Below are 72,089 nucleotides of genomic sequence, written 5' to 3'. Positions count from 1 at the left end.
TGACTACAGAAGTCTTTGGAAATGTTTTAACATCCAAGTGTCACTACCATAGCTGGACTGGCCATCGGGCATACCGGGCGATTTTTTGTTTTTATGGGCCAATGGATTTTTTATTTTTTTTTTAGGAAGGGTATATATAATGAAAGGTGTTGGATTGGCCAATTGGTCATGATCGACTCTGGGCTGGACCAATTACAGCCGAGGAGGCCGGATGCACCCTCCCCTAGGGCTGCTCAATTAATCGAATTTTAATCACGATTACGATCTGGGCTTTCAACGATCATTAAAAATGACTGAGCCGATTATTAGCCCCTCCCTCATTTATCCGCGACACCTTAAAGGCCGGTCCGTGAAAATATTGTCGGGCATAAACCGGTCCGTGGCGCAAAAAAGGTTGGAGACCGCTGATTAAGAGGACCCGAGGGAAGCTCGGAAAGCTAAGCAGAAGTTATTTGGAGAGTGACTGCCGTTGGTTGAAAAGAGAGTTTAAAAAAAAAACTTCAGTGGTGTTGCACACTATTTTATATTATTTTTTTAAAGTCATTGTTAACCCTTTAAAGCCGGTCAGAGCAGCACGCTCCGTTTTGCGTAAGTATTTTTAAATCCCTGTAGAACCTGAACCGTGTAAGCTAGCGCAATAATTTGTTTTGCATATGAAACCGGAGGAGTTGTACTTACATCTGATGCCATCAGCTTGTCCTCGGTCACGGTTTCGTTCCACATATAGCTTTGCAAAAATTGCATAAAAAGCGCTTGCAGGAACAAAAACATAATATTCCAGAAACACGCTTTGCCGTTCCTATCAGCTGTTCGTAACACTTCCCACAGTGAAATGATGCACATGCTGTTTTCTTTGCAAATTTGCATCATAGGATTGTTTTTTGTTTTTCCTGCAGTATATAAAAATTGCTGTATCTCCAAAATAAAACTATGAAGACACTCAAAATAAATTTCCTGTTGTAAACTATTTTTTGCAACTTTATTGTATTTAAAGTTTTGAGGGATAAGCCTCTTAAATTTCTCCAAGTAGAAATATATGTAAACAAAACAAAAGCGATTTTCAATTTTTTTTGTAGTTTATTGCACTTTTTTGCAATTTATGTAATTACTATGGACTTAATGCATACATATTATTAAAATATGGGCTATAACAGTTGTATTGATGTATAGCAACTTGAAATGCTCCTACAAATGGCACTACAGCATGTAAAAAAAATAATATAAGCTCTGGTGGACTTGGTTCTATAGTAGGTCTTAAAGGGTTAAATAAATATCGTCAAATAATCGTGATCTCAATTTCAGTGAAAATAATCGTGATTATCATTTTTGCCATAATCGAGCAGCCCTACCCTCCCCCTTGTTTAGCAATCACGTGATTTTCGCGCAGTGCATGCCGGGAACTAGTGGCAAAACAATCCAAGTACCGCATCAAATGCAAGCATTTGATCATTCTCGTTCATTCTCCGGTTCCAATACCTTCTTGTTTTTTCTTTGCCGCACAAAAAAGGAATGTACAAAACAAAAGGAGAACAATGCCGGTCCGTACAAAGACAGACTCGACGAAAAGACAAAGAAAAGATACGAGGAAAAAATCAAAGGAGTGAAAGGGTCAGACCCTTACAAGCACACAGAGTGGACAAAAGACGTCAGCGTGCTGCCCAACTTTCACCACGCTCATATTTATAATCATACGGTTCTTGGAGTGAGTGCATACACTCATGAAGTTTAGTAACTTCAGGTCACTGCAACAAGCCCAGGTACAGTTTACCGACGGATGGGTACAGGACCTTGAAATGCACCGTGTAGAACGAAAGACTCAACGGTAATTAGTAGTGGAAATAATTTCTGGTAGCATCACAGAAATGTAGCAGTGACAATAATATTGTATGTTGTAATCGCACTGGACAATTAGTGATACAAAACAACTGTTTTATCCTGTGAATAAAAGTATATGTTTTTGTCAATGTACCATAATAACAGAAGCGAAACGCAATATTGTGTCAGGACAATTCACTATTTATGCACAATAAATAAAGGAGCATAGCGCGACAATTTCTGTTCAGCGCCAGACTTGTTTGTAACCTATATCACCAATTATGTTAAGAAAAATGACGTATTAACTACTACAAAACTCTGACCTTTGTGGGAATGCTTGGAGCAGACTAACATGTGAGCTGGAGTGTTCTGGGACGTTATATTTGGTATATCCAGACCATTCGTCGGCTCTTACTTCAGAAACATGGCTTAAAAAATTTCTCTTCAACAACGTAATCCGATAAAAAAAAAAAACGATCTCTTTACCCGTCGGCTTCCCGTGGCTGTCATGCGACCGACTATTGCAGTTAATAATACAACAGCTTCTTGCCATTTTTTGGGTTTCTTTTTATTGCTGTGTAACTGCGTTCAATTGAAAGCCTGCGTGCGCTAGTACCTCTTGCCACAAGTTCCCAGAATCCTTTGCGGTTTTACCCCTGAATGACGTCACATTTTCAATCTTTATCCTGGTGGGCCGGTCTCTGGTCAAGATGCCTGGGCCGATTTTTCGTCCCAGTCCAGCCTTGGTCACTACCTTATTCACTACCCAAGGCTGATTTTGATGTATGGTCCTCTTTGCCCTTTGTGGTGTATGAGATATGAAATCAAGCATCAATATTGCAAAAATATAGCGAGTAAGGTTGCTTGTTGACATTGAACATTCACTCAGCACAAGTGTCAGTGTGCCATTTTCATCTCTGCCAGGTGACTTACAGAATGCTCTGGAAATGAACAAAAGTTTTACAGATGTGCATTTTCAGGATAAAGTGCTTCAGCGTGTGTCTGCTATATCTGTCAGCAGTGTCAAATATGAACTTGAGGATGTTTTTTTTAGTTGGCCATGTACACACTGAAGCCATACCTATATTCTTTAAAATCAAGTATGTTTTGAATGTTGATACTTGTTGGGTATTGTGTGGGGAAACTGTTACTTCCTCGCACTTATGAATGTCATTTCCATGCTTACCAAGTGGCAGTTGACAATGACTGGATCCTGTTCAATCCAGGAAATGAATTAGACTTTCAAGCTCTAGACACCTATTTAGTTGATGATAGGCTGTTTGTGTCCTTGAGGTATTCTGTGTGACGTGATTGCAAGCACATTTTCCACTTTGTCTATATATATGACATATATATATATATATATGTGTGTGTATATATATATATATATATATATATATATATATATATATATATATATATATATATATATATATATACATATATATACGCATATATATATATATATATATATATATATATTAGGGGTGCAACGATATTCGTATCGATATTGAACCGTTCGATACAGTGCTTTCGGTTCGGTACGCATATGTATCGAACAATACAACATTTGTAATTTATCTTATCAACTTTCCTTCAGACGATGCTGTCTGTGTTGAGCGCTCAGTGAATCTGCGTTCGACTACTCCGCCTAGGCTGCACTGTCGCGCGCAGATCCACTGAGCACTCAACACAGACAGCATAGTCAGAAGGAAGAGCGCAGGGCAAGCTAGCAAGACAGAAGTTAAGCTCTCCTTGCAACATGGACCTCCCCCACCCTCATTCAGATCTGGCGTTTGGAATTATTTTGGTTTTCATGTGACGTATGACCCTGAAGGTAAGCGAGTCATGGACTAAAGTAAAACAGTATGTTGGATGTGCCATGCAATGCTCAATTACATTGGTGTGAACTAGTGTGTTAGCGCAGTTAGCTCGTCAACGTGTTGGCCGTCTAGCCCCATGCATGGGGCGATCGGCGGTAGCTCTTTAACGGAGATTTGCCGTGTTGTGGCGTTAAGGTCATTTCAACGAGATTAACCTGAAAGCACTAGTGGGAACACAACGAATATGACTGCACATTTACATCCTAGTGCAAAGACAAAAACAGCAAGCATGCTACTAACTTTAGCTGAGTCATTTAGGCTACGTTCACACTGCAGGCGAAAGCGCATCAAATCAGATTTTTTTGACCCTATGCGACCCATATCCGATCATGCTATGACAGTGTGAACGGCCTAAATCTGATATTTTCAAATCCGATCTGGGTCACTTTCGTATGTGGTACTGAATCCGATACATATCCGATGTTTTAGAAAGCGACTGCTGTTTGAACGGTCAAGTCGCATTAAATCCGCCTTTTACGTCACTGACACAAGACTGAAGCCAATTATCAGCGCCGGAGAAGTGCCCGAGAAGACATCGCGAACGCTTCCTGGCCATCCAGTGTAGATGTTAGTGAAACTGTTGGGAAGACAACGTGAACATTTTATTTGTACTGTATAATCTGCAGATTCTGACAGAAATCTGCAGCTATCCTTTGAAGCACCGCTCCTCTCTTAAACAGCAATAAGGATCATTATTAGGTTATTTACATTATTATGTAAATAACAAAATAACTTAAAGCAAAAATTGGGAAACGTGAAGTCCGAAGTCTTTATATTAAGGGCCATCAGTCAAACAATACTGTTGCTCTGGGTCTAAACAGAGCTCGTTGTGTGTGACATCTTGTTTTGCGCATGCGGGCCGCTTTGAGCGTTCACACTAGAGCGCGTTTGCTGTCGCATTTTATTTGTAGTGTGAACGAGCAGACAAAAAAATCGAATTTGATCAAAAAATTGGAATTGAGCATTAAGACCTGCAGTGTGAACGTAGCCTTTGACAGCTGTTAGCACATGATTCTCCTTATGCTGCTGAGAATATAGCCCAGAAGAAGCGGATAGTATAGCTTTTATTTTGGAAAGAGACATTTCTCTGTAATAAACTCTCTTTTCCAAAGATGAGTGATTCCTCAATCAGATACAGGGCTCGCAATATCGCTAGCCCGACGTCCCGGTGCTAGAGATTTTTTTCAGTCGGGCTACCAAAATCTATCTCTGCCCTGCCCGTCGGCCTATTGTAGGAAGGAAAAATATATGTCAATGCTTTTGCATTCTTTCAGAAATGTAGCTGGGTAATTATGTTTGCTGTGGCTGCACCCAGACTGTGGAACAGTTTACCTCCTCACGTCAGACTCTCCAAAAGCCTAGAAACTTTTAAAACCGCTCTTAAAACTCACCTCTTTTCATTGGCTTTTAGAAAGGTTTAATTTATTTGTTTTATATTTTTTTATTTTATTTTTATCAGCGAGGTGTTATTACGAAATTGTGTTCTATTGTATTTTTATCTGTATTTACTGTACAGCACTTTGGTCAGCCTTGGTTGTTTTTAAATGTGCTCTATAAATAAACTTGACTTGACTTGACTTGACTTGACTTATGTCATTGGCATCGGTGAGCCACTGTCAATATGTGACATATTGAAGTCGCGTTTGAATTTGCGCTTGTTTTTTTGCTTTCACTTTGCAATCGTGCGAACTGTGTATAGAGAGCGACAGCACTGATCTGTGAGTGATGATAATTTGTGCACCAATTCCTCTGACATCGTCTTATTAATCGTTAGCTTACTATGCAAACATGACAAGTGAAATCTCCCGCAGCAAGCTTAAACATGTGAGAGGTTGATCGCGCAGAGAATCGCTGAGCTTATGTGAGTGCGTGTGTAAAAGCAGCAGGATATATATTTCAGTTCTGCTGAGCCAAATAAGACAGGTCAGGGTGAAGAAGTGACAGCCAAAGAAAAGCTTACCACAAAACAGAGAAGTTATGACAAATCAGACTATAAGGCAAAAAGAAAGTGCAGCTTTATGGTTTCATGGACAAAAGAATTTCTGTGGCTGCAATATGACGAGCTAAATAACCAGGGCTGCACATAAGTGGTCCGCAGGTGCGCATTCGCTGTCAAAATAAAAAACACACACAAGGGTTAGGGTTAAATTTAAAAACTGTACTTTTAAGTTAAAATATATATTTATAATTTTAATAAATGACAAATTAAAAAAGCATGAAAAATTTTTTTGTATCGAAAAAATATCGAACCGTGACACCAAAGTATCAAACCGAACAGAACCGTGAATTTTGTGTATCGTTGCACCCCTAATATATACACACACATATATATATATATATATATATATATATATATATATATATATATATATACATACATACATACATACATATATACATACATACATACATACATACATTCTGGCTTGATGAAGTAGAGCAAAACATTTGTGTGGACAGTTTTTTAAATACATGCCATCTCTGTGATCCGTCAAAACATTGTGTTCAGGTGTTTAATGTCTTTATGTGATTGTTTACTTTTTTTAAATTAATGTATTTTTCTTGACATGTCCTATGGCAATATACGAATGTAATCAAGGATGTATTCCTGTGGTTGTTTAAATACTTTGATGTGATTCTATTATCGAAAATAAATGGTTAAATAATCAAATATTTTGGACTATTGGGGGTAAATTTTTGTCTCTTTAGGTACGAAATAGGTTGTCGCTGGGGGGGGTACCCTCATAGGTACCCTATTGTACCCTTTTCAAGGGAACATTTCTGTACTATAGTTTGAAGGTACATTTATGTCTTAGGAAAGTACATGATTGTACTTCAGATGGTACAACTTCATAAGGTACAAAAATGTACCAAGCCTAAAGGGTACAGAAATGTCCTTCAAAAAGGAACACCCCCAGCGACAAGCATTTGTACCCTTTTTGGTACACTTTGGTACCCCTATTTCTGAGAGTGGCCAGGCGATATCATTTCTGGCCCCAAACTACAGCCTTCAGACTGCTTGCTCCAATCCATTCATCTGTCACGTGTACTGTCCAAGTTACCTATGCATCATTTCTAATTATCTGTAGGTGTAAATCTGATTGTCAATTGTTATCTTGTTGCATTAACCCTGCGACATGTTGTAAACTGCCTGTCCCTTTTCTGTGTATATGTTGGATGGCTGGTTTGAAAATGTCTAAGTGGCCTTTGTCACCTAGCTGTATTTATTGATTTATTTATTGCTGCCAGAAACTGGTTTAGCCTCATGGATATTTAATTGAAAACTTCATCTGTGATGATGCTGCCAAACAGATGCTGTCATATGAGAGTAAACTGCCACTCTGACTAATTGGAGATTAATCATTAGACTTGGTTAGAATAAGACAGATGCTTATGTCTCACTTTGTGTTTGTGTCTGTTAATCTCCCCGGCTGTATGTCATTGCCTCTTTGCCCTATTCACTAACTGAGCCTGTTATTAGTTAAGGCATTGGATCATACATCAGTCCTAAAGCACATTAAGTATCTGAAGAGACTTTCTGGTAGATATTAATTTGAGGCTGAGAACTGATCTCTTTGTAAAACCCAAACGACAAGCATAGATGCTTCATTGGATCCTAAAAAGAAGCCAGAGATTGGAGGAAGAAGTGATAAAATAAGACAATAAAATTACTAAAAAAAAAATAAAAAATATATAAAAATAATAATAATAATAATAATAATAATAATAATAAAAATAATTTTAAGGTAAGCAGCAGCTATCAACAGTGAGCTGAATTTATCATTTTCCATGATTAAAATTAAGCATAGATTTTTTTTAATCAGAAATACATCTACTCATCAGTGCTTTGTATTTCATATATTTACTTCAGTCAAATTGAAATTCTATCAATTATTTTATTACATAATCATGAATCATTTATTTTAATTAATAGCAATTAATTGATACTATACTTTATTAGCCTAAACATTTAGAGACTCTGCTGACTGATGGTTTTTGGTATAGCTGAAACTGGCAAATGAGAAATGGACTGGTTCTTGTATAGCGCTTGTCTACTCTACCTGAGCTCTCAAATCACTTCATACAACATGCTTCATTTGCATGCTTAAGTGCTTTCTATCTAATATTCACATTCCTATAGACTGGAGCACCCAGGGATCAAACTGTCAATCTTCTGATGGATGGGTGGAGTTTAAAGTTTAAAGTTTAAAGTGCTTCATTCTTTATCGCTTTTGCATTGGATGTTGTTATGCTTATGAGAATTTAATACATTCCTAACAAGCAGGCAGTTCAGTTCCCCTTTGACATGGCAGGGTGTGAGTTTCTGACTAGACTAAGCTGAAAGGAAACTTTTTTGTAAGACACTTTGAACTAAACTTTATGCTGTGGTGGAGCTTTTGGGGCTGCCTCAAAGGGATTATGCAAAAAAAAAAAGGAAAAAAAGTCCTAATTACGGTGCATTATATGCCAGTCGATTTAGGTGTTATGAACTGTGTCTATGCATCCCGACTCCCCTGCAAAAATGACAACCCGGCAATGAAAAGGCAGTGTGGTGCGCGTCACAATCTCATGCTTTTCCAAAGCAGACGTTTTATCAGATCTTATGTGCCATGCAAAAATTAAAGCTTTTGTGGGATCACCTATTTCAAGGCAGGCTATTTACCTTCAGCCGGTCTCTCTCTGGCTAGAGGCTTATGATCTCAGAGAATGTGAATTGGTGTTGTTGTCAATTAACCACACGTGAATAGGGAATAATTTCAGGGTCTTTGCTGGAAGGACAATACAATTTCATCTGTTTTCAGAATGTCTAAAGAAGGCTTAAACTTCAAGGAGGGTTCTATTTAATTATCTCTCCTGACCAAATCCCTTTTTTAAAGAGGCCATAACAGACAAGTGCGAACTGGCTTTTGTCCGACCCTTATAATATAATACAGGTTTACAGACTTAATGTTAGCCTTCCACTTCCATCCATCCATCCATTCGCTTCCGCTTCTCCTTTTCAGGGTCGCGGGGGGCGCTGGAGCCTATCCCAGCTGTCATAGGGCGAGAGGCAGGGTACACCCTGGACAGGTCACCAGTCTGTCGCAGGGCTAACACACAGGGACAGACAACCATTCGCACTCACATTCACTCACACATTTACACCTAGTGGCAATTTGGATTATCCAATTAACCTATCCCCACTAGCTGCATGTCTTTGGACGGTGGGAGGAAGCCGGAGTACCCGGAGAGAACCCACGCAAACACGGGAAGAACATGCAAACTCCACACAGAAAGACCCTGGACTGATGGTGGAATTGAACTCAGTGCTAATCACCATGCCACCGTGCTGCCCCTTCCACTTCCACGTAGAGAAATAAAAATAAAACTTGACACATCATACAGTCACAGCATGAACTTATCCAGTTCCCCTAATGTGTGTTAAGAGCTAGGAGTCTGCCACTGAAACAAGCTATATTAACATCATAGCAATGTGTGTTTTGGTGCTGAGGTTTGCACTCCAACGATCCTGTTACAGCTTCAATATAACAAATACACTATTTTCTCCTGGTTTCAGTTTCCCCTTCTTTGTGAGAGCCCTGTCACTGACCACTTTTACTTTTTTACTAATGCAAATGGCAAAACTCTATTCTAACATAATCGGCATTTCTCAGTGTTCAACTTTGCCTTCTACAGTAATGACAGTGATTTGAGCGTCAGACAGCTGTATATTATAAGGTATTGTCCTTATATTATAAGGATAATACAAATTTTATATTGTATATATATCACTTATTTATATTATATTGTTATTTATATTTTATAACCCTAATTAAAAACAGTTGAAAACAACTGGAAGTAGCATTTGTCATCTGACAAATCAATTCAATAACTGTTTACTGTAGAGGAGTGTGGCCAATTAAAGTACAAATAATGCTGTACAAATAATCTGCTTGGTCTTGCTATTGAGATTTGACATTTGTTAATGATGTGTGTTTAGGATTAAAGAGATGCAAATATTAGTGCCTTCAGTGAGCTCTACTCTACCCTCTACACAAGGGTGTTTCTTCAGATTGGTCCCCATGCAAGAGAAGGATTCATTTTCCTGTGGATAAGCCACCAGGGAGAAGTGGTCCATTGATTGGATATTATTAGTCATCAAATGTAATCGTCAAGAAGTATCGATGTATTATAAATGACTCTACTTCCCATACTGAAAACTACTAACAAACCTGAGAAAAAGCTGCCACAGCTATATTTCATTTTCCTGATTGCTGATACTTCCCTTTATTTTTGCTATCAACTCCCCCAGTTGTCTCCCTTGTATCTTTCCCAAGAGCTTTACTGACTGTCATATTTGATGTGACCATTACTTTTACTCGATTTTCACCAAAAATTAAATCAACTCGAGATGTTATCTGTATCTACCCTCACACAAAATTTGAAAATGTGGTTGCTAACAAGCAGACAAAACAAATAAACAGAGCCGGTTATATACGCCCTCCCTTCAGGCGGAGAATTACTGCAACAAAGTGGCACATAATATCATCGTATAGATTGTAATTACCTAAGCTTTGACTAAAACATATGCCTCTCTCCGGCTGTTAAGTGATGACATATGAATCCTGCTTCTCGGTCCAAACTACTCTGCATTTATTAAGGCTGTTGTGTTTTTAACATGTTTTAATGCTTTGTATCTTGTTCTGTTTAATCTGAACAAGCCCCTGAAAAAAGTCAGTGATCGCTGATGGCCTCTCTGGGTTTTTATTACCACTATTCATCGACAGCACGTTTTCAAGCTCAGTTTTTAAAACCTTACGATGTGACTACAGCCCAGCATGCAGCAGTATATTAATGACTAACCTCGTATTGTGGCTGGATTATCGCAGTTGTTCTCCTGACTAAAGTTTGGTCCGTTTATAGCATCCTGCCATGCAATTGCATTTTCCCCTAACCATCAGGAACCCTCATGTTAACTCTCAGTGATGCCACAGTGTTTGTTTGACTTTGGGACCAGAAGTGGATTTTGGACCCGAAAACGGCTAATGATGTCTGACTTAAAGACCGGATAGTGTAGTGGCTAATACATTCTTTTGGAAATTAAAAGGTTGTTGGTTCAGTTCCATGAAGGCACTGTGTCATGGTCCGGGTGAGTGCTGGGCCTTCCCACAGGGCCGGCATTTCCACCCCTGGGCCCCCTGCTCTGGGGGTGAGCCACCACATCATGCTGACAGGCTGCACCTGAGTGTAATTGGAATTGCCGGCTTCTTAAGACCAGCGCTCAGACTCACACCTCGCCAGATCGTCTGCAAACCTTTAGGACCTCCGGACGTTGTTGTAACCTGTTAGGATTTCAGCGCTGGTCTGCTCACAGTTTCTCCGTGCCTACCTGCCTGACTCCCTGCCCAGCGCTCAGGATAATCCCCTCACCCGGACCACCTCCCCTCCAAGCTTTGCATCCGCCTGTACATGATGACTAAACCCTTACCTCTGCCCCCCTCCTCGGGAGTTCCTGCACTGGCAGATTTCCCAGTGTCGGGTTCTCCATTCCATCCACGACAGCCCTACGGCTTCCCCACGGACACTTCTAGTGCTCCTTATAGTTTTGTTTCATAGAAATGCCAAGTAGGCCATGTGTGTTTCAAAGTAAAAGGTTATGAATTTCAGAGTTAAAACTGTGTGTCTCCAAGTGGAGTATTATGAATCATAGTGTGCCTCTAAGCTAATCTTATATTTAAATTCATGTTCCAGAGAAGTAGAGTAGTTTCTAGCGTGTTTTAAGTTTATTTAGGCTGCCGCTAGCCCTCCGTTACTCATGAGTGTTTTTGAGTTATTCCTTGTTTACGTTGAGCAATTCTAAGTTATGGTAAGCACTTTGAGCAGCTCTCACCGTTGTTCACTGTTTACATTAATTGCACCACTGTAAATAAAGCTTTGTCACCCTCAGTCCCAGCGCCTCCGAGTGTTGTCTGCCTTAGAGTCCGTTTTCCCACTGGCTTCAGGCCGTGACACACTGTTCCTCTTTGGGTTTGTATCAGGAAGGGCATCCAATGTAAAACTTTTATCATGTGGAGCTGAGTGTTGTTTTAACAAGATAGCAGTAACTGTAGCATCACTTGATTCAAAAGGTACTGCATTATAACATATGAAAAATATATCTATTGTTAAAGGCTTTGAATTTGAAATAATATGCCAAAGAAAGAGTGATTGCAGCCCAAAAACAGTTAGCAACACAAAGCTAGAATTACTACAAAGAAAGTTTATTTATACGTGCTAATTTATCCAAGTGTGGAGCTCTGCTGTATGCAGCTGTACCTCTTTACTGGATATATCAGCCATGTGCATTTCCTGCTGCCATTGCCAGATCTTCTTTGTACCATGTGTACAAGGCTTCTGCCTTATATCTCTTGTGCTAGACAGCCCATGTGCCCAGTTTGTTTTCCTTCTGTTTTGTTTCATGTCCCTGCTATTGGACTAATGGGTGTTACACCATTAAGTAAAAAAGGGAAAAACGCATTTTTAATCTTTTACCCTTTTAAGCTCCAGAACCTAGATAATGATCGAGTCATCCAAGTGCCTGAAAAAAAAAGTCTCAGAGTGTCAGTGTAATGTGCACTCTAGAATTTAAGGCTGCTGTGTCTTTATTGGCAGTAGAAGATAGTATAATTTGGCTCAATGGTACTATCACCATGACCTCGATGCAAAAACAGATGGAATAAAATCATTATGTTAGCATAAAAAAAAAACCTGAACATCACAGTCATCATAAAAGTATATTATATGGCAGGATAATTTTACTGGACTGCATTAGATTGTACAGAGGTACTTATTAGCAAAAGTGGCGATTGACTCCAGTTTCATTCATAGCTATGAAATGTGAACAGGGCAACTTCAAGATAACCCCTCTCATGAGCAATTGTCTTGATATTTATTGTACTAAACTGTGAAGCATCACTCTTGTTGCTGTATAAAATTTGTTCTAAGTGTCATTGAGTGAGGCATGTTTTCATAATGGATGGTAGTTTGTTTTTGCAGGTTTCTCTCATGGATTCACAGCCTTGTTCGTGCTGTGGTTCTCGTTTATTTGATGTTGATTCTTCATCACAAAATCACAGTAGCAACATGCCTGAAATCAAAACTGTAGTTTTTTTTCTCTATTTTTGTTTTTTTCCTTTTTCCCAGTACAATTCGGCGCCAGTAGAGCACGCAAAAGATACTTTGAGATAATTTGAAAACAGAAGATTTTCTTGAATGTTTAATGTTGAATTCATTTGGTCATTTCAATATAAGAGAAAAAGACAAAGGATCAGAAGGAAGAGATCAATGAGGGAAGACTAGCTAAAAGAAAAAGCAGAATCAAAGAAAAAGGAAATTTCACTTTCATCCTAACAAAATTTGAGATGCAGATGGTTCAGCTTATTTAAAGTGAACAAACCATTTTTTTTTTGTTTTAGACCTGCAGAGCTATTAGAGGATCTTAGTGAGAAAAGATGGCAGTGAAAGTTTAACATGGTTCAACACTTTCAGAAAGAAACAGAAGAAGAACAAATGAATGTTTTGACCATTTTTAGTCACACACACACACACACACACACACACACACACACACAAAATCTGTTGATTAATTATTTAACATTTATTTAAAAAGGGATTAAAAAACAACACATGTCAAAATTAACATCACAAAAACTTCAAAATGCAGCTAACATGAGTGACAATGGACACATTCACTCACAATAGAAACTGAAACAGCTGAGATTAAAAGTATAAGATTTCACAAAAAACAACATCCTTTGGTTCAGCTTCTTCGTTGCAAAAATGCTCTAGCACTGATGTGGCATAGTATTAACCTGTGGAGGATTGTTTGCTGGCATGTCTATACACTGAGTAGCTGATAAAGGGTAATGAGGGGCAGGTGTGCTGGCAGTTGATGAGAATGTGAGTGAGGAATAATGGAAAAGCTTACAGCTGAGAGGGAGTAGCAGAGTTTAAAATGACAGCAACTGGCAGGCATGCACCAAAAAGTGTATTTAGATGGAGCAGACTCCATAAAAATAAAAGGTGCGTAGAGTCTATGGTATTGCAGTATCAAAAATTAAGAGCTCATCCAATGAATCAGAGAGGGTAATTTAACTTTTTGCACACTTACTCTTAAAAGCTTTGTGCACTGATTCAAATATAAGCCTCAGATTCTTCATCCTCACCCACTGAACACTTTATGGACGCAGTGTCTTTTCGCTCTGCTGCTACTCGTTTTTTGTTCTGCCAGTACTTATACTGAAACGCCTTTCTTTCATATGCTTTGAAGCTTCAGATCATACTTCACAGCTAGTTTTCAGTCTCTGTCATGCAGACCTAGAGACCAGTTGGTGACCTCCCAGCAACCTGTGGAGAGAAAAATGAAATGGTGAGTGGTTGCTGAGGGCTGCTGGCTGTTGCTAGGTGAAATCGGTTCCAAAGAGGGAGCTGCAACCAAAAAGCTCGTTGTGATTACATTGATTGCCAGAAAATTGCCACCATCACCTGTAGTTTCCATAGGATGTTGTCTGCCAAGCAGTACTGAAGCTTGTGCTATGCAAACTGGAAATGGGGAACGTTAGCCTTCAAAGAAAAAGTTGTGCCCTGTTGCTGAAACCAAGAGGTATCAAAACAACAAAAAAACAAGAAGACACATGTTCTCTGTGATTTATGTTACACTTTTCCCAGGTTCGCAACTGGTTGGCAAATTGTTTGCAAGTGTTTGCAGACAAGTCAATGTTTTCCATGCAAACTACAGGCAGCACCAAATATCTCTTTGTGACAAGCAACTTCTTACCAACTGGTCATGTAATATACCCTTTTTCCTTGCAAGTGAATTACCATGTGATCAGCAACCTCCAGCACAAAAGCAGTTTTTGATATGGTCACAACCTTAATCTATTAATTTGTGTTTCTGGACACAAATTTTCACAGACATAGAAAGCTGGAGGCCCAGTGGCCGAGTATTGATTCCGGTTACTTTCTTGTTAATTTACATCACTGGGACTGAGGGGGTCCCTAGAGGCAAAGTATAATTCCTGGTTAAGTTATCTTGCCTTTCATGCCATAAACTTGAGTCATACCTGGACACAGCTTTATTTATTACGAATATGTTACTTGATTAGATTAGGTTAGAATTAGTCATTGAAAATTACATGATCACATTTGAAACTTATAGTTGCCATATCAAGGTTGCCACATCTTTTAATAGCTGATATCTTGTTGCTTTCTCTACAAAAGCCACTGATGTATTGGTGTTTACTTAAATGAAAAGAAAAAAGTAGCAAATGTGTCTATGAACACAAAAACATATTTTCACTTCTGTATCACATGCTATAGTCTCAGCGGATAGATAGATTGTGCTGTCCAGAAACCTCTTGCAACCAGTTGGGGAATAATCATTTTTCCCTAGCAACTGGTACGAGGCCAATTACTTGTGTCAGTGTAACCTACAAATAAAAGGTTTATATTTTCCACAAATCTAGTCTTTTAGAAAATGTAAACCATTTTATTAACAGAAAAGATATTGACAATTTAAATGAGCAATTTAAAAACAACCAATTTTCTCTCTTGTCTCATATTGTTCACAGTATATTTGTTTGCTAAAACAAAAGTAGCCAAAGGAATTTCAAGCCTTGTCATTTTTTTCACAGTGCTCAGATAAGTGCTTAACACACATACTGTGTATGTGTGCTTGTGTGTATAATTTGGTAAAAGATAAATAATCCAATTAAAGGCAAGCCAAATAATTTTTGATAAACACACACGGTGCACAGGCAAAAAGTTACCATACATTTTATACATGTTGTATACCCTCCACAAACAAACAGCTTTTCTCTGAAACCTACACAGAGAGGAAAAGCTTTAAAATCTGTGAGTTGCACAGATGAAGAACAACTCTCTCGTGGGGTGGCTCAACATGCTGTGCTCAAACTGTCTTTGAAACTGTTATATGAATGTAGCCTGCCTTCGCAAATACTCAAACAAGCAGCAGGTAGTCTCACCAGAGAGCTGAATCATCTACTTGCTTGACTGGCCACCACTAATCATTCTGTAGTAGGTAGCATTCACCCCACAGCGAGTCTTGATCGTGGACTTCAGCTAACAAAGAGTGAACAAACTCATGTACACAGCTGCAGGAAATTTCTTTAACTCTGAAATCCCTTAGTTAAAATTACAAATACAGCTGTTCTCCTGTAGTTACATTAGGTCAAACACTAAAGAGCAGCTTTTTAAATGTTCTCCAACCATTCAGCACACCATGACACAGATAACAGACCTCTACAACCTCTGCAGAGGTTGCATTAGTTAGTGTTTTTATGATGGCTTAATGTAATTGGTTAATTCCAGATCTCAATAAATTCAGAACATTTGCAAATGTATTTTTCTTTTCCATTTTTTCATTATAAATGCATCCTACATGTATTTATAATTCACACGCATGCACGCACACACATACAAGCAACTTTTGTTTACTGGTACTCTTATCAGAACAAAACAAGTTATTATTGATAATATTTCAAATAATTTAACTGTTCAGGTACTGTATGTGCTATGCTTTTATAATATATAATACGGGGAGCATGTGCTTTGGTACTTTGTTTCGCTGTTATCCATTTGTTGTCAAATGTCACACAGCATTTGAAATGACCAGTCCATAAAATCACTTCCACAAAAATCATCCTTGTTTTTTTGTATAGGCATAGAGGTTGTTAATTAGTATAATTACTGTTAATTCTCTGAGGTAAAAATAGGGAAGCATTTTTCAATTTTCTATTTGATAAGCCTGTTTCCAGAGGGTTTGAAGCAGGAATACGGATGGATTGTTGTTTACACTGATTGCTGAATGTCTTTTTCTTTCAAACAAAACTTTGCTTGAAGTTTTTTTCTAATCATTTAACATTTTGTAAATTATTTGAAAATCATTAAATTCAATTCAATCATTCATACTGCATGATATAACATGCAGCTAATTGTTATTTTTTAACAGTTTGTTTTACTAAGAAACTTTTCTTTATATCTAAGGTTTCTTTTAGTTATTTATTCTTTTGTTCTACTTTTTTTGAAGTTCCCAAAGCAGTGGATGAGAAAAAAACCTAAACATTTTTCCAAACTGACACTTTTCCTGTGCACATCCCCATTTACAGGTACCCTTCTTTTCTGATTGATTATTTTATTTATTTAATTAGTTTTTATTCAGTGCAATTCAAGATTGATTGTTAGCCTTGTCCCTTATGTACAAGAATGAGCCACATTTCTGTACATAAGGGAAAATCATTTTACATGATTTGCCTTTTATTATCATTTAAATTCATTTATTTAGATAGCATTCCAACTTTTTTAAGAAAAGTCTGATGTACATCTGAATTGCAAGACGGTTACCTTAATTGCTGATCTGAAAACTACCAAACATCTATTGAAATTATTTCTTTAATTCTTTGAATCTACATGTATCATGACTTTTCCATTTTAAAGCCCTCAGTAGTATATGTAGTATATGTTTTGGTTGAGAGCCAAGAGCACTTGCTCTATAGGTATTTCTACAGAGGGTTTCTAGTTATCTGCTTTTTGCAGACAGGTTTTAAGTGGCAAGCAATCCACTGATATGGGTTATGTGGAGGTGCTTCAATGATGTGTGGTGATAGAGGCTTTGCTCAACTTCTGCTGGCACTGCACTTTGTCAGCTAGGTGACCAAGAAAGCAGTCAGCAGTGCACTGTCTGTGATAAGTATAATGAAACTGCTGAAGAAATGAGCTACATTTCACAGACAGATTACCATGCATGGTGTATCCCAGCCAGCAAGTGAGTAAACAGGCAAGCATGGCAAGTACACTGTATCAGCGGTCCCAAACCCCCGGGCCACGGACCGGTACTGGTCCGTAAGTCGTTTGGTACTGGGCCGCGAGAGTTGAGGCTGAGGTGTGAAACTTATGGTTTTCAGCGTTTCTATCGGGTTTTAGTGTTATTTTTTTAATCATTTTTATCGTTAACTTGGTTTCCCTGGGTCTTTTCCCGTGTGTTATGAATAAATCTTCTTTTTCTGGTACTGGTACTGGTTTTATTTTGTTGTATTTATCTGCGACACCTTAAAGGCCGGTCCGTGAAAATACTGTATGACATAAACCGCTCCGTGGTGCAAAAAAGGCTGGGGACCGCTGCACTGTATACTCAAAAATACTGATATTAAATCAGCACTTGGGTCAACATTGCTTTAAAGGGTAATGTTCATTTGGATTTTAAAACTACTAAACATGATTTAACATGTTTTCCCATTAATTCATGTTCAGCAGCTTTTCTGACCTGGGTCACATTGTCTTCAAGTCAAGAGACTTATTTCCCCTTTTAAATTCACCTCCTGGCTGACCCAAAGGTGCCCTTGCTTCAAATTTTGTGGGCCTGTTCCAGGGTCACCTTCTTACCAGAGATAGCTGCAAACCTGCTGACACAACCTAATCAGAGTTCTTTGGGCGACATGTATCAAAGCATAAGAGCAAGAGGTGCAATCTGTATTTCTTGTAAAGGAAGCTCAGCTTGGCAGTGTCATTTTTTCTGCTACTGCCTGACGATCTGAGGGTATAACCACAAAGAAGCAGACAAACTGAGGGCTTGACTCTAATGATTAGCTTCCTCTTTCAGCACTACAGTCTAGCATAAACACTGCATTAAAGCTGATGTTTCACCAATCAATCTCCTGATCTCCCACTCAGACTTGTCAGATTCAAGATGGAGTATTTGTCTATGGGCAGATTCTATAGGCAGAGGTAACGCCAACTGATAGCCAAGCTACTTGAAAGTTTCTTCAAAGAATGATAATGAAATAATCAAAGATCAACTTAATAAGGTCAACTTCCACTACTGAGAAATGAATTCATCCTTTCTTTGTATAGTCACGTACCCAGTTTGAACATTTTTTTCAGTGAAACAAAAACTTGTTCTATAACACATTGCTAGTCCACCACTGACTAAAGTCACCATTTCTAAAAGACAACAGTGTGCCACTTTAAACCTCCTGTCATATTCACAGAGTTGCTTTCTCTCTCTTTATCCCGTGTGCTAAGCTGCATTCAAATTACTTCGAAATGAGGACTCATTATTCATTAAAGTTTACTATGTAATGTGTAGTTTGTAAAATAGGGTCAGACAGTGATAAGGTACAATATGCAGCATAGTACATTTATGTGAAGTTTTGTCATTTGTCAGAACACATTTAATATATTTATTATGTGCAACAAAAATAAAAAATGCCTGAAGTAGAACAAGCCAAGCAGCTCAAAATTACACTTTAACATTTGGCTATCCTCCCCTGTTCAATTGTCTGAATAAATGGTTATTAAAATCTTGGCTGACAATGGATATTTTAAGTGCTTTGTCAGTTTTAGTAACTGCCACAGCAGGGCATGTTTCCTTTTGGTTGTTTTTTATTTGTTTTTTGTACACACACACACACACACACACACACACACACACACACACACACACACACACACACACACACACACAAAGAACATCCATCCCCTTGCTTCTGCTTATCCTTTTTCAGGGTTGCGGGGGGAGCTGGAGCCTATCCAAGCTGTTTTAGGGCAAGAGGCAGGGTACGCCCTAGACAGGTCGCCAGCCTGTCGCAGGGCTAACACATATACACAGACAACCATTCGCACTCACGTTCACTCCCACATTCATATCCCCACTAAGTGCATATCTTTGGACTGTGGAAGGAAGCCGGAGGACCTAGGGAGAACTCACGCAAACACGGGGAGAACCTTATAGACATATCCTATGAGATAATGGGTCTCCAGTATGAGCACCAGGCCCTGACATGAGTCACAAGAAGAAGCTGCTAGTAGATGAGACACACCCTTACTAAAGGCTAACTGAAGACTGGACAGTCCTGACATTCCTGATCCCCAAGGATGCCCAGAAGGGATTGGTCCCATCGAATTACTGGCCAGTCTGCCCCAGTACCAGGTCAAGCATCATAGCAGCTAAGATGAACAGGCATATGGCTCAGGATGTGTATGTGTATATAGTATGTGTGTGTGTATATACTACTGCTCCCTTTTTAAGTTGCAATGGAAATATTTTTCTCTATGAAGTATTAGGTGTATAAATGTTTCAAGATGGATGTGGTTAGATAGCTCACATTCATCTTCGTGCAACTTTAATGATCTTTTGTAATGAACAAGCAATTATTCTCCAGTCAGAATGTGCTCTTAATTGCATCTCTTGACAATGAGGCTTAAAAATATTCTTTGATCTTTAGTCAGAATTTGATTTTTTTTTTCTTTTTTTGGGGAGATAAACATAATTACATTTATACATGGTGAACATTGGGCAAGAAATCACTAATATTTAAAATTGTATAATGGTAGTTTTCAGGTTCCATAAGTTAATAAAAGATATAAGACAGTTCAAGCTTTACATGTATAGTTTAGAAAAAAATGTGGCAAATGCAGCATTTGAAGCAACATCTAAGTCATCTGAGAAAACTTTAGGGAAGCTGGTAATTCTAACCTAATAAATAAAACAAAGATTTAGAGCATACTCTCAAAACACATTGTGTTCTGAAAGCTTTGACAGCAATCCAGTTTTAGTCATTTTATATATGCCTGGAGCACATCCACTGGCAGCAGGACTCAGACCTCAGCCAATGACATGAAAGGTGAAAACATCAGGTTGCATTAAGAGAGGGGGAGGAATCCAGAGATCAAGAAGCATGGTTAACATTAACCCTTTATATTGACTTTACATTATTTTAAAGGGAATATTATTTTCAGCACGGTAGCTCTGCTTTGTAAAAGCACTGTAAGCGCAGTAATCCTCACAAGGGCTGCATTGTTATAATAACGAATCAGCAGACGCCACAAGATACCTACAGGGACAATGATGGATGGATCTTCATCTCTGACCTCAAACCTCACAGAATCAAGTAAAGAGTTTTGTTCACATAATATGTGAAGGCAAATGCTACAAAAAGTAAGGTGACAGAAGTTTTGTAGTACTAAATTAATTCTTTTGAGTTTAGTTGGATCAACATAATCACATAGCAAGGGCAAGGAAAGAGAGCACTGCTTGTCCCATGAAATCTTAAAGTATCATTTTAAATATACTAAAATAAAATTAGTCTCTGTCTTCATATTCTGAAGAACATTCTTGCGCATAAAGTATCTCATATTGCCTATTTGCATGCACCCATCTTGTGCCATTCTGTGATTATATTTGATTATTTGATATATTGTGACTATATATTTATGTCTAGAAGCTAGCTGGACTAAGAGCCACTAGAATCTATAGTTTCTTCATGGGAGTGTCCACGGGGTGGCTGTGGCTCAGGTGGTAGAGCATGTTACCTGCTAACCAGACGGTTGGTGGTTTGATGCCCTGTGTGCTCTAGTCTTCCCTTTCGTCTAGTCTTCACCAAGTTGCTCTCTCATACTCCAATGGATGCATTAATGTGTGTGAATGTTAGCTAGTAAGCACTTGGATAGAAAGACTATAGAAAAAAGTGCTTGTGTGAATGGACGAGTGAAGCAAGCTGAGTGTTCAGAGTAGAAAAGTGTTACATAAGAACCAGTCCATTTATCATTAACAATGGGTGGAGCTTGGTATGGTGAGAGGCCAGAAGGTTTTTCTTCTGGATGAACCTCTGATTTGATGGGAGACTGAAGAAAGACCATTGTCCTAGTCAAGGTATTAATGTTCAGATTTCACAACTCTAGGTCAGCTGTAGGTGAGATCAACTGCATTAGCAATCACATGCATAGATGTGTGGAAACACGTAGCAGCAGAAGTCAACAAGCAAATTCCTTTGTAATTTATCAACTCATCAGATATGTTTTCCTTTGCTAATTTCCTTGACCAGCAGGTGTAATGCAGAGATGTTTGTGTGTAGTCTGAAAAAAACCTTTAATGCCCTTCCCATGTTTGCTATGAAATGTTCAGATTATGAAAGATAAGCATCAAGCTCATACATTTAACGACATATTTTGCGAATACACTACTTTAATTTTTTATTAATATTTTCAGTCTGTTGAAGATACTATAGTTAACCATGTCAAAGAATCCTCAAACCTCCTTCAAGCCATTTCCTTTCTTAAAAGGCCATCAGACACCACTGGATTATGCTCTACAGCAAATTGTTGCACATCCCATTTCAATCCTTAAAGTCATTATGTATATCCCCGTGTTTAATGGAAATGTTTTTCCTTTTTTTCATCCACTACATTCTTCACCTTAAAGCAGATTATGTGTTGTTGTTGGAAACACATCTTTATAGAATAGGTTTACACATTATGTGGATTAGTAAACACAATCTATGCTTCAGTTTTCATCAGGCTTATGAACAAGATTTACTCAGACCTCTGGGAAATAATTACAGCTTTTTACCAGATCCTTTTCATCTCTTTGCTTACCAGCCAACTATATTACTTTACCAAAATAAATATCCCTTTCCTTTTTTAAAATTAAATTCACACTGAAGTACAGAGCACAATAACTCTTTATTGTTTTGATGTGCGAACACCAACAATGCAATTTTCTATCTTCTTGTTTTGTATAAAGAGTGGTTCAGTTTACTTCTTAATTACAACTGTACAGCTGTATTTACTGATTACAGATACAACATTATGTTCTGCTACTATCAAAGAAATTATTACACATCAACTGGATAGAATTCATAGCCAACTGTCACAAAATAAGTGTGTCATTTTTTTTTTTACACAAAAATTGTGTATTTGTGCAATTTTCTCCCACCTCAAAATAAGGTGAGAAAAACTGGACAACATAAATACCACGACAGAGTAAGTAAACGTGATTTTGAGTTAAGGGGCCCGCTAGCTATGTTTTTCATCTGTGTCATAGCAGATATGTGCATATGTCACTAGGGCACTGTTTAAAATCAAACACATTGTCCTTTCTGTTTTATTTTTCTATAACGCTTATATTATTATCTTTTGCCTGAACTGATGTTTACAAGCATTAACTGTAGTACCTCACTTTTTCTCTGCTGCACAACAAATTTATTTAAGTGGACAGCTTCTGAGTAGTTTTGAAAGGGTAGAAGGGTCAAAGACACACAGAGAGAGAGAGAGAGAGAGAGAGAGAGAGAGAGAGAGAGAGAGAGAGAGAGAGATGCAATATAAGGAATGAAGAGGAAGAAGCCCCAGTGACCAAAACAAATTTCACTGATTGCCTTTCAAAGAAGCAGACTGTCCATGCAGGTTTTGTCAGGAACTACTGCAGTTCCTTATTCACTTTATCTTTGCCGCTTTTTTATTAATTAGCATTTGCAGGGAAAATCATCAGCTTGAATTAAATTTGAATCTTGAATTAAATGAAATGAGACAATCATAACTTAACTATTTAGTATGAATTTAACTATTTAGGTGTAAAGAAATGGGAGGAAGCTTGTTTTTCTTTTGCATGCATTTGCTTCGTTTTTTTGATGAAACACTTCACTGATCAAATCAGTGGATATGAGCTGACATTCCCAATTGTTGTCATCTCCTTTTGGGAACTGTCAACAGTACCCATAATCATCACTTCCAGTTGTTATGACCTTGTCAGCTGTAATGACTATTACAGATAATATGACATACACCAGTTGCCTCTGGAGATTACAGCTGTAAGGAAAAAAATAGCAGCAGCACTTGGATGTTTTTGATCCCTAAACACAGAACTTGTATGCAATAATACTATAAATATATAATACATATATCAAGTAATACACTCGGATTAAGCAATATACTTATATTCTGCTTCTTACTGCCTATTTAGGAAGGACTGACTGTAAAGCTGATCATAGAGAAATATTGTATGTATACTATTTATGTCCAATACATAAATATATATTTACAAACAGTGCATTTGATAAGTGTTTTTCTCTTCTAGCCCCATCCTTTATTAGTTTGGATTTGATTACTATTCTCCAATTATTTCACATATATAAACAGCCCTGTCTTCCCCTCAATCTTGGGCTTAGCATCTATTAATCTCCCTTGTGGTTTTTTTTTTTAAACTTCAGTTTTAGATTTTGACAGCAACCTGATTTGCTATTTTTAAGGATTCAAAGACAACTGTTTTCTATGCAGGATTAATAGACTAAATGTGGTAATGTGAGTGTGTATCTGTAACTAATTAGACACACTCACAACTTATCAATTGGAGTGTTATCAAAATTACCAAAATATCCTTGGTTAATATTTTTAGGATTTCAACATTCACTAGTTTTTCTTCCCTTTATCCTAGTATTATCCCAGTATTTTCATGTTATCCCAGCAAACATGAACATACTCTTGGTACTTTATAACTGTATCACATAACTCTGCTCTGGCTAGCTGTTTCTATCTGTAGACACTAATTAGTCTAGCAAGAACAGCGGGCAAGAGCATATTAAGAGAGCATTGCCACAAACATCTATTTCCTTCCATCTTTTTTATGTAATTTAAGACTGTAGTAGGCTGGAGTCCATTCTGCGATGTACAGATTGACAGGTGTGTTAAACCTTAAAATTTAGCCCCTCCGGTGGTCCTCTTTGGACTCTCGGGCTCTGGGGGGCCTGTAGATGTCTGGGGTCTGAGTCTCCTCCCTGCATGCTTCATGTCCTGGCTCCCCACACCTTCTATCAGATCGTTACATAGAGAAACCTTTTGAATACAAGCGCGCTCACGGACAGGGGTGCACACAGGTGTACACATGGGTGTTCACAGACACACATTGTATCTTCCTTGGCTGCTGCCTCAAAGCATACCTTGCATTGTCGGTCTTGCGTGCTGCTCAGTAGCATTCAATATTTATTTTTTACTGTTACTTATAGTTATCTAGGTTGTTGCTGTGGTCTCCCTACTGTGTTGTTCTCTTTTGTTTTCTCCAGCAGGTGATCTAGTGGACTTTTTAATGTCTTTTCTTACTGTCCCTCTTCCCCTCTGTTTTTCTTCCCCTCTCCTTTTCTTGAACTTCTCTTGTCTTTCTCTTTGTCTTTCCTATCCCCCAGTGATGTCTGTTCCTTTAGTAATAACTTAAAAGTTAAAAAAATAATAATAAAGAAAAAAACAATTAAATAATAATTTAAAAAAATAAATAAACATTTAGCCAGTCTATTACAGGGATAACAAAGGGAGACGGGCAAACATTCCCACTCACATTCACATCTATAGCTAATTTAGAATTACCGGTTAACCTCACATGCATGTCTTTGGATGGTGGGAAGAAGCCAGAACACCTGGAGGGACCAGGACAACATACAGAAAGGCCTGTGTCGGCAATTGGAATTGGACCCAGCAGCTTTTAGTTCTGCACCACCATGCCACTTTGTTTCCACAAACAACCTTACTTTAGTATTCAAAATTTCTAATCTCACTTTTTAAAAGTCTTCGTACAATGTTAATTGTCTCCCTGTTTGTTACTGTTATATTTCAGTAACATTTGTAACCAGAGTTACATCATGCAAACATCATTGTCAAACATAATTAAACAAAACAAAGGTGACCTGAAGTGTTTAAACCCAGGAGTTCACAAACCTGCTAAATGATGGTGCTCTTATGGATACTTGTGGAAGTCATCTTCAGCTCTTCTTTACTGGGTCTCTAAACCTTTTAGTTTCAGAAGGTGGATTGTCACTTATCAATTCTGACATAAACCTACTCAACTTAAGGCTGAGACTGAAAGACAGAAAATGTAGAAAAGAAGCATACGTGAAAACAACAACATGTATAGATTACAAAATTAGGAGACATAAATAGAATTACAATGTCCTTTTGATTTTCTGCTTCTCATTTAAATCAAATGGAGCACAAATTGAATCAGAACATCACTGACAATGAAAATCAGTGAGGAAATAGGAAGTGAGAGAACACAGAGCAGGACAAAAGGAGAGAAAGAAAATGAGTCATAGGATTTCTATTTAAGTTAATGATTGTCGTAAGAAGGTCCCCCGGAGGGTCTGACATTAAAAAAAAGCAATTGACTAGACTGACTTAAATGAGCAGTGTTCAGGAGAGTGCAGGCATAGAGAAATTAAGTCCTCACAACCATAAAATCCATCACTGCAGGAATGTTCAGACCATGGTTTCGTGGTGACAGCAGATGGGAAATTGTAGAGCAGAGAATAGTGTTGCTCTTATAGATAAATTCAATGAGACACTGTGCTTCACAAATTGTAACCACATAAAGACTTCTGCAAAATGGAATATTTCCATACTCGCATAAGAATATCAGGCTCATTTATCAGGCTATCCTAATACATTCATTTTGGCTACTTAATAGGACACTTTAGCTCACAAATGTATGTGTTATCTTGTTCTTTGTGTTGATTTTCTATTGAGATTCTTTACGTGTTGTTCAGTTTTGGAAATTTCAGTCTTTTCTCAGTTCACCAATATACCACAGAGAGCTAGGCAACCATTCACACTCACATCTACAGCCAGTTAATCTCAAATGCAAGTCTGTTGATGGTAGGAGGAGCAACTCACACTAAACCAAGCTAAACAGAATAAGCAGCAATAAAGGCTGAAAAAAATAAATTGCTAAAGGGTGAACTCTCTCTTGCACATCTCTCAATGGGATATTGTTTATAGTGTCATGTGGAGTATGTTGGTTTCGGGATCCAAATCTTGACTTAATCCAGATCGAGGTAACTGACAAAGACAGCTGAAAAAAAGGGGAAGAAAAACATTCAAAAGATAATTCAGAGAATTGGCCAAGCCATTGGGCACCACTGGCCTCCTGGTTGCACCCCAGGAGGCCAGTGGTGCCCAATGGAAACTAAACAGCTCAGGGGGCTGGTCCAATGGCAGAGACCCTCTGGTGGCCTGGTTGGAGGCTGGTGTCAGTGAAAGAGAAGGAACAGACAGACAGCTGTCGACTAAGGAAAACAACAGAAATCTAACTGAAACTAATACCTCAGACTCAGATATTAAATAAACACGATTTTAACACTTCACAACTAAAAGCACTGGGTCAGAGACCCAGGACCATGACATGTAGGGTAAACTTCAGTGAGTCGTTGCCGCAAACTGAAGTGCAAGGACAGGTAAATAGGATTAACTCCTCCTCAGTACTTCAATCAACAACCTAGTAACAGCCAAACTGCTGTGTATGACATAGTCAAACTTGGTTTGTCGTGGGAAGAAAAGCACGTGTTGTTTGAACCTCTTTCTCTCTCTACTCTGAAGCATCTAATTGAGAAACTGAACAATACTAATCTTGTACATGATGTTCTTCCATCCCGTATAGTCAAGGATTGTTTTAGTGCAATTGGACCTTGTCTATTGTCCATATTGAACTCCTCCTTGCTGTCCGGCTATGTACCATCAGCTCTTAAACATGCTATAATCCAACCTGTTCTTAAAAAAAGTAACCTCGATCAAAATGATTATGCCAATTATAGGCCGATTTCTAAACTTCCCTTCGTGGCTAAAATTCTTGAGAAGGTAGTTCTGCTTCAACTTCAGACCTACCTGGATGAGAATAACATTAATGATAAATATCAATCGGCCTTTAAACAACACCACAGCACTGAATCAGCACTGCTCCGAGTTTTTAATGACCCTTTACTAATGGCTGACAATGGACGCCCCTCTGTCCTAGTGCTATTGGATCTTTCATCGGCATTTGACATGGTTGACCATAACATACTATTGGCGAGACTAGAGCACACTGTAGGCATCAAGGGTGCTGCCTTGGATTGGTTTAAATCTTACCTCTCTGATCGGCTCTCTTCGGTTCACTTGGCCACCTCCTCCTCCTCCGCTGTACCTGTTTGCTGTGGTGTCCCCCAGGGATCTGTGTTAGGCCCTACCCTGTTCTCACTGTATATGCTTCCTTTAAGTGTCATTTTTGAGAAATACCACATTGCCTTTCACTATTATGCCAATGACATCCAGATCTATTTTGAGCTGAATGATGATCTAGCTATGTCCATGAGTAACTTTCGAGAGTGCATGTGTGAGGTCAAGCTATGGCTTCTGGCAAATTTTCTTATCCTTAATGATAAGAAAACTGAAATTATGATCTTTGGCAGTGACGCTCTTCGTGCCAAACTTCATGATGCTTTTGGTTTTCTCACTAGTTCTTTCCCTGACACTGTTAGGAATTTGGGTGTGCTACTTGACAGCTCATTTAAACTTGATAAACAAGTGTCTGCTGTCGTCAGATCTAGTTTCTACCAACTTCGCCTTATTTCCAAAGCCAAACACTACATCCCGCACAATGACTTGGAAAAGCTTATCCATGCCTTTGTAACGTCAAGTCTAGATTACTGTAATTCACTTTATTATGGTCTCCACTCTATCCTTTTACATAGATTACAGACAGTCCAGAATGCCGCTGCACGCATTCTAACTAAAACTAAGAAGTTTGCTCACATCACTCCCGTCCTTGCTGATTTGCACTGGTTGCCTGTGAAATTTCGTATTCAATTCAAAATTCTGTTGTTTACTTTTAAAATTACTAATAACACAGGGCCAAGTTATCTTAAGGAACTCTTAAAATCATATCTTCCTATGAGATTTGTTTGAACTTGCTTTTTCTACTAGTTAAATTCTCGCCTCGCTTCTGTGAGTTATTCTATGAATGTGTCTGGTTGTTTTGCGTTGTCCTGCGCTGTCAATGTTTTCTATCACTGTGTTTGATGGTACAGCTTTACTCTGCTATAGCTGTGTGCTATAGCTTATTCTTATTAGTGGTCTTTACCTGTGAACATAATCTCACACTTATATGACTCTGACGTTATAGTGCTAATTATTTTATTATTTTATTGTTGCGTTGTCTATGTTCTCTATCACTGTGTATGATGGTACAGTTCTACTTTGCTATAGCTGTGTGCTATAGATTATTCCTATTAGTGGTTTTTACCTGTGAACATAATCCCACACTTATATGACTCCGATGTTTTAGTGTAAATCATTTTATTGTTTTATTGTTTTATGTAAAGCACTTTGGCATGCCCCTGGCTTTTAATGTGCTCTATAAATAAAGATTGTTGTTGTTGTTGTTGTTGTTGTTGTTAGGTTTAAGAAAGTGATATAAGGTGCATAGATAAGCTGGGGCCTCAGTAGCTACTGAGAGGGGCAAGACACAGTCTAAACTATAACTACTGTATACTGGTTCTTGATTGTTTATAGTATTACCAGATGGTCATTTTAACGGGTATAGAGTTTGTTTGTTTTTTTGTTAATTATCATGGTTATTGACAGTACTGGTGTATCATAACACATCTACGAGAAACTAACAAGAATGTAGAAGAATACACTCTCAAGAAGTGAGAGGAAAAGAGTGTGCCATTATTCACAAAGTCTGCGACACCATAACAGACTAACACATCTGTCTTTGATTAAACAGTCTCCATCCAGCATCTCTTTCAGCCTTGACATTCCCCTAAAATTTTCTAAAGCTACCATTAGAGGTGTGAAAATGCAACAGTGATTTGCAATAGTTTTAAAATCACATATCAAACAACACACATCTTATTGAAAGCAGGATTTTCAGAAAACATTGTACAATTGTTACTACACTGCACAGCCTGTCCACAATTCTGTGTTGTCTATATCCCCTGCTGATGGAAAGCAAAGTTGCACTAGTATTCACCAGAGATTTTTTTCTTTCTGTTTGTTTAATATGTCTCTGCTTTCAGAGTCTGTGAAGGTTTCTTGGAGGAGAAATTAGTTTGTCTTTCCCTTGTGTGCTTTTTGCGAAAGTGGTTAGTGTCACTGACCTAAGAAGCAGATGTCTGTATTTTATTTATTTATTTATAACCTCCCTTTCTTCATGATCTAATTTTACTGCATCATCATTTCCTCTGGGCTCAGATATATTTCATAAAACCTTTTGATTTTAGGCTCTGCGTTATTTATTATCTCTTTTATCTCTATGGCCTGCATATGTGCTTCCACTTTTCCTGCTCATATAGTCAGATGAGTTTTCGACACACCCATGCATACAATTGCAGGTAAATTGTTTTAAAATTGATGGCAAAGCCTCAATTCTACACTAAGATTAGAAATGGGCCAGGCACACAGTTCCAGTGAAGCTCTTACACATGAAAGTTTAAACTACACCGAATCCTGTTTATTTTGCTTTGGCAAAATTCAAACCCTGCTAAACATCTATAGCCAAGTGTGAGAACTCACAACCAAAAAAAACCCTGAAAATATGGGGATATGAGTATTTTCTGGTAGGCTTTTTTTAATCTTTTGTTTTGTTTATCTGGGTGCTTTACTGTCGGCCGCTTTAGACTTGTTTTTAATAATTACCTTTTTTTTTTTTTTTAAATATACAGTAATACACAGTATATTGTATTATGTTCTGTATTTTATTTGGGGGGGGGGGGATCCAATGGATTAAAACACAGAAATAATATGAGGAATCGATAGGAAACGAGGTTATGGGAGGCTGTTCTCTGTACTAATTCCTGGCCACAGCCTCTGCAGCACTTTTAATTAGTTTATTCGTTTCTAAATGCAGACAGAAGATTTAAGAGTGCTCCCTTTACTTACTTCTCTGACCTAAATGGGATAAATTGGACTGGGATTAGTTCTCGGCACAACAGTCAGCATGTGATTGGTGAAAAATGATTCCTCCTCAGGATGCTGTACAAGCCAAGACATTAAACGCCAGATAGAAATAAGACATCCTCTGATAGCAACTTTAATTTGTTCCATATGACTAACAAATTACTTCACTTTCAGCTGTTCCGTACTGATTGATTTCATCGTCTCTTTGAATTTAAATACCTCTGTGCTTTCATTTGTCAAGTCAAAATTATTAGAAACGCTGAGCAGTATAAATAAAATGGTGCAGGTGTTAGGACCGATTGGAACCCAAGTATTTTTATTATTATTATTATTATTACAGTGCAAATGCCTCTGCTGTGGTCAAACTAAAACCTAAAAGAAAATAGCATGCATTTTACTGCCTTACCTCCTATTTTTTAATCTTCTCCAGGCAGTCACCAGAGAAGAAATGGATGTAATTTAAATGCAAGTGGAAATGTAAATTCATTTAGGATTACCTGTGAAGGAATAGATCAGAGGAGGCATTTAAAAAGAACAGGTTACATATGTGCATGGGTGTTTGTTTCTTTTGTTTATATGCTGTTTATATGCAGATAGGGTGCAGTGAATGAGGCTGATTTGACTCATCTGATGCAATACGGTTGTCTACTTATGTTGCAAGCGCACCTTTTTTTGGCACATTAAAACCACCTGCCAAATATTGGGCTTATCCCCTTTTTGTGAGCCGCTTAGCATGTGAGAAATTTTAGACCTACAAAGATGCTTTCTGTGATCAAAGTATTGTTCCTCTCTTCAGCTCCATTGAACCTCTCACCTTTTCAAAGGTTACGTCATGAATGTGCATTAAAAAGTTAGTTGAATGTTTCTCAAAACCAATCACTCAAGCCAGACGATGGTGCTCTGTAGTCTCTTTCTACAGGTGCAGAATTATAAGAATCGTCATGTGTCTTGACCGTGTATCTGTGATTGCCACGAGGTGTGTGTACCTCCTGAGAACCTTGTGGCGGGTTCCCACTGTAAAGCCAGTGTGTGTCGCCTTGTTTTCTCACATTTCCTGTGTTGCAGCTGTGATGTGAACAGTGTTGCTCTTTAATTGACTGGGCTCTGTGTTGTCCAAAGTTCTGTTACAGACAGCGAGGCCCGGTCCTTTGGGAGGAATGTCATCTCTGCACAGGCAGCCTTACACCAAGGGCTCAGTGCTTTGGCAGCCTGCTTTAACATCTTGACATGACTCAGCCAGCTAATGAACAGCAACACAGACCCATGGGGCAGCACATACAAGCTCATGGACAAACACACTCCTATACACCCATAATTTATTTTCCTTCCAGTGGCTAGAATCATTTTTTAATCATATCTTTTTTTCTTCTTTAATCTTAATACATTTTTTTGTTTCCAGCTTCTCATTGTGTTTCTACTTTGCATGAATTAATAACGCATTAAAGAGCTACAGCTAAACTGATTGTCTGGCAGATAAAATAATGCATCAAAAGAGAGGGTTGTTCCACTGGATTCAATGAAGAGACAAAGACAGAATTAGATTCTTTTTCATCTCCAATGAAAACTTTATAATATTACATTTTCTCTGTTGTTCATCCCCTCTCGTCTCCTCCCATTCATTTTCTTATATCCTCATTAGCACTCCACACCAAGGTCAGCTGAGTTATTAATCAAGTATAAAGAAAGAAGGGCACATTTTATAACTTGTTCAGTCAGGCATGGGTATAAATTTTTCTCATCTAATGACATGTATCACCCTGTTATAACCGAGGAGAAGAAAAACCCTGAACGACAGGTATGTTTGCAGCCATCAACAGGCTAACTTAAGATGTACCAGCATTTCAATCATACATCCAGTTCTCATTTGGAAGCTGCAGGGTTATTTTCTTCTCTATAGTTTTAAAGTTTAAAGTTTAAAATTCTGTTTGTTTTAATAATAAGAGTCCTGCTTTTGCAAACCACTTACTGTGCGGCATAACTTGTAAATAGCAGGATAAGATAAGATAAGATAAGATAGAACTTTATTAATCCCTCGGGTGGGTTCCTCTGGGAAATTCGACTTCCAAAAAGCACAGCAACGACCGAAGTTACAGTTACAGAATTGTTATATATATATATATATATATATATATATATATATATATACACACACACACACACACACACACACACACACACACACACACACATATATAAATACAGAGACAAATATAAATAAAATATACAAAGGGGATAAATAGAATAAATAGGAATAAAAAATAAAAATACAAGTGAATTGCACATTTCAAGTATTGAGTCTATTCACTGTTTTGTTTTGTTTTTTGTTTTTTTGTTTTTTAAATGACATCAGAAACAGCAGTATGCAACATTACGTGATGGCAGAGCTTCAGTTCATCCTTTGTCATTTTTTTTTTTTTTTTTTTTTAATAAATAGGACAGGGGGAATGAATGAGAGAAAGAGGGGGAGAGAAAGAAAGAAAACCAAAGGGGAGAAGAGACGGTGAGAAGGGGGGGGAAGAGAGAGAAAAAAAAAAAAGAACTCCTGGGTCACCTGTATGGAGAAAAAAAAAACAAAAAACAAACAAACAGAGGAGACAGCAAACAACAAAGAGCAACATAATAATAGAGAAAACAAAGCACCATCACAATAAACTAGCTAGTCATAGATATCAATATTTACTAAGTAATAAACGATATTGTGCAGCACGCAAGATAGACAGCGCACAGTGTGCTTTGAGGTAGCAGCCAAGAAAGCTTTAGTCCGCGTCTGTGAATACCCATGTGTGCATACCTGTGTGGATCAGCATGCTTGCATTCCAAAGGTTTCTCCATGTAATGATCTGCTAGGGAGTGTGGGGGGGCCACAGCCCCGTCCTCCAGGGTTTGAAGCGGGTATGGAGGAGATCAAAACTCCAGACATCCAGAGGCCCCCAGAACACAAGAGACCATGGAAGACCAACAGAGGGGCAGCCGCGCCACTGTTCCAGTAAGAGCTGAGGAGAGTCCCAGATGAGGGCTCGCCCAGCAGCCGCGGAGCAGAAGTCAGGGGGAGTTGCAGTGACGCGCCCGTGAGCTCCGCCGGCCCCCAGCTGCGCCTGAGTGACCGAGCCCTAGGCCGAGAGGCCGGGGGCACCCCACCTCCAAAGGGGCCCGAGCGAGCCCCAGGCCCCAGGCCCCGACAAGCGGCCGCCAAGGAGTGAGCCGGTGTGTACCCGGACGCCCACCCCCAGATACAAAGAACCACCAACACACCGACACCTGAGGGAGTCCGCCACCGGCAGGGGAAGTGGTGGTGGGTGGAGATAGGCCTCCAAACCTTGGAGGGCCTGAGGTGTCCCCAGAGAGGTGGCGTCTGATACCCAACCTGACATATAGACACAGACATACAGGCACACACAGACACAAACATCCATTCCCACCCTCATGCTCTCATATGCACTCACTCCACACTCAACCAACGTGGAGACAGACATAAAGAGACGCTGTACACACAATCACACTCCCCAAGCGTACTCTACAAACCGGGTCTAGGTACCCTTGCCCCTGGAGGGGGGAATTGCACCCAGACCCAGGTGGTGTTACCCTTTTCCCTGCGGTGGGGAGAGGCAGACCACCCCGACTCCGCAGCAGCAGGGAGGCCCCACACCCCAGACCGCAGTCGGACGGCCAACTCCTCCTACTAGCCCTCCCGCTCCAGCAGGCCGCAGAGAATGGGGGTGGGAGAAGACTCCAAACCTCCCTCCACCCGCTCATTGTAGTGTTGATGCATGTGTGTTCTAAGGTGCAATTAAAACCCAGGAGGGCATGGAGCTACCTGCCAAGGAGCAGCAGGTAAGCGCATAGTCCCTCCTGTTAGCCCTCAATGACTAAGTGTATTTAAAATTGAGAGGTGGGCAACGACGTCAGGGGTGAGGTATACACCCTGATGGTGATTTGGACTCCGTGATTGTGCCCACCCCCAAGATCCTATATGTATGTGTAATGAGAGTGTGAATAATGTGAATGTCTAAGTTGTGGGATAAAACTGAGGCAGAGGCAGCCAGAAGGGGACAGGGGGGGGGGGGGGGGGTAGCCTCCTCTGCACCCTGGTGACATACCCCCACTCCAAGGCCCTGCATGTGTGGGTGGTTGTGGAGGAGCGGGAAGAGGGAGGCAGCTGGAGATGGGGAGGGAAGGAAGGGAGGGGCAGGTAACCCCTCCCTGGGGCCAGCTCCCCCGCTGACCCCAGTAGGCACTCCCACCCTCCGCGACCCGCCAGGGAAGGGGGGCCAAGGCCCATCAGACCGGGGCCCAGTGCAGTAGCGCCCCCCGGCTCCACAGAGCCCTGGACAGTCCACCCAACCCCACCACAGAGAAAACTGCACCCACCCCACCATCCACACATCTTCCAGATTACATAAGACGGTAAACGCCCAGGCTGAGATCTTCCTCCACCTCTCCTGTATCTCCCCCTCCTGCAGAGAGTTCCTGAAGAGAAGAAAGACCATCCCCCCCACCAGTTGAAGAGCCCCCCAGGCAGCTCGACGCACCGGCGGCACCCTGCTCCAGGGCCGGGCCCCCATGCACCCACCCGCCCACAACCCCGGCAACACACCAACCAGGACCCAAGCCCCCGAGGCCCGGCCCGGGCCCCAGCCCAGAGACGGAGCGCCCCCAGAACCTCACGCCCATCCCGGACCCACCCAGGGGCAGCCAGGTTGCCAGGTCAGTAACCCACGTCCGTCAGCACAGACCCTCCCCTAGCCCCGCTGCATGCAGCCGCGAGGAAACAGTCACCTGAGAGCCAACAGAGCCCCCAACCGGACGTGACCGCTACCCCGGGTTGAGCCCCCCAAGGAAGATGCCTCCGGGGAACCCCCCGACGCCCTAAGCCTGTCCCTACCCCCACACCAATCACAACAGTGAAGGCGGGACCAAACTATGACCCCCCACCCCCACTAGGTGATGGAGCTGATAAAAGGGGCCCAGAGCAATTGATCTAATGTGGTGGCAGAGGCTGTGTCAAGACTAATGTAATCTAATAGATAATTTCTATATTGGTTAGAATTAAGATTATTTTTATTTTTCCAGTTCATGAGGACTGTTTTCTTGGCTATGCATAGGGCAGTGAAGATCATATGGGCTATATTCTTTTCTGAAGTGACATTATCTAAGCTGCCCAGTAGACACACTAAGGGGGAAGTTGGAATGTTACATTTCAGACACTTTGATAAGTCTTCACATATCTCGCGCCAAAACTTTTGCACTGGTGGACAGAACCAAAGAGCGTGGATGTAATTGTCTGGTGTATTGCCTTGACAGTGTGAGCAGTTGTTGGAAGATGTAAAGCCCATCTTGAACATCCGATGACCTGTATAGTGCACTCTATGAAGTATTTTGTATTGTATTAATTGCAGACTGGGATTTTTAATTAATTTAAAAGTTTTTAAGCAAATCTGAGACCAGAAGTTTTGGTCTAGGTTGACTGATAAATCTGCTTCCCACTTTGCAGTAGGAAGGGATATTGATTCATCTAATTTAGAAAGTGTTCTGTATATTTTAGATAATAATTTGGGGGATTTAAGAGTAAGAAAATGTGCCGCACTTAGTGGTGTTTGTAATTCAACTTGACTGAGGTTAAATTTCTTTTTTACTATGGATTTAATTTGTTGATATTCTAAAAACCTTGTCTTGTTGATCCCATATTGTTCAACTAGTCTGTCAAATGGAATAAATTCTGTTCCCTCTAATATATGTTCTAAGTATTTAATTCCTTTACAACTCCATTCTGGGAAATTAATCATATTATTGTTTTGTAATATGTCAGGGTTATTCCAAATAGGTGTACGTTTGCATGGGATTAATGAAGACTCCGTTATATTTAGAAACTCCCACCATGCTGTTAGAGAAAAGCTGATGTTGATACTTTTAAAGCATTCATGTCTTTTGATATTTGAGCTAATAAATGGTAGGTCTGAAATCTCTAGATCCTTGCATAGTGCCTGTTCAACATCTAGCCAGGGCTCAACTAAGAAGGTATGTTTTAACCATTCTGAGATGAACTGAAGCCTGTTGGCTAAGAAGTATTGGTGAAAATTAGGCAGATCTAATCCTCCTCTATCCTTGGTTCTAGTCTATTGCACTGTTGACTATTTACAAAAAGTATTGCACAAGGTATTGTACAGTGAGGTGAAGAGGCACTACAGCTTAGTTGTTCCCCCCTCCTTTGTCCTCCTGTTTCCCCTCCCTCTCCCCTCCAGAGAGGAGTTAAACAGTTTGATGGCGTGTGGGACGATGGATGTCGCTATTCATATCAAGCAGTACCTCACACTAATGCTGCCATTTACAGCCAGCTCAAATGCTTCCCCTCTAGTAATTTTGGAAAGAAAAAACCTTATGTGTGGCCACAGGGCTACAATCCAGTCTGTCAATCAGCTCTTGTGAACCGCAACCTTTACAAATTCAAGTTTAGTGGGCTCTTTTGTAGCATAAAGCACATAATACCATTATAGGAGAGTCACTCATAACTCCCAATAGCAATCCAAAGTGACAGTGTGAAAAAGAGGGGGCAACAGAGGAAAAAAAGTAACAACAAATATAGATGGAGAACCGCTTCTGGTAGGCTAGAATTTGAATATCAGCTAATGCAAAACTAAACCAACAACACAGCAGTGCTCATTAGCTATATTCCATGAATTCAAAAACTTTTTGGCAAAAGAAAGTATCTCCTTGACTGACCTCTTGAATGTTAGGGACTTCCAGTTGGGCAGTATTTTTAGCTACATCCACACAGACTTCTGCAGGGTACATTTGATGGGAGGAAGGCATTTATCCTGCCAGAAGACTCAGTTCTGTTTTTAAATCTCTTTGAATTCCCCTGCTAAAAAAACAACACACATACTCCCACAAGTAAGATTATCATTTGACTAAATTCAAACAATAACAGGTTATTTAATTTCTTTGTACATTTAAAAAATACTTCAAATAATTGCCATTATTGCTTTGACAACCACGGAAGTCCAATTCAAAAGCCCTAAATCAGCTTGACTGTATGACATTCATAGAAAATGTTGAGCCACATGTGATGAAATATAATGCATAAAGTATTATTCTTTCAGATAATTCTCCTGATAATAAAACATCAGAGTTCTCCACCGTTATGCCCCCTGAATGATTAGAGGGTCGGTGCATAATCCTTAGATGCAAGTAATTTAGCTGCTACATGTTAACAGAGCCTGTCAAACTCAGATAATTAAGGAGTATTAAAAGAGAGATGGCAGTGCTTGGCAGGACATCACCGATTCTGGTCCCTCAGGATATTTCTGCTGTGGGCATGGACAGTGTTTATGTATAAGAGAGAAGATAGTACATATATTTTCTTGAAAAGAAAATATTATGTTTGGATATTTTGTTTCTATTTTTTTTTTTTTTTTTTTTACTTAACACTGACTTTTTTTCTATGTTTTCATATTCTATTAAGTCTGCTGTTACAAACTGGAGATGTACCTGAAATATATCATATTTCCTCCTGAATGAATAAACAAAACTTTCACCTGATAATGACTAGAGATGGACCGATCCGATATTACGTATCGGTATCGGTCCGATACTGACCTAAATTACTGGATCGGATATCGGAGAAAAATAAAAAATGTAATCCGATCCATTAAATATCACGAAAGCATCTCACAAAACTTGCAACACGCCGTAACTCACCTCAGAACGTTAGCACGTCGGAGCAGTGTGCATCACGTGATAGAGCGGCTGTGGCATGCGGGACCTGTCGGTGGTCTGGATAGCATGTGGAGCTTCACTAGCAACCCGGCATTTCATCTCCGACAAAGTTATCCCCGAGAGAAGTAAAGCAAGTGTGTAAGTCCATCTCTGAATGTTTGTAAAGCATTCCTGCGTTAAGCTTAACAAGCGATATATGGAGCGACTGCCTCTCCTGCTGCTACTTCAATCATGAAACTGCTTATAATGATCAGCTGGTCGGCTTTTCTGTCGCGAGTCCGTCTGTCTTGTTTGTTTTTGGCCCACTTTGCACCAGAAAGAGGAAACCAGCGGCTGAACAACAGCAGCACGTTTAAGCTTGATCAGCTGTTGTTAGAATGTATTTAATATTACTTTCTACTCGAGGATCTTTTTCTACGTAGCTGACGCTGGTAACTGTGCAGGGGCGCATCTAGCAAAGTTTAGCCAGGGGGGCCGATAGGGCATGAACAGGGGAAAGGGGGCACAAAGACATACTTTTCTTTCTTATTCTCATTTAAAATGTCTAATAAATAAAAGCTTTTAATAAATAATTATCTGACACCCAAAGTTTTAATTTGATGTAAAATGAATAGAAGTCAATTACTGTATATAGTGACTATTAAGTCTAATATATATACCCTAGTAAGCTATAGCACTTTTTCCTTTGGGAAGGTACCATCTGTGCAGTCTGCAATTTTGTTGAAGAAAGATGTTGAATCTATTTAATATTTCTTGAAAAATAATTGATTTCTGTGCATTTTTTTTCACACTGCATCAAATTAAGGTTGATTACGTCGATTAAGCATCATGAGGTGGAGCGTGAGGGGGTGGTTCCCTATTTTTTATTTATTTATTTTGTTGTTGCTGGGAGTTGGAACCCTATTAGTTAGGTTGCTTAATATTTACGCTAAGTACTCTTTAAAATACCAGAATAGGGAGGATGGTGTAGGTTTAAGTTTATTAGATTGATCAGTATTGCTGAACTATGAAACATTTTTTTTTGCATACAGGTATAACAGATTAGCTTTAGTGTAGTTGTTGTTTTAAACTTGAGTATGAACTTATACAAAATGCAGCAAGATATTTAAAAAAACAGTTTTGTTGATTAAAAAACACTATATCGGATTCATATCGGTATCGGCAGATATCCAAATTTATGATATCGGTATCGGTATCGGACATAAAAAAGTGGTATCGTGCCATCTCTAATAATGACCCCAGCTGAAAGTATCAATAAAGTAATGAATCCTGATCAATCATATTAAAGTCAAGCCGCTGAGTAGGCGATCGAAAAAACTACCCAAAATTACATCACCCTGTCAAGACATGGGACAGCTGTGGATCAGGCCTTTTACAGATTAGAAGGTCAATGGTTTGATCCTCACCTCCACCAGTTTGTGTGTTAATCGTAGCTCAAGAGTTGAGAGTTCACCTTGTAATCAGAAGGTTGCTGGTTCGAGCCCCGGCTTGGACAGTCTCACTCATTGTGTCCTTGGGCAAGACACTTCACCCGTTGCCTACTGGTGGTGGTCAGAGGGCCCGGTGTCCGGCAGCCTCGCCTCTGTCAGTGCGCCCCAAGGTGGCTGTGGCTACAATGTAGCTTGCCAGTGTGTGTGGATGACTGGATGTGTAAAGCGCTTTGGGGTCCTTAGGGACTAGTAAAGCACTATACAAATACAGGCCATTTACCATTTTAGCAAAGTGTCCTCAGGCAAGATACTAAACCCAAAGTCTCCCCTGATGCATTTCTTGGCATATGAGTGTGATAGTTAGAAAGTGCTTAAGGCATAAAACCCACAGTGAGTCAACAGGTGAATATGGTTTGAGCAGGAAAACACTATATTAGCAGGAACCCATTTTACACAATGGAATCATTGTTTTACAGCATTTCACATAAAAGCAGAGAATATTATTATGAATAAGTAAAGGTTACAGAGGAGCTGACACCTTGTGTTGTTTGGACCTGACAGTCTTGCAGGCTGCAATATATAAAAGAAACAGCCAAGCAGATGTTTCAGCCTCGACTTGGCTTGAAGTTGAAATGAGTCAGTATTTGGCCTCGTAAGCAATGACTTGACTTTAAGCAAAACTATTCTAGTTTTATCCTGTAAAAATATATGAACAAAGAAATTAATGTCAGATAAATAGAGCAACATACTTATGGGACTTGGTTCTGGAAATTGTATTACAAAAAAATTCAGGGAAAAAAACCGAATACAAATCATCAGTTTAGACTCACCAAATCAAACAATCAATATGCAAACATTTAGCTTTAAAAGGTTTGACAAGAGTATTGCATGAACTGTTTAGGAATTGCTACCACTTTAATAGATCACCAGATCTCAATCCAGGGGAGCACCTGTGGGATGTGATGGATTCACATCATGGATGTGCTTGACAAATCTGCTGCTAGTGTCTGATGCTATCATGTCAATATAGATATAAATCTCTGAGGAATATTTCCAACACCTTGTTCAATCAATGAAGAATGGCAGGTGTTAAGGCAAAAGGGAGTCAAATCCAGTACCCAGTACCAGTACAAAATGGCTGGTAAGTATATATACCTTTGTAGGTAAAAATTTGATTTTCCTACCAACTCTCTTGTATAAATTGTGTTAATAGATTTCTAAATACCTACATTTCCCTGTTACATTGTGGTGATAAATTTAATTCTTTTGCAACCTCTTCCTATATAAATAAACTGCTCCATCTAATAACTGCACTGGAGTCACTGGGATGTATTGAGATTTCCCAGTGAGCACACACACTGCTAAAAACAATGAAAGCAACACTTTTTATTCAGAGTATATCATCAAGTCATTTAATTTGGGATATTGGTCCAGTCAGTTAAGTAGCAGTGGGGTTTGTTAAGCAGTTTCAGCTGCTTTGGTGTTATTGAAATTAACAACGGGTGCGCTAGAGGGGCAACAATGAAACAACCTCCCAAATGGAGGTTACAGACATTTGTTCCTCCTCTCTTTCTCACTGATTCACTCGTTTTGCATTTGACTAGGGTCAGTGTCCCTACTCTCTGCGTGACTCTGTGCTTGCTACCTGGCACTTGGCAGGTCCCCTTTGGGACCCTATACATTTTGCAGGTTGAGAGCAGGTTCATCCCTAGAACATGTGACAGATGTGAAAGTGCCCGGAGAAGCCGTGGAGAACATTATGCTAGCTGCAACATCGTTCAGCATGACCAGTTTGGTGGTGGTGGGACAGTGATCATCTGGGGAATCCATTGCAATTCTGTTTTCAAAGTGTTCCTTTAATTTTTCTTTTCAGCTACGTACAAAGTGCAGAACTATGATAGTAAAGCACAGGGTTCACATCCAGACATGTGTTTAGGCAATACAAGCTCTGTGAGAAAAGACTGACATGAAGCCAAATGTACAATTTATCATAATACACTGGATTCTATTTATTTTTTTTGTATTGAGTCAGACCATGACCTTTCCCTGAACTTAATCAAATATTGCCAGTCCCTGAACTATAATACTGGGAAACAAGGAAATATTGTAGGACAGATCACACAGTCTGGCAGTGAACATTTCATCTTTTTACAGTTTGGCCAAAGACTGCACACAATGTTTTGCTACACAGAGTCTGATAAACAGCAGCCTGGAGTTATGGACAGATACAGCCGTGGCATGCCGAATAAGGTGACCCGAAGCAGATTATTTGCAGACAATCAACTGTGGATTCTGGCAGTGGTGAACCTTTGTCTTGTTTTTGCTTTTTTTTTTTTTTTTTTTATCTATCATGACCAAATCTTTGCTGCCATGAACCCTTATCATTCCCTGCCATTTTTGAGAAACTGACTGGCAGATGATCAACACCCCCTGATCCCTCGATCAATCCCACAAATCCACTGCTTTTCTTTATCCTTCTATGAATGGTGCACCTGTCCCCTCTTACCTTTTTAGTATAGAGACTCTTATTGCATATTATTATCTTGATTGAACTTGCTTCGTTTCCTAATAATTTTGTGCATCTTTTATCATTTCTTCTCTCATCTCTCCTTTCCTCTCCAAGACTTTTAAACCCTTCTATCTTGACAAGACACTCTTCTTGTTTTTGGGACACACTTTCAAGCTGTCAGTCCTTATTTCAGACCCAGAATCTCTCTCCTTTTTGTTTCATTATCTCTCCCTCAGCCCAAACACCAGATAGTATACAAATGGAAAGGTAGCATCATCCCGTTATCGCTTTGGCTGCCCTGTATTTTTCTTGGACACTTAATCTTGTTCTGTGTAGGTTTGTTTTCATTTCTCTTCTTCCTTGTCTTCCCATAGCGTTGATGCCGATTCTATTTATTTCCTCTTCTTTTTGCTTCTTTCCTCACGTCTTCCTTTCTTCCCACCCTCTCTCCTCCTCGCTGGCTTATGTTGATAGGGGTGACAGTGGGTACAGAAGTTGAGAGTGAGGTCACAAATACCTATAGTGAACAAGTTTCTCCCTAGATAGAGGCCTGGACTGTTGACAAAGGTAGGTTGGGCAGATTGATGAAATCTCATAATTCAGAGTACATATGGGCACAGGCAAGTGTAATCCTAGTTTTTTGCCAAAATATTTTGTCCAAATTAAACATGTAAAGAAATGACAGTGGAGGAGATTTCCATACCAGATCAGTCGAGGCTTGGGGTAATTATTACCGTCTCCTGTCCTCTTGGCCAACAGAGTACCAATGGAAACTGTGCTACTGTTGGCCGAAGACAAAGGAAGAGGAGAGGGAGAAGGTGAGGAGGGATAGTGGATATATTGGACAACAATGTTGAAGATGGAGCTGCCAGGAAGGAGGAAAAGAGGAAGACCACAGAGGAGATTTGTGGATGCAGTGAAGAAGGAGAAGAATGCTAGGAACAGGATGAGATGGTTTGTTTTGTTGACCCCTAAAAAGAGCAGCTGAAAGAAGAAGAAGAATTAACATAACATGCATTTTTAGGAGCTTAAAAAGAAGCTCCTCCAGTTCAGCTAAACGAAAAGATCACCTTGGATTAAAGGTGAAACGTCTTCAACAAAGTTTATGAAGTCCAGTCACCTTCTTTTTAAGCTCCTAAAACTAGCATGACCTGGATGACTGAGAAACTGCACAGACATAATATAACTTGCATGTCTTTGCAAACCGCATGTTCATTCATTCACATTCAAACCGATTACCTTCTTGCTGTGAGGTGACAGTGCTAACCGCTGCACCAATGTGCCTCTCATTAAGTTGCTAAAACAGCACAAAAGTTAAAATATGACAATAGCATTTAATGTTACTTTAATAGTAGCAACATCTACTTTACAACTCGGAGCACTTTCTAGTTGATGACTCATTTGACCTTTCATTAGAAATCTTTTAAATAGCACAACAAGACCTGATCTGACTTCTTAAAGCCCCTTTTTGGCAGTTTGATATTTAATAGAAGCCTCTTCCATAGCATACAACGATTGTGGTGTTTTATTAGGAAATAGACATGCAAATATTCATCTAAATCAATAATCCATGCCCATTTTTAAAATCCAAGCTTAGCTACCTACTGTGAATTATTTATGCAGTCCTACATCTCCAGTTCTTTCAAAAAGGATTTGTAATTTTAATTAACCCATTTCTTTAAAACTTGTATCTAATTAAAGACTTCATCCTAGCCTTAGTCACACATGAATGGCTATGTGGGGTTTATTATATACAATAAACCCCAGTCGGGTTTATACGGTTAAATCTACTTTTTTTTAAAGCAGAAGAACCTAAGTTTTCCCTCCAGGAATGAGACGGTAACATAATTTATGTAACTTGCATAGATATCTTTGGCTTCTTTTAAAAATAACTATTTTTAATAATGCTAGTTTGTTGATTTTATACCAGCCTTTTTAACAATGTTTTCTTTGTCTGGATTGATTTATATTTTTCCGTAGATGTACAGGGTGTATTGCCATTCACTAGAAACAGGTGCCACAGACCCTCAACACCTGCACCGTATCACTTATTCATCTCAACAGCTACCACCTTGTGAGTGCAGCTACATTTATATGTTTTTGTTTTAACACGTGTCATTTTCACTACATTAAAGCCAAGTCTCCTCGCTTTAGTTTGTGCTCTACAGCAGCGGTCCCCAACCCCCGGGCCTCGGACCAGTACCAGGCCGTGAGAGTAGCTTTGAGGAGAGTGTTAGCCACCTGTAGCTCTTTGCACGATGCTTCCAGCATTGCTAATCGGCTATCGTTAGCGGACATAGCTTCATCAAGGTCTTTAAACAGGCACTCAGACTCATGGTATTTCTTCTGGAGAGAAGTTAGCGTTGCATCAATTACATCGAGACGGCCCTCAACCGACTTCTTCAACCTGTCCACGAGCGAGGTTATTTTGGAAAGCTCAGCTCCATGGTTAGCGATAGCCGCTAATATGGCATCATTACCTGCCGCCGACTGGCTCGCCTTGGACGTATCCCTCTGGCTCTCATCTTTCTTCGGCATGATGACAAAAGATCGGCTCCAACAGTCCGCGAAACAGATTTTAAAACTACCCAGCTAGAAATAAACTTAAAGTGCAACTTTATGAGTGAGAAGGCACGGAGAGCACAGAAAACACGTCTACTCCATAGTTGCACATGAGCACCCCCCATTTTGTTATTGTTTTTATCGTTAACTCGGTTTTCCTGGGTCTTTTCACGTGTGTTATGAATAAATCTTCTTTTTATCGGTACCGGTACTAGTTTTATTTTGTTGTATTTATTCGCGACACCTTAAAGGCCGGTCCGTGAAAATATTGTCGGGCATAAACCGGTCCGTGGCGCAAAAAAGGTTGGGGACCGCTGCTCTACAGGACTGAGATCTATTGACTGTGGAGCTCATTTGACTGCAGTGAATTCACGATAATTTTCAAGAAACCAGTTTAAGATGACCTGAGTATTGTGACATGCTGCATTATCCCACTGGAAGCGACCATCAGAAGATGGGTACAGTCAGGTAGGTATTGGCATTTATGTGCTGTTCAACCGGTACAAAGGGGCCCAAAGTTTGCCAAAAGACTATCCCTCCACATTACTAGACCACCAGCAGCAGCCTTAAAAGTTAATAAAGACAGGATTGATTCATTATTTTCTGACCCAGCCATCAGAATGTCATGACAGAAATTGTCCAGGCAGACCAAACAATGTATTTCCAATCTTATATTGTCCAATTTTGGTGAGCCGGTGTGAACTGCAGCCTCAGTTTCCTGACAGGAACTGCACCTGATGTGGTCGTCTGCTGTTGTAGCCCCTCTTCTCCAAGGTTTAACGTGCTGTGCATTTACAGATGTTTGTCTGCATACGTTAGTTGTAATGAGCAGTCACCAGAGTTACCGCCATCCTATCAGCCTGTAGCGGTCTGGCTATTTTCCTTTGACTTCGACAAAGCATTTTCACCCAGAGAATTGCTCCTCGCTGAACATGTTTCTTTTTTTCCTTTATTTTAAATCATTCTAAATAAAATCTAGAGATGGTTTTCTTTGAAAATCTCAGATAAGCAGTTCCTGAAATATTAAGACCAGCTTGTCTGTCACCAACAACAATGCATTGTTCAAAGCTTTATAAATCACTTTTATTCCCATTCTTATGATTTCTTTGAACTTTGTCAGGTTATCTTGACCTCATCAACATGTCTGAATACATCCAATTGCTGCCCATATGATTGGCAGTGGCTGTGAGTGAAATATCTTCTATAAGCAGTCTATCCAGTGCTTCCTGTTTACCTTGAACCACACATGTCCAGTGTATATAAACTGTTGATGTGTTATACACCACTGTGCTGTGCTGCTCCTCCTCGTGCTTGGACACTTGCTTCATTAGAGTCCTACACAGCACAGCCCACACTCTACCCAGAACCCCCTCGGGGCAAACACCCTACTCAATGTTTGCCCCAGTTCTCTAGCGGGAACTTTTCCCCAGCCTGTCACTACCTGAAACCACCACTTGAGCCTGTAAAAAAAGCAATACACCGTCTTCAAATCCATAAATATTGAGTTATTCGAATTAATTATTGAATTAATTGGTCCCAGTTTTGCTCCTATATCGATATCTACGAGGTGTCACAGATGCTCTTTTTTAATCTTTCCTAATCCTTTCCTAACTGTCCATAAAAGAAAAGCAAAAGTTTCCAGGAAGAAAATCAGGAAAACCAGACACGTTGGTAGTGCTCTGAAAAGGTGAATCAAACAGAGATAGTTGGTAACGGTAGACATTTTAGAACAGACTGCTGGATAAATATCATAAAAACAAATACATATCTGTTAGAAATCTATTTTAGTTAGTGTGCAAAGGTGCATTTTTTTTTACCATTGAAGAATTTTCTATCAAATGCATATTTAATTTTTTTAAAGCTTATTTTCTCTGCGATGTTATTTAAGTACACCAGTTTTATCTTTTGCCAAAAGTCTAATATTTGCTTTTCCAAAGAAGTAAAACATTTAAGATGGCAACAGTTTCCATGGGCTGTACTTTATTTTTCATGTGTATGGAGTACTGCTTGAGTGGACTTAATACAATTCATTTTTATCTCAAGTTGAAAGCAACTGTAGCAAACTTAATCAAATGCTTTCCTTAGGAGACAAAGCATGAATGTTGTATTTGTTAAGCTTGACTGAACTGTAGTTTGTGATGGGATAGTTTGGCACAAACATTTTCTGGTCTAAATCCAATGTTTGAATTTCTCACAAGAAAACCCAGAGGACGTAGAGCTGTATGCATTTTCAGTAAAATGCTGAGAGAAAGGACGGTGCCGCTGATAAGTGAGTGGACAAATATGTTTTATATGCTTTAACAATTTGCTGAAGGAGCATCAGGCTAATTAAAGCTTTACAATGAAATGCACCCTAGTTGTTATGGTAAATTAGTAGTCACAAGTGTGTCGGATAGTTATACTGTAGCACAGATTTTTTTCACGGTCAGCAGAGTTTGATAGGAGACGCATTAATATGATGGATAGTAGGTCTGCTTTGAGACTCTGAGTTGGTATTAGCAGAGACATATAATGGGGCATATAATGTTCTTTTAGCTGATCATTCCTCCTCAGGGATCCTTTGTCAGGCTTAATTGTCTCAGCTTTACATGGAGCTGTAATATCAAATGAAGAGATTCAAATCACTTGGTAGTCCAGCTGCACCACCTTACAGATATTACTTCACCCTCATCAGAGTGAGCTGATGGCTTCAAGTAAAAATTTTCAGAAGCTGTCTTCTTTTTTTTTTCTTTTTTTTCTTTTTTCGTGTCTGAAACTTAAATCCTTGGTGGTCTTTAACTTTTTTGAGGTGGTGGGGGTGGGGGTATGCCTTTATTTGAAAGCATCCGTACAGAGCTGATAGGGAAAACAAAGCAAAGACAAATGTTACAAAGATTGCCAGAAGCATGGATGTTGCATTTTATGGTTTATGGTTGGCGTCTTAATCCCTGAGTCCGAACGTGCCTCGAGTGTTCTGTTGTGTCTTTGTAGCACAAACTAGTAAACACACTTCTGTGGTTACCAGTAAGCACCCTATCTTTTCACAACAGCCCAGCAATGGACATAGTCCCAGGCAACACAAAGCGGATGCTTTGGCAAATTCCAAGTTGACTTGGCTAATTCAGACTACTAGTGCATCATTTACCATTTAATTAACTTTTGGCTGCACTTTCATAATTCCCACAGATCTCTGTGTGGCTTATTTTTCAGTCAGAATTTGCTATTTTATTTTTATACACCTGCTAATTTGCTCACTCTTTCATTTGTATGTTAAGTGAGACTTCAGATTGAGAGATGTAAACGTGTTGCTTATCTTATATTCATATTTAATCCCCAGGTTCATTAATTAAAGGGTGTCTGGCATTGGTGGAGTAATCTCTTAACCAGCTTTTTATTTTTGGGTTCAGGGGCATTAAATGAAGAATGTGTCAATTTCAGTAAGTGAAATCCCAATTGTGTAAGATTTGAGCCAATGGAAGCTGTTCAGATGTCTGCTGAATTTCTAATAAGAGCTTAATGAATTAAGTTTCAACTGTGAATATGCACAAATGGAAGCACTAACAGCTTCATTTTAATTCTTCCATCTGTGGTTTATCTCACTTGCTGAACCCACGTTTTCCTCTCCCATTCATTTTCTCTCAGAAATTCAAGACAATTTTTCATTATCAGCTGGATGTGATTATGCATACTTTATGGTGCCATTCTGATGATCCTTTGAGTAAATTGTACAGATGGAATCATTTAAGTACTGGGTTTTAAGACACTTACAGTATGTGAAGTAGTGAGAAATTAAGCAGATCGATGGCAAAGCCTGTCGCCTTTTTTTCATAATCTTCTATTTCTCCATATTTTCCTGCACTGTCCTTACTTCTCTTTACACATCTGACTCTCTTTGTGATTTCACAGATTTCTCTTTCTCACACTCTTCTTCACTCTACTCATTGATCATGTCATCCTTTTTATTAATAAAGAGTGAGAGCATGGCTTTATTTTTTACTCTGGGTCTTAATATCTGGAAAGATCAGTCTACCTCTTGCTTTACTTTATTGATTTTCTTCTTACCAGTGCTGCTTGTTTCAAATTTCCAAACCTAACCTTCTTTTAAAATCTATCTTCTTTCTTATATTTCCAGCACCTTTTTTTTTTCCTGTCTACCAGATGTCTTCCCACATGCCGCTGTCTTCCTGCTCACTCCAGCATCTGTGTCTAATTAGTTATTAGCTCCTGTGGGTTCCTTTGTGGGTTTTTAGATGCTCAAAGTCTGGCTAATTTTCCATTTTTCTTTATGCAAATGTAGCATTTCATCACATCATTCAAACATTTTACTACCTAGAGATCTTTTGTGCGCTCAGCATGTTGATCTCCATGGCATAACTGAGCTCAGTTTCTTAGCTTTGGACAGTTTTGTCAGCCTACATTCATTTGTTCCTCAGATGGTCAGATTTCACAAGCTGGGAAGTCGTTATTTAAACACTTTATTGACAACTGCTTCTACTATATCTGCTTTAACTGACTTGTCAAGATTACTGCTAAAACTTTATGGTTACAACCTAATGAAGCTTATGTGCAGGTAAAATAAAGAAGATCTGTAAAGCTCACCGCTCTGCTGTCATTCTGCCTTTTGGACTCTCATTTGTACAACCCGCTTTCACCCCATCTCCACCCCATCCTTCATCCAAGATCTTTATCCAAGGCTACACCTGCTTCACCTCTGGCACCAACAGCATCTAGACTCCAGGGGGTCCTGTCCTACTTCCTACCATTGCTGGACTCCATCTGCTATGTACGTAACTGGCAAAAAAGTTTATTAATCAAACGCTGCATTTAAATAAATCATGTATTACTCTGGGTTACATGTACAGTTCCTTCAAATGATTTCTACTTATTGAAACACCAATTGCAAAATAAAGAAATGTTTTAAGTTCACACATTTTCTTTCCACCACTGAGTGTGACTTCAACAACTCATCATGCATACTGTTGAGCTCGAAGAGTTTTCTTCTTCTTCGGTCATGTTCTCTTAATAATGCACACACTTGGTGGTTGATTACTTTTCCCGTTTCTTTAATTGTTAGCAACACAGGAGGGAAAACCATACATTACTTCAGCAGTTCGCGCTTCGGAACAACAGGAACAGGAAGTGAAGTAATCTATAATCACCAAAATAAAATCATTTTCAAAATAAAATGACAATCAGAAAACGTCTTTCACAACATAAAATAAATTAATATATTTACTCATGAGAACACAAATCTAACACCCCCCCTTGTTCTCATGCTGTTAACCCATAGCATCTTATGCATTTCCAAAGAACCATTTTTGAAACTTTCTGAGTCTCACTCTTGTAACTGGTTTTGTTAGTATGTCTGCAGCCATTTCTTCTGATGGACAGTGTTCAATGCAAATTTTCCTTTCATTTACCGCTTCACGAATGAAGTGATATTTCACATCAATATGCTTTGACCTCTGTCTGTTCACTGGGTTTTTACTCAACGCAATGGCCCCTTGGTTGTCCCCAAACAGTTTAGTACATGTGTACCTTTTTCTGTCCATGCCGTTTAACAGTACATGCTTTCCTGAGTAGTGGTTGCAAGACCAATGTATTCAGCTTCACATGTTGAGAGTGCCACTGTAGGCTGTTTCTTTGTTTTCCAAGATATTACTGGTCCCTCTTTAGTAAGTGCAAAACAGTAGCCTGTTGTACTGCGTCTGTCTTTTACAGAGGATGCCCAGTCAGAGTCACTGTAAGCAATTAGATCTAGATCCTCACTGCTTTTCTTAAAGATCAGTTCGAAGTCGTTTGTGCCTTTTAGGTATCTGAGGACTTGTTTTGCCGTTACTAAGTCCTCTCTCGTGGGTTGAGCTAGTGTTTGAGATAGTCTGCTAACAACCCAGCTTATATCTGGTCTCGTACACGTCATGGCATATATCAAACTGCCCACTATTTCTCTGTACTCTCTTGAGTTAACAGTCTCATTTGCATCATTTCCTCCACATGTAGTGGTGTCCATTTTTAGTTCACACGGTGTGGATCTGGGTTTGCATTCAGACATCCCAAAGCGTTCCAACATTCTTTGAATGTACCTCTTCTGATTCATCCTGATTTCACTCTCTTTTTGTATAAACTGTATCCCAAGAAAACTGGATATTTTCCCCAGGTCTTTCATGTTAAACTTTGACCTCATTGTTTCTTTGAATGTGTTTAACAAGTTAGTATTGCTAGCTGCAATGATCAAGTCATCTACCCAGATGATAACCAGTAGAGTTTCATGTCCAATGTCCTTTCTGTATACACAGTGATCAGAAAGGTTTCTTTCAAAGTCATTTTGTTCAAGGTAGTCATTCAAGAGTTTGTACCAGTTTCTACCTGATTGTTTTAACCCGTAAAGGGATTTCTTTAATTTGTACACCAAGTTTTCTCCTGACTCTGTTTGCTCAAAACCTTCTGGTTGTTCCATGTATATTTCTTCCTCAATGGGAGCATGCAAATATGCAGTTTTAACATCCATTTGGTGGATAATAAGATCATTCTGGACTGCTATTTGCATTAGGGTTCGCACAGATGTCATGTTTGCTGTTGGTGCAAATGTCTCTTGGTAATCTATTCCTTGTGTCTGGTTGTAACCTTTTGCTACAAACCTGGCTTTGAATATTTGTCCTTGTTCATTTTCTTTGAGGGCGTAGACCCATTTTCCTCCAATGGTATTTCTACCAGTAGGCAAAGTAGTCAGTTCGAATGTGTCATTCTCTTTCAGAGAGTTGATTTCTTCTGTCATTGCCTGTTTCCACCTTGGTGCCTCTGGTGACATCAGCGCCTCTTTATAGGTTTGGGGGATTCCACAGGTTGCTCTGTAACAATAATCAACACTTACAGAGGTTACATTTCCTAAATCTTTGCAGTTAGATGTGTAATCCTCTAGATATTTAGGAGGTTTCCTTTCTCTGTTAGGATAGCGCTCAGTTTGGTTTTGCTCATCACCCTCATGTCTTTCTATGTCAGGGTTTGGTTCATTTGTGCTGGTTTCCTCTTCTCTAGGAGGTCTGTTCTCTGCTGCATTTTCATTTTGTTGTTCTGTACTTTCTTTTAAAGGCACTACATGTTCATAAGTCTGAATTTCTGTGTTATATTCATCAGTCTGTGTTTGTTGTTCAACAGTGTTCTTCTTGATAAATCTCACGAGTCTGTGTTTTGACACTTTTCCTGTGTGAGGGTTATAGACCAGGTATGCTGGGCTATTTTTACTATAACCCACAAATATTCCTTTTTCACATCTGGGATCAAGTTTCTTGTGGTTATGTGTGTATGCATAACAGTCTGACCCAAATATCCACAGTTTTGAGAGATCTGGTCTTTTCCCTGTTAACATCTGATATGGTGTACTTTTAGTCCTGTTACTGTAGCATCTGTTGCGGGTGTGTGCTGCATTTTGAATGGCGTAAGGCCATAATTCTTTTGGCAGCTCTTTTTCTAGTAAAAGGCACCTCCCCATTTCAAAGAGAGTTCTCCATTGCCTCTCAGCTGTGCCATTCTGATGGGGAGAATATGGCGCAGATGTCTCATGCTTTATGCCCTTTTTCCGTAAAAGAGACTGGAAGGAACTGCTTGTGAACTCGGTGCCATTGTCCGATCTAATGCACTTAACACTGCCGTATGGTGCACAGTCAGCTAGAAACTTTGCTGTGGCCTCTGTGGTGTCACTTTTCTGTTTTAGAAAGTAAACTGACACTGCCCCTGAAAAATCATCTGTAAATAATATAGCGTATTTATGACCACTTTGGCCACTTGGTTCAATGGGGCCAGCTAGATCAGTGTGCACCAACTGTAATGGCTCACTCGCTTTTGGGTCGCTTTGTCTGTTTCTGTTGTTAGTGAATTTCCCTTCTGTGCACACATTACAATCTAACATGCCACTGCCTGTGATTTTCATGCCATCTACAACATCAGGTAGCTTTAACACATCACTAACATTACAATGTCCTAAAATTTCGTGCCATGTTTTCACATCACAAGCCAGATTAACAGTGTCACAGGACATCATGTCATTGTATGATGTTTCATTGTTTACCGTTTTCAAATAGTAGAGTCTGTTGTATTCTTCAATGGAGAAGACTGTCCCATCTTTGTTCACCAGTTCATTCTGTCCCTTCTTGAAGATCACCTGTGCTCCATAGGTTGTAGCTGCCTTCACTGAAAATATGCTCTGAGGGTAGGATGGGATGAACAGGGCATCTCTCAGTGTGATGGTGGTACAGTGTCCTTGTATGTCCCGTAGAGAAACGTTGGTGTCTCCCCTCTTGAGTGCGACGTTGTTTGTCCTGGATCCATCAGCGAGCTCCATGTAGTGTTTCCCAGGATCAAAAGTCTCATCAAACTTTATGAACTTGTTCTTCTCCGTAATGATGTGTGAAGTAGCACCACAGTCCACCATTAGTCCTTCTCTTATTATGTCAGTAGGCAGAAGTCTTTGACTAACTTTAAATACAAAAGTATGCTCTTCTTTCTTGTCCTCTTGTTTTACTACAGTTAGTTTCGCATCATCTCTGTACTTGGTTTTTCTTCTACATGTCTCATCACTGTGTGTCGAGCTTCTATGGTAGCTACACCACTTAGGTGTTCCCTTTTGGCGACAATCTTTTACAAAATGTCCTCGGTTTCCGCATCCATGGCAGGTGATTGATGTTAAATCAACCTTCATCACATTATCTGCTTTTACTTTGTTGTCGAATTTCTCGGTTTCCTCATAACTTCGTAGGTTGCTTTTGAACTGTGTGAATGTTAAATCTTCACTGCTTTGAGTTGTGTGGATAGCAAATGGCTTGTAAGTTTCAGGAAGCCCCTTTAGAATCATAGCGATAATAAGTCCATCACTGATGACTTCTTTTGCATTTCTTAGGGAGGTCACTGCTTTTTCAGCTCGGATAATATAATCTGTCACTGTCTCATCTGGTTTCTTCTGTAAAGACGTCAGCTCTGTGTACAGTGCGATGATTCTGGGCTTGCCTTTACTATCGTAGTGGTCACGTAGTATTTTTAAAGCTTTTCTTCCGTCGTCAGTCGCATCTCTCATTACCAGTGACAGACTTTTATCATCGAGAAACTGTATCAGTTCAGCGTAGCATTCAGCATTCTTCTCTGCATCTGGGTTAGTGACTGATAATATAGTGTCCTTTAGGCCAATGATCCGCATGTGGCCGAGAAACTTTGTCTCCCAAAGTTCGTAACTGTTTTCGTCTCCGTTGAAAACTAACCTCTGCCATCTTCCTCCTGTTGTGTCACGCCTGGGCCCATAACCTGTTGAGCTCGAAGAGTTTTCTTCTTCTTCGGTCATGTTATCTTAATAATGCACACACTTGGTGGTTGATTACTTTTCCCGTTTCTTTAATTGTGAGCAACACAGGAGGGAAAACCATACATTACTTCAGCAGTTCGCGCTTCGGAACAACAGGAACAGGAAGTGAAGTAATCTATAATCACCAGAATAAAATCATTTTCAAAATAAAATGACAATCAGAAAACGTCTTTCACAACATAAAATAAATTAATATATTTACTCATGAGAACACAAATCTAACACATACCAACATTAAATGTGGCCTTCAGATTTGTTTTCTAACAAAAAAAGATGTTTGTGAATTTTTCCCAGTTGTGAACGAATTTTAATTTCAATTCAATTCAATTCAATTTTATTTATATAGCGCCAAATCACAACAAAAGTCGCCTCAAGGCGCTTCATAGATACAGAGAAAAACCCAACAATCATATGACCCCCTATGAGCAAGCACTTTGGCGACAGTGGGAAGGAAAAACTCCCTTTTAACAGGAAGAAACCTCCGGCACAACCAGGCTCAGGGAGGGGCGGCCATCTGCTGCGACCGGTTGGGGTGAGAGAAGGAAGACAGGATAAAAGACATGCTGTGGAAGAGAGACAGAGGTTAATAACAGATATGATTCAATGCAGAGAGGTCTATTAATACATAGTGAGTGAGAAAGGTGACTGGAAAGGAAAAACTCAATGCATCATGGGAATCCCCCGGCAGCCTAAGTCTATTGCAGCATAACTAAGGGAGGATTCAGGATCACCTGGTCCAGCCCTAACTATATGCTTTAGCAAAAAGGAAAGTTTTAAGCCTAATCTTGAAAGTAGAGATAGTGTCTGTCTCCCGAATCCAAACTGGAAGCTGGTTCCACAGAAGAGGGGCCTGAAAACTGAAGGCTCTCCCTCCCATTCTACTTTTAAATACTCTAGGAACAACAAGTAGGCCTGCAGAGCGAGAGCGAAGTGCTCTAATAGGGTGATATGGTACTACAAGGTCATTAAGATAAGATGGGGCCTGATTATTTAAGACCTTGTATGTGAGGAGCAGGATTTTGAATTCAATTCTGGATTTAACAGGAAGCCAATGAAGGGAAGCCAAAACAGGAGAAATATGCTCTCTCTTTCTAGTCCCTGTCAGGACTCTTGCTGCAGCATTTTGGATTAGTTGAAGGCTTTTCAGCGAGTTTTTTGGACATCCTGATAATAATGAGTTACAGTAGTCCAGCCTGGAAGTAATAAATGCATGAACTAGTTTTTCAGCGTCACTCTGAGACAGGATATTTCTAATTTTAGAGATGTTGCGCAAATGGAAGAAAGCAGTCTTACATATTTGTTTAATATGTGCGTTGAAGGACATGTCCTGGTCAAAAATGACTCCAAGGTTCCTCACAGTGTTACTGGAGGCCAAGGTAATGCCATCCAGAGTAAGAATCTGGTTAGATACCATATTTCTAAGATTTTCAGGGCCGAGTACAATAACCTCAGTTTTATCTGAATTAAGAAACAGAAAGTTAGCGGCCATCCAGGTCTTTATGTCTTTAAGACATTCCTGCAGTCTAACTAATTGGTGTGTGCTATCTGGCTTCATGGACAGATAGAGCTGGGTGTCATCGGCATAACAGTGAAAATGTATGCTATGTCTTCTAATGATGCTGCCTAAGGGAAGCATGTATAATGTAAACAGAATTGGTCCTAGCACTGAACCCTGTGGAACTCCATAATTAACCTCAGTGTGTGAAGAGGACTCTCCATTTACATGCACAAATTGGAGTCTATTAGATAGATATGATACAAACCACTGCAGTGCAGTACCTGTAATACCTACAGCATGTTCTAATCGCTCTAATAGGATATTATGGTCAACAGTATCGAATGCTGCACTGAGGTCTAGCAGGACAAGCACAGAGATGAGTCCACTGTCAGAGGCCATAAGAAGATCATTTGTAACCTTCACTAAAGCTGTTTCTGTGCTGTGATGAGCTCTGAAACCTGACTGAAACTCTTCAAATAAACCATTCCTCTGCAGATGACCTGTTAGCTGTTTGACAACTACTCTTTCAAGGATTTTTGATATGAAAGGAAGGTAGGAGATTGGCCTATAATTAGCTAAGACTGCTGGGTCTAGAGATGGCTTTTTGAGTAAAGGTTTAACTACAGCCAGCTTGAAGGCCTGTGGTACATAGCCGATTATTAGAGATAGGTTGATCATATTTAAGATCGAAGAATTAATTAATGGCAGGACTTCTTTGAGCAGTTTTGTAGGAATGGGGTCTAAAAGACACGTTGAAGGTTTGGAGGAAGTAATTATTGAAGTTAACTCAGAAAGATCAATTGGAGAAAAAGAGTCTAACTTAACATCAATGGTACTAAGAGTAGCTGTAGATAATATTACATCTGTGGGATGATTACTGGTAATTTTTTCTCTAATGATAAAAATTTTATTTGTGAAGAAGTTCATGAAGTCATTACTAGTTAACGTTAAAGGGATGGTTGGCTCAAAAGAGCTCTGACTTTTTGTCAGCCTGGCTACAGTGCTGAAGAGAAACCTGGGGTTGTTCTTATTTTCTTCAATCAGTGATGAATAGTAAGATGTTCTGGCTTTGCGGAGGGCTTTCTTATAAAGCAGCAAACTTTTTCTCCAGGCTAAATGATGATCCTCTAAATTTGTGACACGCCATTTCCTCTCCAGATTACGAGTCATCTGCTTTAGGCTACGTGTTTGAGAATTATACCACGGAGTCAGGTACTTCTGATTAGAGACCTTAGTTTTCACAGGAGCTACAGTATCCAGAGTCGTACGTAGTGAGGAGGTGAAATTATTAACAAGATAATCGACCTCTGTTGGGGTAGCGTTCAGATAGCTGCTCTGCTCTGTGTTGGTACAGGGCATTGAAGATGATAACAGTGGGTGGATTATATTCTTAAACTTAGTTACAGCGCTTTCAGAAAGACATCTACTTTGATAAAGTCTACTCTCCACCGCTGTGTAATCAATTATTGTAAATGTAAATGTTATCAGGAAATTATCAGACAGGAGAGGGTTTTCAGGAAACACTGTTAAATGTTCAGTTTCTATGCCATATGTTAAAACAAGATCTAGAGTGTGATTAAAGTGGTGGGTGGGTTCTTTTACATTTTGAGAGAAGCCAATTGAGTCTAATAACAGATTAAATGCCATGTTGAGGCTGTCATTTTTAGCATCTACATGGATGTTAAAATCACCCACAATAATTATTTTATCTGAGCTCAGAACTAAATTAGATATAAAGTCTGAGAAATCAGAGAGAAACTCTGTGTAAGGCCCAGGTGGACGATAGATGATAACAAGTAAGACTGGTTTCTGAGTTTCACAGCTGGGGTGGACAATGTTAAGCATCAGGCTTTCAAATGAATTAAAAGTCTGTCTTGGTCTTTCATTAATTAACAGGCTGGTGTGAAAAATTGCTGCCACACCGCCCCCTCGGCCTGTGCTTCGAGGTTTCTGGTAGTTAGAATGACTCGGGGGTGTTGATTCATTTAAACTAACATAATCATCCTGCTGCAACCAGGTTTCTGTAAGGCAGAGTAAATCAATTTGTTGATCAATTATTAAGTCATGTACTAACAGAGACTTGGAGGAGAGAGACCTAATATTTAATAATCCACATTTCACTGTTTTACTCTTTGGTTCAGATGTGGATACTGTATTGTTCTTTCTTTGTAATTGTTTATGTTTAAGTTGTTTGTTGCTGGTTTTTAGTTTGTTTTTTGTCTGTTTGGGAGCTGACACAGTCTCTATGGAGATGGGTTTTTGGGGGGGTAGCAGGAGGAGAGAAGCTGCAGAGAGGCGTGTAAGACTGCAACTCTGCTTCCTGGTCCCAACTCTGGATAGTCATATTTTGGGGGGTTTAATAAATTTGTCCATATTTCTAGAAATGAGAGCTGCTCCATCCAAAGTGGGATGGATGCCGTCTCTCCTAACAAGACCAGGTTTCCTCCAGAAGGTTTGCCAATTATCTATGAAGCCCACATCGTTTCTGGGACACCACTCAGACAGCCAGCAATTTAAGGAGAACATGTGGCTAAACATGTCACTCCTGGTCTGATTGGGGAGGGGACCAGAGAAAACTACAGAGTCCGACATTGTTTTAGCAAAGTTGCACACCGATTCAATATTGATTTTAGTGACCTCCGATTGGCGTAACCGGGTGTCATTACTGCCGACGTGAATTATGATTTTACTGAATTTACGTTTACCCTTAGCCAGCAGTTTTAAATTTCCTTCAATGTCGCCTGCTCTGGCCCCTGGAAGACAATTGACTATGGTTGCCGGTGTCTCTAGCTTCATATGTCTGAGAACAGAATCACCAATTACCAGAGTTTGACCCCCGGCGGGTGTGTCACCGAGTGGGGAAAAACAGTTAGACACATGAACGGGTTGGTGGTGTACCTGGGGCTTCTGTTTAGGACTATGCTTCCTCCTCACCGTGACCCAGCCGCCCTCTTTCCCCAGCTGCTTGGGGTCTGCCGGGGAACAGCTAGCGGGGCCTATGCTATCTTCGGCTGCACCAGCTACAGGGGCCTGGCTAGCTACAGGTGAATGAAGGGTGCGAAGCCGAGTCTCCAATTCAGTAATCCTGGCCTCCAGAGCTGCAAATATGCTACATTTGTTACAGATATCATTACTGCTAAAGGAGGCCGAGGAGTAACTAAACATCTGACACAATGAGCAAGAAAGTGCAGGAGGGACAGGTGAAGTAGCCATGGTGCTAACGAGTCGGCTACGAGCTAAGCTAAGCTAGCAAAACAGTACAGAGACTGTGAGTGAATACTTTGGCTATAAATTAGGTAGTGAGTACACAGAAAGTGTGCTTCGGATGAAGCACGTGAAAATTATACTATGAAAGAAGAATGTATTTAAAAGTTGTTAATTAAATTGCTAAGCAAATAAGCTACTCAGAAACACCACTGTGTTTGAGCAGGAACAGGAAGTGATACTCTACCGCAGAGCGAGCAAACACCAAGTGACAGCGCCACCAAGAGTGCTTCTTCTATTTCTTAGTCACTTCCTAAGAAATAGCCTATTTGTTATATCTGCTTGATCCTAACTTAAAATATCCAAATGTTATTTGATTTTCTTTTTTCAGTAAGATCTAAAAGATAACTGCACTGGCTTACCATTATGGCTGACATTTGTTTCCCTGATCAGGTCTCATCTCTTTAGTATATCACCCACTTTTCTTGTGTTCCTCCAGCTGTTCTGAAATAGTGAGAAGAATGCATTAAGAAAAGTTGTCTTACATTGATTTATCCTTTTGCTCCTCATTTCTCCTAAGGGGGTTTAGGGGAAACAGAATACAATAATCTCCAAATAAGAAAAGAATTTATATGTGATGAGACAAATGAAACTGTGAGCAGCACAATTTCCATCGGGGGGGCTTTGTACTCTGTGCTTTCACTGAAAGGGATAGAGATGGAGAGGCAAAGAAAATATTTTTTTTTCCATGTACAGCACATTCAGTGTCTTCATCTATCTTGTATTGGGACTGTGGTAACACTGAAAGGGAATGATCCAGACTATCAATGGCTCAATACCCAGCTTTTACTCCAGATGAACTGCTGCTGCTGCAGTTAAATAAATAACATTAAGAGCAATGATGTGTTTCCAATAGGTCAAATGAGGTGTCTCCCCTTGTTTAAGCACTGGGCTTTTTTATGGTGGGTATTTCTCTTGTCATAACAGAAAAAAAAGAGTTGTTATGAAAACATCAATGACAGCATTCATCTCAGTCTATTGGCACTGTGACAATGAGCAAGCACACACAACACTAGAATCCACATTTTCCCACTGGCATATCTCAAAATGTCTTTTTTTAACTTAGTTATCCTGCTGTTTTGTTCTTTTTTTCATAACTGCGTGCAAACCTTTTGTATCTTTGTCATATTGGAAGAAAATTCCATTAAATTTTGTAATTTGTCACTTGGAATATAAATGAGGCTTCTTGAAAAATGACATGAATGAGACGTTAATGTTATTAATGTTTGGGGACAAATCAATTTTGCCTTTTGCCTTTTGTGATTGGATAATTTGGTCTTCTTTTTATTTATTTATTTGTTTGCTTGTTTGTTTATTTAGTAACAGTGATGAGGAGACAGTTTAGCTACTGTGTGCCATTTATTTGTGCTTCCAAAGTCAGAAGTATCAGTCAGTAGCAGCTTTTTGCTGCTCTGAGAGGGACCAACATTGAATGAGTCCCTGATTATTTGTTTTGTTTTCTTATGTAATCACACGTGAACAACATATTAGATCACTGAAAACCTTTGAAAAGCTCCTCCCACAATGAGGGTTTTCAGAAATTCCACTTCGCTCGCCCACTGTGTTCACATATGTATGGGGAAAACAGATTTTGTTGTACAATGTCAAAGGTTTTTTGGACCGCAGACTTGTGGTTGCTTTTGACAGGTACCAGTTCTAAAAACTACCTATGTACACGTGGACATTGCCTAAGTTGGACAAGGTAAGGAAGTGATTGTTCTAAGGTTTTGTGTTGTACTACACAAAACCTGAAATATAACCACAAAATATACTGACAGTATTCTTTGTCAGTATATTTACATTTGGGTTTCTGTTTTTGTTTTGTTTTTTGTCTGTGTTTCTGGGATTTGAAGTGTTGAGTATTGTTATTAGCATTTTTATTTCCTACTTTGAAGCTTAGAGGTGTGTTGCATTGTGGTAACTAATTATTGTAGAAAGTAAAAATCACAGTGGTCATTAAAGTGTGTTAAGAAATGCAAACTTATGATTATTAACCTCAAAAGTCATAACGCACGGCTCTCCGCTACATAAGCTGTCTTTATAAGTTAAAAGTATCAGTGTCAGTATTGGTGTCAGCAATATTGCCCATGTATCTACTTGGTATCAGAGCAATACCAAAATTTTCAGTACCATGCAACACTACTTATTATTATTCTACTAAGTTTGAACATTAGTTTTTCTCATGTGATTTGACTTCAGTTGAGTTTTATGTGCCAGTTTTCATTGCCTTACTGCTCTAGTTCTGGTTTATAATTAGCCTCAGTTTCTCTTTTGAGGTTCTTATTTCTTGTGTGTTTAGTTCCCTGAATGTTTCCCTTAGTCTGTACCTCCATCATTTTTTGTTCATGCCTTTAATCTCCACTCTCCCCTTCAATGTTTTCTTGTCCCCATTGCATTTATGTAACTTTTTGTGTTTTTAGGTTTTACACTTTAGACTTTTTTGGTGGACTTCATTTTTCAGCCTAATAATCAGCATGCTTTTTGTCTGTGTTCCTGTCCTTTACAGACAGTAACTTTTCTTTTCCTTATGGAGGGTGGTTTTTATTTTAACCTATGACCACAAGAACACAAATAATTGATTTTTATTTTTTTATTTATTTATTTTGGCAGTTGAATTTATTCATTTATCATGGGAGCAAGTGGGTGGCAGAGTGCACCCTGAATACATCATCTATGGGTTTTTATTAGATTATATATGTAGTCAAAGGTTAATGTCTGTGAAACCTGTCCAGAGTGTGCTTCTCGCTCAGTGTCAGCTGGCATACCCTCCTTTTATTACCTTTCTTGCCCTGACAGCAGCATTGAGAGTGCTTGTCAATGTGTGGTAACACAGAGACACTGAATTAATGCTTCTTTTCTTGCTAAACAATAGGAAGAAGACACAAAGAAATATTGCACAGATGCTATTTAAATCAATATAAGGGTGAAAAAAGGTGAACTCATTTCAGTGTTAGTTGTAGCAGTTGTTTGTCAGGTGAGATGATTTGGATGGTTTGTTGATTTTCATCACAGATTGCATGTTCAGTCATATTTGTACTTCCACTCACGCTCACCGATGGCCCCCGGGCTGAACTGTGGCATTGTGCCAGGAATAAATTGTAAAAAATTCATCTGCAGCAACAGATTGAATCTTGGGTTGAGTTGAACTGAACCTTGCTTTGGCATTGTTTATCAGCCTAATCTTACATTCTTGCATGTTCTGTGTGTCAAGTTGAGAAATTAATTTTTAGAGGCCTTAAATTCAGTGAATGTCTTGCAGCTTTCAGTTTCAAGAGTGGCCTATTTTTACATGAATCAATTTTCTGTGGTAATGGATGGTTTCATACTCATACCAAAGTGTATCAGAATCATGGGGGAAAAAAATAATTTATATTAGCTGCCCGGATGCCATGGTTCAGCTTTAACAGTGCTTTGCATGATGCTGGTGCTTTCCTCACATGTATAATTTAAGTAGCAGATGATAGTGTCTGTGAAATCAGTTTTGACAATTATGATTGGACTTATTGTATCCCGGCATAAATGTGTCCCTTCAATTTCCACTGGGAAAGCCCAGTAATCTTGCAATCAGAGAGAAATATTCACAATTCTGAGTGTATTCTCTGGCACTAATGAGGATGTTTTGGCCACTAGCTTTTCTGTTATGTGTGAGATAGTGTTGGAGATAACATTGTGTGCATCCTGTAACAGTCAGAAGTATCTTTCTACTGACCGGAACAGCAAGGTAGGTCAAAATGAACTTCTGACCTACAATTTGTTTAATAGATATGTACCACAGGAGAGCTCAACCCAGCAGCATCTGCTGGGGAATTCTTGGAAATTAGCCATTTCCATGTTTCACTATACTTAAGCTTAGCACTAATGGGCTCTAGAAGAATAATTGCAGCAGGAAATCAAAATGGGATCCAGGACATAAAAATGGAATATAAAACTCTCTTATACATCAGCCCTGCCATAATTACACAGAAGGTACTCACAGTATTTTTGTTCTCTTTCATTTTCGTCTCCGGAAGCCACAAAAAGCACAATTGACAGTATTTATAGATGCTCGATTATTTCATCCATCTAGTCATCCATTTCCTTTTATTTCATTCTAGTACAAGACACAATGGCTAAGCATGGATGTCTCACACCATTGTTTTTAGTAAGACATGCTGCCAGAGAAATGGAACTGTCCAAGGTCTAAGTGTTTTTTGTCCATACTTGTATTTCATGTCCATAGATGAGCTTAAAAAGGATAGTTGGCATGGCTCAACTCAAAAATTTGGCTCTTTTAACAAATTTTTAATGCGTTTGTTTTTTAGACATTTTTTTTCCAAGTCTGCTGTCTAAATATGATTTCTGCATTCCAAATAATACGTGCATCATTTCTAAATGTCTGAAGTAATTAGAGCTGCACTCCTCTACTAAAAACTCAAGAAGGTTGTAACTTTGAAAGATGATGTGGTGGTCAGTGACATTCCCATGTATAACACATTGAAGTGCACCTGGATGAAAATGGCACCTATGCTCTGAATGCAGAAACCCTGCTGTTTAGGTAAGAGTCCAAAAAGCGTGAGTGCTCCAGCTGATGGAGGTCAACAGAGTGTGAATGGAGACTCTGCACTTGGCCCCAGCAGGTTTTTTAGCACAGGCGCTCAGTGAGCACAGGATCAGCTTTCACTGTACCAGATGGAATTCAGAGAATATTCTCCCTTGGCTATGAGCCACAGCATGAGTGTTGTGTGAGTCTGTGTGGGCCATATGCGCATGTGTGCATGCATGTGTCTACACCTTTCCACTTATTTAACTTGCTGCTGCTCTCTGGCCTTTCCCTCATTTCGGATTAAATTACCAGTATTCGCATGAAGGCAGCTTTTCATTTTCAGCCCCTCGTAATTACACCAATCATATCTTCATCCATGGAAGCCTGTTTTGTACCTGTCTCATCTTTGCTCCTATAGTAGTACTCCCTTTATAACTTTATTAAGGATTCTTTGAAGGTCTCCTTCTGCTTATCTGTAAAGACAAATTACTTTTTTTTTTCATTTTTGCCTCACTTGCCAGGTTACATCCTCTTCCTGCTCCTCTGATTTTTTTTCTTTTCTCATCTTCCTTTCTCAACTGCGTCTTCTCTCTGCAGCTGAACAACAAATGACAGCACACATTGGTATACCTCTTATATTTTCTTATATTCAGCGGCTCGAGTACACCTTTAATACTGCTACAGTAAAGTGTTGTTCTCAGGCTACACTATATTCAGTACAAATTTGCATGGTGAAATTGGCTAGTTTTTGGGAGGGAACTATGGCATTAACCAGAATGATTAAGACCACCATTATTAAGACCGTTAAACCACTGTCCAGCAATGCAATGCTTTTGATAAATATTATAAGTAATTTCAAGAGTGAGCAACTAAATTGTACACGAGAGGAGAAAAAAAAAATAAAGGTAATGTCTTTGAAAATATAAAACATTTTTTTCCTAATGCCAGAAAAGAAAGACACATTCAAACAAATGGGGCTAATTCCACATATAACAGTCAAACTAAGGAGACAAAATATGGAACCTATGAATCAATTTGAATAAGTGGTAACGATCACCCTCAAAGTGGTGGATAAACAACTCATTTTAAGAAGAGAAGGTCATTTAAAGGAGACAATGGTTGGTGACTTCATTTGCTTGTGTGTAAGCAGGCCTGTCAGTAATTCACTGGAGGTTGCTAGGCAGGAGGACAGCATTGGAAACCTGCATGCAGTTTTTTTTTTTTTTTAAAGGAACAAATTACTGTTTCTCGTCACTGATGTGTTCGGTGTCTTCTTTAGATATATCCACCCATGAAAGGGCCGTTGGCTTTTCACCAAAATGCATCTTTTAATTCAACCTTTAATAAAACTCAGAGGTTGATTTGTAGACTGCACAATTCTAATGTGTACAGATATGAATGCTTAAAATTATTAAGAGGATTGTAACACTAAACAGCGTTTTATCTTAAGGAGTGAAGAGGATACACAGTGGTTTTAACATAGCTTATGCACTACAAAATTCAATTATAAAAGAAAAGAAAAGGAAAAGATTATAAAATCTTAAGGGAAAAATCAACTTTTAGTAGATGTTTTTTTGTAAAGTTGTTTGGAGAGAAGAAGAGTAGGTGGATAAATAGTAATGTGTTTCTGTCTGAGATAAATGATGCTCAGAGAGGGGAAGACCAACAATCAAAATGTATTTTGATTCTGATTGGCTTCTTTGTTCTGTGGTGTGCTGTATTTCATTTTAGAATTAAATTTAAAGTTTGTGCTTTAAGAAAATGTGTTTGTCTGATGTTAATGTGACCGGGCTCTTCAACTGACTGTCCTACACATTTCTAAACATTTAAGTAGTTTATCTGGACAGCGTACTCTGAATAGAGTTACTGAAGGCTATTAACCCCGATTCTTTTGTCCTCATGATAGAACAGAGAAAACCAACTCATAGTGTGTTAAAACATTTATATTTCTTTTATTCAATATTCAATCATCTTCCGGAGGAGAGAGACCCCTGCACAGCCCAAACGCCAGTTGCAGGATCTCTAACATTAGAATCATAAACTGTGTCTCATATAGGTATTATTTTGGTACTTTACACGTCACAGTTTCAATACAACCATTGCTTATATGGCAAAGTTCCTCTTTTCTGTCTGGCTTCCTGTATTTATTAATATACTGTATCCTGTATTTATTAATATACTGTACAGCTCTACACTTCCTGTTTTCAGTCTGGCTGAGCTCTTAGTTTATGAGTCAAAAGTGGCCTTGCTCTACAAACCTTCATTATTAAAGTACATAAAACAATATGTCTGTGAAGGTTCTCAGTCATCCAGGTCATCGTAGTCAAAGGAGCCAATGTTCACATTTTGGACAGAGAGGACAGATGGTTTGAAAGAGGAGTGAAAGAAGCCATCTATGTCCACTGTGAGCGACCATCTTTGAACAGAGGCGGTGGTTTACGACACCAACTCTCTGCCATCTATAATCCAGTTTTGAGATCCCTTCCCAGACACCTTAACGCCCACTGACAGCTGACCTCAGGAATTCGCATGATAAGGTGGGGCCAGGTTTCACAATGAACACACCCGAAACTCTGGCTGATTGGGACCCACGCCCAGTTTCACACCTTGGCTCAGGCGATTAGAGGATCATCAGGGGGTCCTTTTGTCCCTCTGTGGGGGGTCACTCCCACTAGGTTTATATCTGGGACTCTCCACCATTTGACCTTAGAACTGAAGAAGCTTCTCGGATGAGAGGTGAAACGTCTTCAAGCAACTTAAAGAAGTCCAGACGCTTTTCTTTGCAAGCTCCTTTGACTACATAAAACAATATAATAAGAAAATAAGGATACTAAGGATATATTAATTACATGACAAGGTGGATGAGCTTAAGTGCCTGGGTGTCAGCCATCCAAAGTAAGGGACAGTGCACAAGAGAGGTGAAGAATGGAGTCCATGTAAGATAAAGCTTTAGAGGTGATTTGTGACAGAAGGATAGCAGCAAGAGTAAAAGGGAAGGTTTACAAGATAGCACTGAGACCTGCTATGGTGTATGGTTTGGAGACAGAGGCACTAGCCAAAAGATGGGGGTGGGGGCAAGCTTGCAGTAGAAGATGTTAAGATTTCCATTGGAAATGGTCAAGGATCACCAAGATTAGAAATGAATATATCAGAGGCAAATGATGAAAACTACAAAGACTCATGGATGTAGTGAAGGAGGACATGCGCAAGGTTGGTGTGACAGAAGGATGCTATAGAGAGAAATGGAGGAACAGGAGACAGTGTGTCAACTCATAAAGGGAACAACTGAAAGACAGCTTATCTGGACAGTCTCCATACAGACATGTGAAAGGTCAGATGACTGGAAGGTGCTTTTAGGCATTGTTATTCTTTGACATATGGTTTAGGCATTGTTCGGCTCTATATGAAGTTCTGTTTAAATTGGAAATAGAAGCTTCAGCAGGGTAGCTTATATCATGGAGAGTGAGAAAATATTGGACTTTTCACAAAGTTCTTCATGAAGAACATTTCATATAAATGTGTTTGTGTTACAATGCTGTGTATACTATTGATGGAGGCACATGTGCTGAATAGTGTTTAATTCTTTTTGTGGTTACATCATGTTTTCAAGGCCTTCAACATATTATAACTTCTGCCCACACCAACACATTAAATTTACAGTTGAGTAGCAAAATAGAGAGGATGAAGAGGAATACATTTTTGTAGGATTCACACTGCATAACCATGTGAGGGTAGCAAAAATCAAAACAAAACAAAAAACATTGATCCTGCTCAGGCCACACTCCTCCCCTCATGCACCACTTTAGGACTCCTCCACTGAAAACTCCTGCTTGGGGTCTTGGTTGCAGTTCAAGACACAGCTCTTATCACCACTGATAATCTCCTTATTAGATATTTATGGGTTCTGCTGCAAAACTTTATAAGCACATTGCATGCTTGAGATCTCATTTTGAAAAAATAATGACAGAAAAAAACCGTAGGAACTGGCAAGAGGAGGGAAGAAGAAGCCCGGTTAAAACACACAGAGGAACGTCCCTCTCTCTCCCAGAACCAGCTTAAGTCCCATTCAGGGCAATAGATTGTCCAGAGAAGATTGTTATCCAGCAACGTTTTACGAGAAGGCCCCCCTTTTTATTATCTCCTTTTTATAAATCAATTTCTGATGTGCAAGAAAAACAGAACCATTCCTTTGTACATGACAATTGCTAATATAACACTATTTGCAAAATCTGATAAAGATATTTTCTGTCACTGAATATCACTGCTAACAAGAGCATTGGAATTAAGGGCAACACATTATCATTCAGATTTGGATCTGCCAAAGACAGATTTTTTTTTTCATCAAAAAATAAGACTCCTTCTGATGTAACACTATAAATACCAGAAACCATGATTAATAATAGCTTCTCTTAAGGCTGAAAAGCTGTTTCATAGCATAGACTTGTTCTTCATCGCTCTGAGCTACCTGGAGCTCTATTTCACCCACAGAAAACATCAGACAACTCACCGACATCTGTAACTAAGGCATTATAGCAACAAAGATGCTCCCACTTAACAAGGGTTCCCATTATCGCCACTATCTTTTTTTCCTTTACTGAGCCTTTGGCTGCACATGTTAGTGTGAAAACATTTCAGGTATCACTTCTGTTGGTCCAAATCTGCTGGCTACCTACAGTAGAGTGTCTTCCTCCAATAAATGGTCTAAATCTGAGATTTTGGTAATGTGAGTCTGACAGGTCAGAGAGCCTAAAATGTACTAAAGATGTTTTGATAGTTTTATGGAAATGGATGAGCGACTCAGCAGTACAGATGTGGCCAGAAGTTTACACACACTCATGCCCATGATGAATGACACGGTAATTTGAGGCTTTAATAATTTGCTCCATATTCTGAATGTGTTTAATTGTTTAAATATAAAACAATGCATGACTATAACTGTCACAAATACAGCTGTCCCAAGACTTGGTGAAATTGCAGGAATGGCTTAAAAGACTGACTTAAGCGTCTACAGTATTCTCCTGCTTCTCTTCTAACCCATTTCACTAGGATGCTTTTTCTCCCTGTTGTAGATTTGTTTCATCTGGAGCCTCAGCAGCATCATTATTGGTGTCTTATGTCTCGAGGAGTACTAAAGAAACTCACCTTTAAAAGGAAAAATCGGGTTTCACACCTGACTGATAAAACAGCTCATCAGCTGTGGGGCTGACGTGTTTTGGTGCGGAGAATTTTAAGTAGGGTAAATAATTCATACACCACAGAGTTCTGTATCCTCTTCAAGAAGAAAGATCCTTACTTTTCTTTTTCCGCCCCAAGAATTGGCATTCATTGCTTAATTGTGAATCACCTTTTTTCTTTCCGTTTACCTTTCTATTAAGGCCTGTTTTCTGTTGCTTCCATATCTCTCCGATGTTTTCTTTCTGATTCCCTCTGCCTGGCAGTCTTTCCTTTTTAACACCTCATCAGCTTCAAAAGAGAAACTGCTTTTATATCTCATCCTGTGTGCCTAAGCTGCTATTCTACAGCCTTATCTTTGTGTTTCTACTTTCTGACTTATTACAGTCATGTTTTCTCCTCTTTTGTTTGCAAGCTGCTCATAAAAGCTAAATGACAGTCACAGCTTTTTCTATTTTGTACTTGTCAGGGGCATTTTAGAAGGGGAAATTTTAATGAATGTAATCTAATTAAACATACAAATGATTTATTGTTCACAGGCTGTTGCACATAGTGTGAAATGGAGATATGAAAAGAGAGGAAATTGATATTTGTTCCTGTTCTTGACTATATCCTTTTATCTTCCCCAACATGTTCAGTATTTAAGATAACCAAGAGCCCATATTGTTCAGTAACCGGTAACACTGGTTATAACTGGCATAGAAAAAAATTTGAGTTCACAGCATTCACACTTTATTTAATTTAATAAGTGGACTTCTCAGATCTTACCCTCATTGCACTTTAGGTGAACCGTACAGTTGCTAATAAGCAAACTGTTCAAGACAGGATTTGCTTTCTAAAGCGACCATGTCTCAAATGATTTTCACTAAAACAAAGACTTCCCTTAGGCAAATATAGATAAAAAGCCCCTAAGGCTTCTTTTGAAAACATGAAATTGAAACAATATTTGGATCAGATATCAGTTTGACATAAACCCAAAAAGCTGGATCAGATATCTGTGACAATGAGCTGATGCATTCAGGTCCGTTTCTGTTGCTCTGCGTTTACTTTCAGGCCCCTCTTCTGTGGAACCAGCTTCCAGTTTGGATGCGGGAGACAGACACTATCTCTACTTTTAAGATTAGGCTTAAAAGTTTCCTTTTTGCTAAAGCATATAGTTAGGGCTGGACCAGGTGACCCTGAATCCTCCCTTATGCTGCAATAGACGTAGGCTGCCGGGGGATTCCCATGATGCATGATGAGTTTTTCCTTTCCAGTCACCTTTCTCACTCACTATGTATTAACAGACCTCTCTGCATTGAATCATATCTGTTATTAACCTCTGTCTCTCTTCCACAGCATGTCTTTATCCTGTCTTCTTTCTCTCACCCCAACCGGTCGCAGCAGATGGCCGCCCCTCCCTGAGCCTGGTTCTGCCGGAGGTTTCTTCCTGTTAAAAGGGAGTTTTTCCTTCCCACTGTCGCCAAAGTGCTTGCTCATAGGGGGTCATATGATTGTTGGATTTTTCTCTGTACCTATGAAGCGCCTTGAGGCGACTTTTGTTGTGATTTGGCGCTATATAAATAAAATTGAATTGAATTAATTTAACTTTATCATGCAACATAAGACACCAGCTAACTTAGCATGGAGGAAGCTAACAGCAAAGGGTCAGCAGTTTGAAGGTATTTCACACTACTTCACCAAGAGCTTCTGTTTGCAAAAGTTTTTTACTTGACTGCAAACTGTTGTCAATGGGAGTCATAAGCTTTAATAATACTTAATGTTAATCTAGTTATCTGATATTTGGTTACATCTAGTTACATCCAATTTTGCATAATATGCACCAGAATCATTTTGAAGTGTCACTGATTAACAACTGCGTCAACAGATTGGGAGCAATCTACGGCAGCATGAACTAGGAGCTCACAAGGGCCGTAGCTTTAGCAGAGCAAGCTTGTGTGAGCCTGCTACCTAATTTCTACAAACAGTTGCCTTAAATTAAAAGTTTTTCCTTTTTTTTTTTAATTTAAAAGACTACTAGATAACACTTCGGGATGCTATTAAAGAGACATTTTCTTATTTCTTGGTGAGGATGTTATAGCTGTGTAAGTCATGGAGTGAGAAATTATTTATTTTTATCAATGGCTCTCATTCAGAGCATGTTTTTGTCCTGTCTTCATCCACTCACCCCAAACCAGTTGTGGCAGATGGCCACCCCTCCCTGAGCATGGCTCTGCTGGAGGTTCCTTCCTGTTAAAAGGGAGTTTTTGCTTTACACAGTTGCCAAAGCTCTTGCTCATACAGGGAGTGCAGAATTATTAGGCAAATGAGTATTTTGTCCACGTCATCCTCTTCATGCATGTTGTCTTACTCCAAGCTGTATAGGCTACTACCAATTAAGCATATTAGGTGATGTGCATCTCTGTAATGAGAAGGGGTGTGGTCTAATGACATCAACACCCTATATCAGGTGTGCATAATTATTAGGCAACGTCCTTTCCTTTGGCAAAATGGGTCAAAAGAAGGACTTGACAGGCTCAGAAAAGTCAAAAATAGTGAGATATCTTGCAGAGGGATGCAGCAGTCTCAAAATTGCAAAGCTTCTGAAGCGTGATCATCGAACAATCAAGCGTTTCATTCAAAATAGTCAACAGGGTCGCAAGAAGCACGTGGAAAAACCAAGGCGCAAAATAACTGCCCATGAACTGAGAAAAGTCAAGCGTGCAGCTGCCAAGATGCCACTTGCCACCAGTTTGGCCATATTTCAGAGCTGCAACATCACTGGAGTGCCCAAAAGCACAAGGTGTGCAATACTCAGAGACATGGCCAAGGTAAGAAAGGCTGAAAGACGACCACCACTGAACAAGACACACAAGCTGAAACGTCAAGACTGGGCCAAGAAATATCTCAAGACTGCTTTTTCTAAGGTTCTATGGACTGATGAAATGAGAGTGAGTCTTGATGGGCCAGATGGATGGGCCCGTGGCTGGATTGGTAAAGGGCAGAGAGCTCCAGTCCGACTCAGACCCCAGCAAGGTGGAGGTGGAGTACTGGTTTGGGCTGGTATCATCAAAGATGACCTTGTTGGGCCTTTTCGGGTTGAGGATGGAGTCAAGCTCAACTCCCAGTCCTACTGCCAGTTTCTGGAAGACACCTTCTTCAAGCAGTGGTACAGGAAGAAGTCTGCATCCTTCAAGAAAAACATGATTTTCATGCAGGACAATGCTCCATCACACGCGTCCAAGTACTCCACAGCGTGGCTGGCAAGAAAGGGTATAAAAGAAGAAAAACTAATGACATGGCCACCTTGTTCACCTGATCTGAACCCCATTGAGAACCTGTGGTCCATCATCAAATGTGAGATTTACAAGGAGGGAAAACAGTACACCTCTCTGAACAGTGTCTGGGAGGCTGTGGTTGCTGCTGCACGCAATGTTGATGGTGAACAGATCAAAACACTGACAGAATCCATGGATGGCAGGCTTTTGAGTGTCCTTGCAAAGAAAGGTGGCTATATTGGTCGCTAATTTGTTTTTGTTTTGTTTTTGAATGTCAGAAATGTATATTTGTGAATGTGGAAATGTTATATTGGTTTCACTGGTAAAAATAAATAATTGAAATGGGTATATATTTGTTTTTGCCTAATAATTATGCACAGTAATAGTCACCTGCACAGGCAGATATCCCCCTAAAATAGCTAAAACTAAAAACAAACTAAAAATTACTTCCAAAAACATTCAGCTTTGATATTAATGAGTTTTTTGGGTTCATTGAGAACATGGTTGTTGTTCAATAATAAAATTATTCCTCAAAAATACAACTTGCCTAATAATTCTGCACTCCCTGTAAGGGGTCATATGTTTGTTGGGGTTTTCTCTGTTTTTTGTATTATTGTAGAATCTTTACCTT

Source organism: Astatotilapia calliptera, chromosome 7, assembly GCF_900246225.1.
Source record: "Astatotilapia calliptera chromosome 7, fAstCal1.2, whole genome shotgun sequence".
NCBI classification, from domain to species: Eukaryota; Metazoa; Chordata; class Actinopteri; order Cichliformes; family Cichlidae; genus Astatotilapia; species Astatotilapia calliptera.
This window is presented reverse-complemented; position numbering follows the sequence as displayed.